Source organism: Mesitornis unicolor, unplaced genomic scaffold (assembly GCF_000695765.1).
Source record: "Mesitornis unicolor isolate BGI_N332 unplaced genomic scaffold, ASM69576v1 scaffold3023, whole genome shotgun sequence".
In the NCBI taxonomy this organism is placed as follows: domain Eukaryota; kingdom Metazoa; phylum Chordata; class Aves; order Mesitornithiformes; family Mesitornithidae; genus Mesitornis; species Mesitornis unicolor.
In genome coordinates, this window is record NW_010176531.1 from 1 (window position 1) to 51,873 (window position 51,873).

Genomic DNA, 51,873 nt, shown 5'->3' on the forward strand with positions numbered 1-51,873 from the left:
TGGGGGGCTGCTGGTGTTTAACGCTCCTTGAAAGCCTTGCTTAACATTTGCTTTTTCCAGCTGCAAGAAACTTTCCTTCTCCAGGATTTACAGTGCCTGTATGGGTTTATTGAAGCGAGGGGTGGTGTTGGGAGCGGGGGGGCGGGCGTGGAGCTCAACAGATCAAGAGAGTTCAGAATCATCCACTTTCCGTGCTTCATCCCGAGGAGCCTTTTGCAAGGCAGAAGTTGGCAGGACCGGGAGAAGACGATTTTTTGCAGCCCCAGATGTTGCCTCTGCCGTTCGGAGGGGGCTGATCGCAGGGCAAGTTGAGATGCAGCCTGGTCCCTGAAGATCTTTAGCCACGCTTTCCTGCCACAGCGAGCTCCTGCCTGCCCAGGCGGATTGGCTCAGCCCCGCTCAATGCTTCTCTGCCGATCATTTGCCTATAAACGCATTAATTAGGTCTCATTGCTTACATACCGCTTTGCAATGCTGTTTTATTGGTTTAAATTGTCCCTGAGAGCATGCAGTGAATTGGGGTGGCTTTATTTAAAGGTGCTACAACATTTCGATGTACCATGCTTCGTTTTCTCACTACTAGGAGAAAACACAGGCTTCGTATTTTGCTGCCCTTATTTAATGTAATGCATACTAAAAATCGACTGGATTCCAGCACACGGTATATAATATAGACACGTAAAGGGACCTGCAGCATCTCCTGGGCAATCAGTTGAATCTGGAACACCGATTCCACAAATACCATCTAACTTTGTATTTTCTGGTATATTGGAAAGCAAAAAGAAACCTCCTGAGTTGTGTTACTTTTTACTGAAAGGTAAACTGAAACTCGGTGAAGTCTGGAGAGAGGACAGGAGACATTTGGAAAGGAGGAGCAGGCTCCTAATATAAAAAAACATTTCCTAGCAGCAATCAGAGAGGTAGAGATTTAGGAGCTGGTGTGTAGGTTGTCAGCACATGGTTTGATTATGAATCGTGCCCTTTAGCCCAACAAAAATATTAGTGTGTATGCGTAGCAGCAGATCACAGAGGCAGAATCTGATCAGTTGACTCCTACTCAGGCTAATATTTCAGCGAAGAGGAGAGTAGTAATATCTGTAGAAGAAAGTTGCTTCCAACACATCACAGCACAGCACACCAGTGAGGGAAGCTCCTCTCTCGGTCACACCACCACACACTGGCACCTTGCAGGAGCTTTGGAAGGACTCGGGCTGCTTCAAGTCAAGCAAAACCCAGTCACACTTGGTTATCTGGAAATGTTACGGAGGTGCCTCGTCACATTTTCGGCACAGGAGGGAACTGAGCAGGAATTGCCACAGAGTTTGGGGGCAGCAGCTTTAACTCATAACTGTTATTGTTAATGTTCAAGAAAAATGCAAGTACAACCTTACTGTAAAATAAATCTCTGTGTCTAAGAGCAGCAGGTAAACAGAGAGCGGCCAAGGCCGTGCTCCCTCATTCCAAATAATGAGCTGTAGTATCGTGAGGGCACTGCCTGACACCACATTATTCTACAGAAGTTTCCCACATCAGACGTTTTTCTCCCCAGTACCTGTTTTAACGAAGGGGACGCTGATGAATGTTTTCCTTCCAGTTTCAGAGCCCACCATGAAGAGACTCCTGGTGCTTTGTGACTGCCTCTGGGCCTGGAGCCTCCTCCTGAACGCGCTGACTGAAAGAAGGTGGGGAGATACTTTTTAATGCACCAACGTATTTCAGGGATGAAATTCATTTAATGTAGCATCGTAAGGCAAATACTGCATGGGCTGCACTACTGCTCAGTGTACTGGTTTGAAGTTAATCCCTGTTCAAATCCCAGCTAAATCTAAGGGAAGACTGAAAGAAAACTACAAATTGTTTGCATAACTTCTTTTTTCTTTTTAATATTGTGGGGTAAAAAAGAAAGCAAAAGCTTTCTGAAACAGATTGAAACTCAACTACCTCTTAAACACCTGTGCAATCCTTTCTATTCTTGTATAATAACTGCTCAGAAATACGAGGTTATTTGGGGGGGGGGGAAGTGTAATTAAGGTTTTTTTTTAAATTTCATTTAAGTGCTATTTAGTAACTTCATTGTCCCTGCAAGTAGAGGCAAAACTTTTACTTCTTGGCCGGTCAGGATTGTGTCCTAACTTAGGAACTGGGTTTGCAAATCCGAAGTAGACCTTTTCCTGGTGAAGGGAGCCTGCTTGGATGAAGAAGAATTAGTGAGCTCAAAGCCCACAACAGTTTATGTTTTAATGACCATGCTGCAGCAAATGTGTATGGGATATGTGCTGAAATCATGATCTGAAAATAGCATTCGTATTGAAACCTATTTGTCATCATACAACACCTCATCTAACAAACAGCAGGTTAACTAAAGGCTATGGAGCAGTTTGGAGCATACTCGAAGTACTCGCAGCAGTTCAAAATCCGGTAAAGGTGTTTAAGAAGACTCATTGCTATATTTCTGTGCTTTAAAAACATTTCTATCCTGTCAGTAATGCTACATAATGACCAAAAAGCAGTAGAAATTTGGTACTGTCTATAGAGAGCCCTAAAAGCTGCGTTGATCTCCATAGTGACTCCTTATGCATCCGCAGCTCTAGATAAACTTAGCTCCTGGCTACCTTGAAGATTTTAAACAGGGTGGGCAAAGGGGCAAAGGTTCATCTGCACAAGTGTTTCCTCCAAAAAAAGCCAAAGAATACAAGTGAGTGATTCATTTACAGTTGCTGTATTGAATAAACACGGCATTTTAGAAGAAATACCTCTGTTTTGCTAATATATTGAGAAAGATGAGATTTGAGGTATTCATGAAGTACTTCCTGTGGCCTAGCTAGAGGATTTTGTGAGAGCATGTTTATTATTTAAATATGTATGCATGCGTATGTGTACACATATTTATTATATCTCTAATGTATGCATGTGCATTCTTAAAGTGAGCCTTGAAATGCGTTGGACCAGTGTTTAAACATCATGTGGTGTGTCACTATTATAATGACCTGTAGATGGAGTTAGTGCACAGTTTTTATTATACCGGGGTTTAATATGAAAACACAATCGCGCACGGTCACTCTTCCCACAAAATGTACACACCTGCCATGAAATTTATCTGCTTCTAAAGCCGTTTTGTCACGGTAACTTCCCTTGCCTTTTCTTCTGGGCTGCTGTTGTTCCTTTATGATAAAAAGCGGTTGAATTCGATGAAGTGTCTGCGACACAGAAAGAGGAGTCTTTCCATCTCCTTCTTCTTGTCATAAAAACCCAGCATTAGGATTATTTTAATGTGTGTGTTTGGATTGAAAAACCCCAGTCCCTCTGGAGTTACAGCGTACTTTAGACGTACACAAATCTTTGCGTTGTGACCGTTTGTCAGTGAAAACCAGCCCCGATGGTGTTTTTTTTTACCTCTGATGAGATGATGGGAAGAACAGGTAAGGGTGCTGACAAATGCGACACCCAGAATGGATGTGGGGTGCTGGATTGCACCCCTCCCCATGGCACTGCCCACCTTCCTGCCACCTCTTCTGCCAACACACCCGTTTATTTACCACTGAAATTGCTCAAGTGTTTTTCATATCCCTTTGCCACCTTAATCCTGGTGACCTTCTGCTATCCTTGCTGTGTACGTACAGCAGCTTGTTTACTGACAACGAGTGTTAATGTAAAATTGGATCCAGTGGGAAGCCCTGTGTAGCAGTTCTACGTAAGGCATGTGAGGGATGATGCTTTGAAAGGTAATGCTCGCTGGAGACAGCAGGAGAACTTATTTGGTAAAATATAGGAAGCATACAAGAAGAAAACTGATAGCGTCTGTGTCCTAAAATGCAACTGTAGGTATGAAAAAGAAATATAAATCAACCTGCTTTTTTATTAAATTAAATCATGTGATATAGCTAGAGGAAATTCGTGGTATTTTTTAAAACTATGAGAGTTTTTGTCTTTTTCGTTAGAAACTGCAATTTATATGCATTAAAAACCCCTGGAAATTGTTCTCTACAAAGTCACACCCTAGTGAAATAAAACAGAAGTTACTAAAACTCCTAGGAGTGTCAGTTTTGAAACTCATTTAAATTTGCAGTGTTACTTATTCAAACCTGTACTGCGGACTAACTCAGAAGCGTTTCCAGAGCACCAATACCCAGGGTATCTATCCTCCCTCCGTGTTTGATACAAGTGGAATATACACGTGGGGTACACAGAGGATGCTTGGCTGATGCAGCTTACAGAAAATAATCTTGTAGGTATTTTAACAGACTCATTTAATGTAGGAGTTCATTCCTCATAAGAAGGTCTTTGCTGGTCGGAGCAGGACCAGTAGCAGAGCACTGGGAGCCGTGCATCTCTGTGGCTGTGGGGACATTGAGCTGCCCAATGGACAAATCACTTTTGGGACCAGCCCTGGTCCTAACAAAAGTGTTTGGTCCTGTGCTGTTTATCCCGTTCAGTAGCAATGTGTGACAAAATGATGCTTTGGAAAGCAGTGGTTTTGATTTTAGTCGTGACGACTACACTTGTTTGTGACTTGTTTGTGTCTTCCCAGCAATGAATGAAAAACGATGCTGGGTTTGGCTTTAAGACGGCTGTAACCTGCGACTGAGGGGATTGGCTGTGACGGGGTGTTTGGTAAAGGTTTTGGATTTAAGAAAAAATCCTGATTCTGATGTCAGCTACAGCAGAAAGAAACCACCAAGGCCAAGGATTTCATTCTGATTTGTGTTGATGGAAGGAAGATTTTTGGTAGCTGAGTTCAAAGAACTTCATTTTATCCCTGTTCAAGCCAAATTTCAGGATCTTTGAGTCAGAGATACACGTTAGGGATCTGTAAGCAAAGCTTTACAGACATGAGAGTTTTCCATATCAAGAGATGATTTTGTTACACTTTGGTAAGGAAAAGTGGGAGGCATTGCTCCAAATCTCATTGCTAAAGGGAAAAGGGAAATAAAATAAAGCAAACTTATATATTGACCTGTAAAAATGCACACTCACTTGATTTACTTCTATATTCACAAGAGCATCTCTGTATTTTGTTTTAGTTTTGGTTTTGCATTTATTTTCGGTACTTAAGTGTCAGTGTTCTAAGTTATTGTATCTTCGTTTGCAAACCCTTTCTAACTACTATGAATTAAACAGATCTTTTTTGTGCACACGTGTTTGCAGACAAATGAGCCTTTTACTGAGGAACGCATAAAAATATTGTCACAATTAATGAATAATGAGATAAACATTAAGGAGCTGATGTTTGATTTGCTCAACGTTTAGAGGGAAACACTGCCTTTCAATGATTTTACAAAAACTAAACAATTTAAGAAGTTTAAGTGAAGGAACCCCATAAGGCACTACCATCTTGTTTTATGGAGGAGGTTTTGTGGCCGTAAACCAGCATGAGGAAGATTAACCAGGTTTTGGAATGCTTCTTTTGTGAGGTTGTTGGTGGATTACTGGTTTTCAGTGTTGACCGTTCTGTGTTTCAGCTATGGACAAACCTCATCACAAGATGAACTCAAAGACAACACCACAGTGTTTACCAGAATACTGGATCGTCTGCTGGACGGTTATGATAACCGCTTGAGACCAGGACTGGGAGGTGTGTTGTGTTACCATTTTTAAGGTTACATGGTAGATAAGAATCAGTTTAAACAGTGTTATTTTTCCATGACATACTCGTTTTAATTCTGTCTATATATGCTCATAAAAGAATGCTGATATATAATATCTATCTTTTCAAAACTACTGTGCCTTCTCTGTCTTTCACGTGCTTGATTTGCTCATGCTTATACCCCAAATAAGAAGAAAATGGCTCACAATTCAAAAAGACCTCTGAATACGTAATAAAACTTTAAATGCACAAAGAATAAAAGATAATAAAATACGACCTGTGACCTGACAAATGTCAGGCTTATGAATCAGGCCTAAACAGCTCATTTATCTATGACTATCTTCATAAGAGGATTTGGTTTTAAAAGTGAAAGCATCCATCAACCTTAGTCATCAACGTCTCCAAAAAGTTTGTATGATTTTTTTTTTTCTACTTAGGTATGTCAGGGTTTGCTTCTGTAACGTTTTGTCTTCACAGCTTGGTAAAAATGTCTTTCTTCCTTTGCTCTTGGTGCTGAATCCATAAAAAGGTATATAAAAACACATAGTAATGACATCTTTATAAAAACACTGTTACAAAGCCTGGTCTTTACGAGCATCCCTACATCCACTCCTTGATTTGTTCTGTTGTGGCAGATCCCAAAATTGGGTTTAAGGGCTCAGTGTTCACAAGTGTGGAAGTTCTAAACATACAAACAAGATTTGTTTCCAGTGCGTGGAGAGGTTGGTTGCTCTTCTTTCAGATGTTTTGGGTTGGGGTTTTTTTGGTATTTATTTTGGACTTCTCAGATAAAACAAATCAAAGCAACTCACCCCACAAAGCATAGGTCAACCTGTTTTCATTAATAGCTCTCAGAGGAGCTGCATTGTAGGAAGAACAGGGTATTACATTAAGAGCTTTTATACCATCTCCTGCAGATGAAATGGGAGGTAATTGAAGTGAGCTTATTCTGCGGTTTGAGGCTATGATCTTGCAACAGTTCTTGAATTGTGAGCCAGCTTCTTCAGTGGTTTGACTTCGCTAACTTCAAGGAGTGGATAAAGATAAAGTTCTGGTTAGAAAGTATTAATTAACACATTTAAAAATGGGTTGGTCAGTAAATATTTGTGTGCAATTCCAGATAATACACATCAGAATAAGAATTACTTTTTACTTGTATCTACCAGTAGTTTTGCCTGCTTACTCATAAACCCTGGGACTAGTATAGAAATAAATGCTCCTTAATCTTTGATTAATGCAGCTGTACAATTCAGCCAGCTACTATATCACAGTAAATAAACATAGCAGGGAAGGCAAGAAATAAATGGAAGTGTAAACTGTGCAGAGCCTGGTACATGTCTAGAAGAAAAATCTGAGCACATGATGCTTTCTTACATGAGTTTGTAGCTACTGTGATTAACAGTTACTGGAAAAGCAGACAAAGGCAGACACAGGGAAAGGATTTTCTCTCATTTTCTGGATCACAATTCAGAGAAATAAGCACATCAGTATAGAGTCTTTATCTATGTGTGTTTATATATATGTTCCTGAAGCCAGACTTCAAGGGGGTACTGGGAGAACTGGTCTGTGTGCTTCATGAAAGGATCACCCAGTCCAGTTAAAATGTACTCCGGACAGATAGATCTAATGTTTAATGTGACTGCTTCTGCAGGAGGAAGTGAGTCTCTCCACAGACTTTAACAGCCCTTTGCATCGCGATCAATTAAAAGTAAAAAATGAGTAAAGCACAGGAAATATGGGGTGGAGGGAAAGCAGGATTGGAGCAGTTTCTTCAAGCAAGGGTTAGAGAAGTTTAAATAATCTTTGTCTCCTCCTTTTTTGAATTGTGTTGCATGTTCTTGCCTGTAGCCAAGAACCTCATATATCACTGTTTCCCTGTTGCTCAGTACAATGTGGTTTCACAGAGTAAATGTAATTCATCTGTTATATTTGTCAGCTTTGAATACTAGAACTAAGAGTACCAGGACACTAAAAACATCTTCCATCTAATGAAATTGTGGGCAGTAAATTAATGTTTAAAATCAAGTGGAGTAAGAAGTAGCTTTGCTCTTTCAACTGTTGAATAACGCTTTATTCAAAAGGTATAAATTATAGATTTCAAAACCTAGGGACGAACATCCAGGCCAGTGTTTTCAATTCTGGTACCAAATTTATGTTAAAAGGTTTGCTCAGGAATTTTGAAGTTCACCTCTGCAAAACCTTCTTGCTGAGGTGTCGAAACATGAGCTAAGAACCTCAAGATGGCTCAGTTTTGACACATTTGTTTTAGACAGTTTGTATATTGGGGATATGAATTCTGAAACGTTCCTTACGTAAAAACAGCCAGTGAGAAATCTGAATCAATATATGTGGAATATAGCACAGTTTTAGGAGTTGGAAGTTCAATAGCCTTCTATTGTAACGTAATCTGTTGCTGGAAGTGTTAAAATGTGCATGGAAGAGCAGTGGTTTCCTTTTTCTCCCCAATATCAGTGATGGCTTCTTATTAAATATTTCAATCAGAACACAATTTGCACCTATTCTAAAGAGAAAGATAAGAAAGCTACCAATGTAACAGCATTTTTAGATAAACAGATTAAGGTCTAAATTTCCTTCATTCCATATTAACTGTGGTGTAGCTCTCAGAGATTTGAGAGACCAGAGGCCCTGCTACATACGCATTACATTGATAAATGTTAGACCATTAGGCACAATGTAAATCTGTGCACCACGGATGATGCTACAGCACCCTCCCAGTTATCCAAAATTGTCTGCCCTCTTCTTTCTACGCCTTCTGAGAAGCAGCAGATGAAGTAAAGCATTGCGTGGTACAGTTACTTTCTCCTACAGTATTGTAGAAAACCCTCTGCTTATCCCTGTACGACCTCTCCTTCTGGAGTGCAGCTTTTCAGATAGAGAAAAGAGGCTTCTGTGCATCAAGAGAACCATGAAAGAGAACCAATTCCTCTCTTTCTCACTTGTGGAAGAAAAAGTAGATGGTAGAGCTCCTTCAGTCAGTTAATTTGATTCTCCTTGTGTTTATGTGCATGCATGAAGAATTCAGTGACAAAAAGGTAGGTTTACTGAAAATCTGTAATGAATTGTGAAAGGAGTTTGATCTCAATCTGGCTCTACTCACTTATAGGAGTAACAGCTTCTTTTTTAAAATAAACACCATGGTGTTTCTCTATCCCAAGTCTGCAAACTTCCTATTAGGGTGGTGACCAGGTTCACTGTTTGGTTGAAATACCCTGGTGAGGCAGATGGGGCATCGGGAAGCCAGGACCAAGCCTCTGGAGAGACCTCACTACCAAGCTATGTTTTTGGAGCTATGCTATATATTCATTGGAAAGGCAGGTTCAAAGGTGGAGCATGAAGAGAATGAAAAATTTAGAGGTGCTGAATTTTGAATCGCTCTTTCAGCATGCATGGAATCAGTGCTAGATGAATAGTAAGTTCTCCCTTGCCTTTTTATGGGACCTTTTGAGGTACTGCTTTCAAAGGAAAACTGAAAAACGCATATGCTCAGTGAAGAGTAGGGGAATTAAAATTATTATTCACCATATAACCCAGTCAGGCCATATCTGAAATTAAGTGAGCAGCTCTGAGCGTTTTGCTGTTGAACAAAGGAGGAATTATTTCTCATTCACAAGAAAAATAACAATAATCGAGCAGATGACCCACAGGGAAAAATTATATTGGTTGAATATGCTCAGTATTTAAAACTGGTATTGTGGCTAAAATCAATCTGATTTTTTTTTTAAAAGGAGCACACAGCGCTGTGTTATGCACTGGTACATTTGCAGCTCTTATCAATAATTATTGATATAAATTACGTTATTTAGATGTTTGCCTCCTTCATATGTGGGCATAGTCACTTAGTCAGGCATTGCTAGGAAATAGCATCTGTTGTACCCATCCATAAACATGGACAAATGACTACATTTACAGTTATTTATGCCTGGAAAATAGAACTTTCAAAGTGAATGTAAAAACCTTCTGAATCACACTAGAGGACACCTATTAACTCTATGAGAGGGTAATAATTTACCAAAAGCAAGGAGGAGGAATTGCAGACAGTAACATATTGTAGCTGAAAAAGAGGAAATTATGTTAGACATTAAGGGAAAAAAATAAACAGGGAAGTCATTTAGGCAATGGCATAATTTTCTGTGGAAGCTGTCTGGATCCTACAACTACAGGTGATCAAAAATAGGCAAAAGAATAAAGATGCTGTTCCCTTTTCAACTACACAATCCTGAACAAAATAAAGGATCAGGTAGTGGTGGGAAGGAGTCAAATAAGTGGGAAAATTCAACCTCAGTGTTGGGTGACCTCTCCATAGTAAACCACTATGTCTGGAGCAGGAGTTTAAAAGAACTGAAAAGCAAAGAAAAATGATAGAAAAGATAAGTTCCTCGGAAAAATGGATATGCCATTGCCTTTTGCTCTGGGTTGTCTTCACGTGGGGAATATTGATGAGCCCTGGCATGCCCCCAGGGTAGGTTTGGGCAGGCGTGCACCGGGCAGGTTGCAAGTACCTGCTACTGAGATTCATGAACATGAAATAACACGAAATTGTAATTTCATAGCACGAAATTGTAATTTCATAACACAAAATCATAATTTCATAACACAAAATTGTAATTTCATAACACAAAATCAGGTGCAGGTTTTTTTAGGACTAACGCCTTTGCAGTGCACACACCCGCTCTCTCAAAGTAATGGATCTCATGTGGTCAGTGACCTTTTAACTTAGAATGATAAATGAGGTTTATCTCTTTGAGAGGGATCTTGTAGTACAAGGGTGGTTTAATACAGAACTAAGAACAACAAACTTGAGTTTGACCAGAAACTTCCTAAATGAGATTTGCTTTTAGAGTTGGGTCGAATGCCCATTAGATCATCCCAAGTAGATGATCAACATTACTTTGGTATTGAACAGAGTTATACTTGCTTTGTGCTATCAGTAAAAGCTATTTGTTGATCTCTCCTGTGTGATGCTTATCAAAATTGAGTGTGGCTGTCCTTAAGTGGAACTTTGGTCCATCTCAGGCAATTCATTAATTCCACAGAGCGCTTATATTTAAAGTGATGGAAAACAAACTTGACAGTATCGTGTTAATTAGGTTTTAAAATTCAGTTTTATGAGAACTTTATCTATAAATATATGATAAATTTACCTCTTGGTGATTGAGTTCCCCATGGAAATTGGATTTGAACTCATTTCTGAGCAAACTCAAAGTTTAGGGCAAATGTGGGTTTGGTCTGTATGTGTAATAAAAATCTAGTTAAACCTAAATGTTTCTACACTAAATGAAAGAAGTCTCCTATACTGGACCCCTGCACATAATTCTGTAAGTGAAGAAGGACTAGACTTAAATCTGTAAAAATTGAAAGGGCTGATTTTGGTCTTTTTTCTACTCTGTAGGCATCACATTGGTGTAAAGGCAACTGTAAAAAGCCATAGAAGACCCTAGGAAAATTGATTTAAGACAACAGTGGGGAGGTAGGGAAGATATGAGCTGCTTTGAGCTGTTAATTGGCATGGGGAGAGCTGCCATGACACTGCGCAGCTCCCAGCAAACCCTTCATAGCAGCATGGATTACAGCTGGAAATCACAGGGCAGCTCACTGTTCTCCCTTTTGGTCTCTACTTTTACACAAGCAGCAGCACAAAATTCTTATGAATGTGTTTGTTGTGGCTCTTCAATCAAAATTCTTCATAGGATGCAGCCGGGGTGATGAGTCTACATGACTTTTTTTTAGTAATAATAGCGTACGCTCAACAAGCATCTCAGTTCCTTTCAATCAAAGCCATAGGAAAAATCTTCTCTATTTTAATAATTATAGCACACACTTACACGAGATATGCAGGAGGAACAAGTGCATAACCAGAAAAGATGGAATTCATTTAAACCACCAAACCACGCAATTCAAATAAGCCTTGCGCTCGAATACCGGCAGGTCAGAAAGGGAAATAGTTAATGTATAGTTTCCCTTGATAAATAGGCTTATTTCCTGCTGTTTAAATAAATCTGGTTTTCTTATTTTGTTCTCAATTTGTAATCCAATCACAAGTCTAGCAATAATGAGCTCCCTGGGAGTTTAAAGCAAAATATTCATCGTTATTAATTTTGAGAGGTTACCTTATTCTGGCACCGTTAGCAAACCACAGTGGTTGTAAATGGTAAAATGACAGCATTTCACACTGACTGGTGCCCTCGTCGCTATACGTGGATCAACTGGCTGAGGTTCCAGGGTGTCTAAGTGAGGGGCTCAGTTGCTGTTTTGCTGATCAGCACTTGGACCCTGTGATTGCCTTATAGTAAAACTAATAATTCATCAATAATTTCCTTGGGTTTTATGTACCGGAATTGCTACGTGTACTACAGATATCACTATATATTTCTTAGTCCTGGTTCATGAGATAGCTGTTGTAGTCAAGAGACGTGGTTAACACATCTTTACAACTGATGGATTTGTCCAACCAGCTCCGGACCTGAGCTTGTTTTGTTCAATGACTTCGAATTTTCTCTGACTCTTAGGGTTATTGGGAAGGTTTTGAATATTACAGCTCAGGATTTGAGCTTCCTGAAAAATGCATTCTGAGCATTTGAAGCACAGTTTAAGCCTTCTCATGGAAATCAAGCTGCAAACTGAACGTGGTTAACCTTGATTCTAAATATGTGTCCCAACCGTATGAGTAAACACATGTCCTGTGCAGGAGTGACTCACAACTTCTGAAGCTCTTAACAAGGCACAGTTGAATCATCTAATTAGTAAAACAGTAAACAAAATTTTCTAACTTCCATATGGCTTTGGAGGGGCTAATCTTTTTCTGCATGTTCATACACTCTTTTTCATTGCTCCTGAAAAGGAGGAACATATCAAAGAAAAAAGAAATAATTTGGTGGTGTGTGCGCAGTGGTTTTATCTGGATTTGAAGAGTCCAGGGATTAGATGCTCTGCAAAAGTCTAATCAGTATGAAGATAACACAATCTCTTGTGAGTTCACAAGTGGCATTTTCTAATATTACTTACGATTTGCATGCCACGTGGATGATCCTCAATGTTACACAGAGATGAAAGGCATCACTCATTTTTGCAGTCCCTTGGAATTAATTTATCTTACTGCCAAAGCCTTGAGTTTCCATTTTGTGTCCTCAAAGTGATTTCCTTAAGCCTCAGCCTCTCTCCTGCGACCATATGTCTCCCAAAACTAGAAATCAGGATACCACTACATGGTATGCCACTGATTCAAAAAGCATATTCTGTGTCAGTGCAAGGTTGATCACTTAGCTGTATTGTACTAAATAGAAGCTCACCCTGAACTGGGTCTCTGAGTTTACACCATTAAGGGCTGAATGCATTGTATCTGAAGAGCTTCTAGCATCTTCTGTCTCCTAATGACACCAGTGGAAGTGCCTCAAGAGAAAGGAGATGGAAAGATAGGGAGTCAAGATGAAAGACCTTTAAGAGAGAGTTTCACTTTTCAATATGTAAAAGGCCAACACGTTTCAAGCTGATATTAGTTTCTCAGTCTTAAGAAAAGGTGATTCAATAGCTGGAACTTAAAGAATCCATTCAGCAATGTTTTACTGGGCCTCGTGAAATCTCTTCTCTTCTTCTGCCAGTTGTTTCATACAAGACCACAGCCTCTTCAACTTACAGGAAAGTGATGGGCTGAAGGACAGAATACTTTTTCCCCCATTACTAAGCACAAACCATTTCTGGACAACCACGTGCTTCTTCCAGTAATAGAAGGTTAAATTCTCACTGTGAACTTCTTTAAGTCCAGAGCCAATTAGATATCAAAAGAATACTTAAATTTCGTCAAGTCAGTTGAAAAGCTTGTAAACAATGATGGGGTGATGCATGGATTTCACTGTACAGCCAAGGAAATTCCGTCTATCCCATGCTTTTGTCAGTAGTCACCATAGTTTCTACACGTCTCAGTCACAGATGCAAAGAAGGAAAATAATATTATTAGGAAGTTCAGCTACATCATAGTATTTTACTTTCTGCGATGATGAATAATACATTGGAATGTTCATCTTTAGACTTCTTTTAATGAGTCCTGGAGATCACTTTTGCTACCACCTGACAGAATACAAGTGTCATTCAGTGCATCACTTGAATGGCAGTAGACTCAGATCTAATATTACATCTTGATCATTGCTGTCTCACCAAAGGAGATACTTTACTGTATATATATGAAACCTTTACATTAAACTGCTTACATTTATATATATTTAGAGGCTGTAGACTTTTTGGAATGAAAGTTGAAAACCCGTATATGCATTGTAAAACACCAGTTCTCGTTGGAGCTTTTGCATCAGCTACAGAAATGCACAGTGTTAATGGAAATGCACAGTGTTACTGGAAATGCACAGTGTTACTGGAAATGCACAGTGTTACTGGCTGCTTAGCCCTGATTCCTTATTTCGCTCCTCTTGTGTCAGAACTTCCTTGCAAGATTGGAAAAAACCCTATTTAAACAGGGTCTTTTGAAATCAGAGGGTTCTATTACATTAGTTTTTAAATGTAATTATTTTACAATATTTAAATAACATTATACAGATAGCTACACATATACATTTATTTATGAAAAAGTTTGCCTGATGCATGACTTTTGCTTTCTATACCTGTACTTTACTGCTAGCCTCTTTTCTATAGGATTACTTTTAATACTCCATATTTCTCAATTTATTTCTTGTCTTCAAAGCTACTTGAGAAACTTATCACTCCTCCTGCATTTGACAAGTCTAAGTGCCCCACACTGGCATGCATAACGCTGTAGTAAATGAATTCAGACTCACACCACTGCAAGTTCTGGAAGCTGATGGGGTCAGCTCCACTCAGCGCGGTTTGGATTTATGCCTCCAGGTGGTGTTACTCCTGGCAGCTATATTTAAATCAACAGTTATTCTGATATATGCCACCCTGGGTGAATAGTTTGTGATGTGTGGCCTAGAAAATACCAATATGCTCAGAAGGGAGTGATACCGTGTGCCGCGGAGCAAACGTACATCCTTGAAATCAGAGAAGTCTGGCTTTCTAACATTGCGTATAAGTATAATCTGTGTTCTGTACGTTTCTGAATTATTATTTACATGAAACTATCGTTGAGGCCTATAAAACAAATTTGGTAGTTTAAGAGAAATTTAATGATAGTGCCCTTATCTGTTTAAAAAGTAATCTAAAAGATTTACAAACCATAACATTTATACCTAAGTCAAAAATTGTAGTAGCAAGTTTAGCTGAGAGTTACTTGGAAAAAAAATAACTCCCTTTTGTTTATCGAAGCTTTGGGTAATACAGCCATTTCCAACTCATGTCAATAAAATAGCTTTATGTTTTCATACACCGTAATGTATGTTCTCTCTCGCTTTTTTTTCTGTGTTCCTGTGTCTCAATACGAAATACATAATTCATAAACTCAGGGTTAATTATTAGAGACCTTCATTCAGCTTGCCCAGAAACACTGAATACCCGATGAGACTTTCGAGCACTGTGTAAAATATTCAGCACTGTTTATATTGTCAGGCAAGAAGATTTATTACTCAAAGAGTGAAAAGATTTACACAGCAGTGGAGCTGTGGCTGCTGTACTGTGGGTGACACGGCACGTCTCAAAAAGTTCTGTGGAAACAGAACAAATTGTTGCTGACGATATTGACTGTGAAATTACATCTAGAAGCAATAAATTATCGGGACCATACTGTAGACCAATTTTAGAGTGGCTAATCAAAGCCAATAACTTTTCTATTTATTGCGCGGATTGGTAGTGGCTAGATCTAACGAAGGCTGTTGATAGACACTCACTGTCCTAATTTCCTGCTTCATCAGAGCGTGTAACTGAAGTGAAGACTGACATCTTCGTCACCAGTTTTGGGCCCGTTTCAGACCATGATATGGTAAGTGGTGGCCTATATTTCTACAGCATTCATTTTCTCTTGTCTTTTTAATTTGGAGGGTGAAAGATCTATGCAATAACTTATTTACTCCTTTTAAGGCTGGGCTTTTTCTGAAATCCTTGATTCTAAAATGCTGTCAGCTTTTATATGCAACCAATTCCTGCTAGCTGTGACTGCGTTTAAGTGCCCTGAAATTAGCAGCCTCGGTGACTTTTAACAGACCTTATATTTGCTACATAACATATTATGAAATGCATTAGGGTTTGGATCTGTATTCTTCTGAGGATGATTGCTCAGGTCCATGCTGGCACATCACTGATCCAATTTGCCGAGAAAGATCATCATCTTAAAACGCAGTTAACACTTGTGCCTGCAGTGTGACATCCATACAGTCCAACCTGTATTTTTATATTAAAAGCTACTGATCAATGGGAAGTGACTTTCCTAGATCTTGGCTGCTGAAAGAGAAGAGAAGATTAATGAGAGAATTAGTGTCGCTTCTTTAGGGAGCGAATATTAAAATCAAATTGCTAGATAACTGCAGGGGATGGAGAAGTTCAGAAAACTGCATGAAGATGTTGCGAGCCCTGGTCTTAAGAGATATTGAAAGTTGCGTAAAAATATGGATGGGGTACTTGAAATGTTGCATAGAAATGAGGTCTTCACAAGTCGGTTGGTATTGACAGGCAGAGCCTGGTCTGCAGCTACCAGTATCTGCTGGATCCTGTGTTGCGATGAATGCTGGAAACATCCTCATTGATTTACATGAAGAAAAGAACCCAGTTCAACCTTGCAGCTGTCTACGTTTAGCTAAAGACATTCACCAAAACAAAGGCAAAAATAAAAGAGAGAAAAAATACCACAGGAAAGGAAACAAGTTCCATTGCTTACCACAAAACTGTCAGTAGTTCACCTTCAACTAAAACTGTAGGCAGTTTTGATAATTTCCTGAAAATTAATGTGAATTAAACTACTGGGTTGGGCATAGATGCTTGTGGGAGGTGAACAACAACAACAAAGTGACAGATATTTGCAGGTGAATATATGCTCTGTATTGCTATTTATTACAGTTGTTTTCTATAAGTCAGCTGGCTAAGCTATTGTTTGCTCTGTGAAACTCCAGTGATAAATAGCAGTCTAACAAACAAGTGGTCATGGATGCTTTCCTACATGTAGACGTAAGTTTAGAGTAACTGCTAGGTCTGCTGAATTACTTGAGACGTTACTTAATGTTTGGACTTCAGCATCAGCTTATACTTTGTAGTTTCAGGTGATTTAATTGTTATGTAGAAGATAAAGCTGATTTGACTTTCCTAGGACAACCTGGTATTTTTATGGGATTTGGGTTTTAAGGAAGAATAAACTACTGGAGCCAGAAATAATCTGCTTTCGGAAATAGGAATGGGCATATTTGAGAAAGAAATCATTGACTTCAGTATAGCTGAATTACCATGGCATAAGTGATCGCCACCTACAAAAAAAATTCAAACCCCAGATCACATTGGCTCCTGATTTTCACTGAGTTAAACAGGAGAAAGAATTCATCAGTCTCTGAATAAAGTGTGTGGCCAAGACAGACACGGGCAGGTGTTCACATGTTTTAAAAAACTAAGGGATTACAGAAAAGTATTTAGTGTAAAACTCCCACACACCTCCCCTAAGAAGTAAAGCGTGTGCAGCCTACTCACACTAATGCTTTTGCTCAAGGAAGTGTGAAATCAGAGATAGAAAGAAAAAGAGAAAATGAAGAGCTTACCAGAATATAAAGTCTATATTAATTTCAAAGTACACTTAGTGCAAAGTCCTGTATGCACACTACAGGTTGGTTGTAGCCACCATCGTTTCAAGGCTACCCCAGATTTGCTCCAGCGAGCAGATTTACAGTAAGCATAGACTGGCTTGTGGGATGCGGTCCCAGGGAAGCCTCACGGCAGCCGTATGGGCGCGCAGGGAATGCCGCGCTGCTGTCGGAGCCCAGCAGTGACGGCTGGGAAGCGGCCGGGAGCTACTCCAGCTGATGCCATATGTTATGAAACTCCAGCCAGAGTGAGACACCAGCGTACCTACACCATCTGTTAGCAGGAATCCAACCAGGCGCTTACATACATAGTAGGTTGATATATCAGGGAGTACATGGTGTTCCTACCCACTCTCAATACACTCTCTTAAAAGCAGCATAGACATAACCTGCTATTCTATAAAGAGACTGTCTTGGGTTGCTCTTAAACTTGTGAATAAAGTTAAACAGGAGGAAAAGCACTTTTTAAAATAAAATAATCCTTTTTTGGAAGAACCTTGCAAGTTTTGAGGCGTGCGCTCTCAGACGGTGGACTGAGCTAATCAACAGATAAGTGGCTATTCTCACAGGACTCATTTTGGGGTAACTGTCTATTATCCAGAATATGAAGCAGTTTTAAATTACGTTTTTTCATAAAGATGGAGTTGCTTTTTTTTCTTGTAAACCTTTGTTCCCACTGCTTCTGTACTGGAAGCTTTTCAGGAACAAACTTCTGTTTTACTACCTTCCTGCACAGCACCTCTTCTGATGTGGACCACAGTATGGTCCACTCTGAATAAACAGTCTCCAAGGAGAGATATCAAATGAGTAAACTGGAAAACATTTGAGTCAAAATACTATAAATATTCAATGCCATGCAACTTATTGCCAAAGTACAGATAGGAATCTTCTTTCTTTACCTGTGCACTTAGGAACGAAGAGTCTCCACCATGGAGGATTTAATCTGAATTTAATCTCGCTTATATATTTGGACATAGAGTGCTGCTATAGTACATGGTTTGGAGAAAACCCTTCTGCTCCTTGTTCTGTATGGCACTCGCCTGTAGAAGGAAGCCCTAATCAGAGTGTCTGATGACTTGATCTAAAAGATCAGCTGTCTGTCAGGATTCATTTGAGGAGAATTACTGTACATGTTCAAGTGGGTAGTGAAAGCCAAGGAGCTGAGAAACCTCAGCCAAAATGAATTCATCCTATATGGTGCAGCAGCCTGGGCTGGAGAAAGACTTAGTCTGTGCCAGCCATGACCTGTCAGCTACTTTTTAATTGCGTTTTGCCTTACGCTGTCAGGTCGCTTATCAAATCTCTCAGCTCTTTGTTCTTTTCCAGCATAAGAACCTTGTGTTCATACAAAGTGAAGAACCAGACTCCTTTCTCTCAACCTGTGCCACCTCCCACTCACCTCCTTCTCTGCAGTTGAAAGAGATAAAAAGGGAATGGCTTACATGCACACTGAAATGATGTCACCTTCTGGGCATGTCTTTTACCTTCCTCATGTGCGTAGGAGGAAATTTTCTTTGGAGCTAGTAAAACATGGAGGAAATCCAATATTTTAATGCCATCTACTGCATTTTAAACCTCCTTCCCTCCTATTCTGCTGCACACCTGGGACGAGAGTTTGCACACAGTTCAACCTAAGGGTCGGAACCAACAAAAATCTGAAACCAGTAGTTGGCTGTAAGTGCGCAACTGCTGTCACTGGAGCTGAACATATCCAGGCTTCAGCAGCTCACTGAGCACGCCATTAAAAAGACGGAAATGCAATTAAGTGTGCACCAAAATGATCCACAGGTCTGGGATGCAAATTGGAAAAATAAAAACCAAACCAAACCCCAAACAAACCTGAAGTAAGAACTACGCTCATAGAACTACAACATTTCCAAGTCTACAATAGATTTATTTAGGCATTTCATGCCTTAAAACCAGGATAAACACCACCAGTAAGCTTCACCATTCTTACTTGCTGAGAGTTGCACAAGGAGTAAACAGCTCACTGGTGCTGTTGCCCAGAGCATTGCCATTTGTTAAAAGAAAAAGCACAAGTCTAAGGGAGTCTTAGGACCCTTAGTCCACAGGGGATCCCTTAGGCCGCAGGGATTTCTGTGTACTTGTTCCAGAATGTTCTCTTCGCTAACCTATCCCTTGTGGCAGCTCTTTTCCTTGTCCTGGTCTGCCTTCACACATAGGAATTTCCTTTAGTTAAGGATTTGCCATCTCCATTGGCAGGAGATCTCAGCAAAAGGTTCAGTTTCTCAGCCAAAAGATGATCATTCAGGGTAATTTTGAACAGTGTTTGGGTAGCTGCTTTTGATGTCTATTGCAATATCATAGCCATGAGTCGTCGAAGGAGCAGGACAATCCCATACTGAACTTTGATGTTGAGTGGAATTTCTCCCTGGAAAAATATTATACTATGCTGCACCCACAGGAGATTTTTCACATTTTCACTCCATATAAATCTGTATTTTATGTATAATACATCAACATGTTTGTCCTAATTTCACCCTTTCCCACCTAACTTTGTTCCTGTTGCTTTATAACAAATAATAGTTTCATTTCCTAGTGCGTCCTGGGTATTTTGATTCTCCTCATGTACACTGAGCCAGCCACTTCATCTTTTCCCCATTGACCCAGGCCTCAAATAACCAAACTAATTCTCAGTCCAAAGCTGTCCTCAGCTTGTGCTCTCTGTACCCAATGACTTGGCCCAATGAGCCATTCCACATCTCATAAATCAGACCCCATCATTTTAGTGAACTGTGGCCTTTTGGCAGGTTAATTACATGTTTGTGCTAATGAGACACTTAAAGCTAAAGGCTCTAGAAAAGTCTGCCTCACCAGGCTTGTTTTCTTCTAAGAGGCTTAATCTTCCTGTGATGAAGGCTACATATCCACAGCTTGAAATTACAGTTTTATGGAAGGTGAAGGAAAAGTTAGAAAAGGGAGAATTATTTTGTTTCCACTATATTATATTTAATTCTTGTCCAACTTTTGCTATACTGTTCTTCCTAACCCTTATTGTGTTGAACACAGTAATGATATTGTAACTGTTTAATAACCAACTTCAGCTACATTGTAAGTGATACAGAGTATAAACGTTCTGATAATTACTAATTTCATTAATAGTCTTTTTGCTTCTAGGGAATGGTAAAAATATACTTTTCAAGCTTTCATATTGCAGCCTATGGCATCATAAGCGTTTCCTTTTTATTTTGAATTGATGTAGGAATACACCATAGATGTATTTTTCCGCCAAAGCTGGAAAGATGAGAGATTAAAATTCAAAGGACCTATGACTGTTCTCCGGTTAAATAATTTAATGGCCAGCAAAATCTGGACACCTGATACCTTTTTCCACAATGGAAAGAAGTCAGTGGCTCATAACATGACGATGCCAAATAAACTATTACGAATTACAGAGGACGGGACATTGCTATACACAATGAGGTGAGTCCTAACATGTTGTATCCTTCAATTAGTTTGGCAATTGGACTTGTTAAAGCATCCTATTTTCTGAACATAATTTGATGACTGCTTGGTAATTATTTCCATTGGTAATAGGCAGTGGTTTCTGTTGGTAATAGGCCATGGAATGATGGACAAACTGAGGCATTTGCAGTGGTTTAGTTTGGTTAGTTGGAGGTTTAATATAATCTAGACTTCTAGATCATGTACAGAGGTCTTTAATCTTTGGATCCTATGGAAAGCAGATTCTAAGACCTAGCAAATGCACACAGAATTCGCTGCCCATTCTTCATGTTTCTTGTGCTTGGGAATACAGAGCATGACAGCCTAAACCCAAACATCTCTTATTTCATTCACAACAAAAAAACAATTCATTAAAGCATTTAGAAAGTTAGGAGAAATAATTGGTTTTGTGCTGGCACCACTTTTACTGGAAACATGTTATTGTCTTCATGGGTAACTGAACTTTAGCTATCCAGTTGTCAGCAGAGTTAAATCCTTTTGAAATAACAATGATATAGAAACGTTCTGCATTAAAAGACTGCAAATGAAACAATGAAAACCATGGTATGTTGTCTCTCTGAAGCTACATATCCCCCATTTATGTCTCCCGTGGAACTAAAGGTATGAAGTGATTCTGTTGACTCAAAGTCAAGATGAATGGTTTACTATGTAGGTGAACACTGAGTTTTCTTTTAAAAGTTTTAAAGTTGTTTTTTAAAGCTGTACAAGTATCTGGAGAAAACAAAGACTCCAGGCTTTTGAGAGCCTGTCAAATATGTTCAATTTATTCTGCACCATCTTTCAAGACTGCCTAGGCTAGGGTAGAATCTGCTTGGCTGGTAGTTATACAAGTCTAGGTCCATTTTTCTTGTCTTCCTGAATGCTTGGCTGTTTGGGATTTAATCCACAAGAACACGATCTTGGCAGCACATTGTTCACATATGTCTCTTCTTTTGACCATAACCATTTCTATTTGCTCACCTTTGCAAGTGCCGTAATGCAATCTTTTGCCTAGTACTCAAGTATTATTGTTCACTCCTTGCTGATGTGTGGTATGTGATGTTTCTAGTTTATTTAATCTCTTTTATTGAGAAACACGTTCGCACCCAAGCTGATAGCAATGCAATGATTTCAGTAAATGTCTGAGCATCCAGAGTGGGCCAATTTAACGCTGGCAGCAAGGAAGCAATTTCAGTTTCCAATAGATTTTAATCCTCACGCCAAGTCAGAAGTCTGAGCATGTCTCTGCTGTTGAGTGAAACACAGTAGAGGGGCAGAGCCAGGCAATTCAGGTCCCCTTCTAGTTGCTAATTAATCACAAACCAGATATTATGCTATACTTACTCTATGTGTCTTAATAGAAGTCTATTTGCTATTTCTATGAAACTAGAATAAATGTGTCCTTTTGCTCATTAATCCATTATAGATTGACTGTGAGAGCAGAATGCCCAATGCATTTAGAAGACTTTCCTATGGATGCACATGCTTGCCCCTTGAAATTTGGAAGCTGTAAGTTTGTTTTAAATTGAGGTTTCTCCCTTTTTAGACCACTTTACAGAAGTATTTTGCAACTGAGAATACCTCAAGGTTTTAATCTTGTGTGTTTTTCACAGGGTTGTATTTTTATTCTTACATACATATTTACATTTAACATAATGAACCTCTTCTATGTGTCTTATATATTCTCCAATGTCATGCCTGGACATTCATAAAAGCAGAAGATGACAGTGCTCTAAATGTCTAGAAAAGTGGTTTGTCATGTAGAAAATGTTGTTAATCTTATAGTTGCTTTATTTTGTTAAGACTCAAAATCAATGTTAGAGAAAAGTGATGCAGACCATGCATAACTGAATTAGTTTAGGTGAAAACAATTCGTCTACCATAGTCTTGGCATGTTTAGAACAAAATTTTGCCTAAGATTAGAAAATATTCCTATTATAATCACAGAACATTTCTGGAAGGGAAGAAGCTCACAGATCTCCATTTGCAGCATTTGTTACCCTGGATTAGAGAACGTACTGGACAAAATATGATGTGATTGAAATCAGTGTCATCACTGACAAAGCTTTCTCTGAGTTGAGGATTTCCCCAAAAACTCTGAGTAGCAGCCACCCTGACACAGGCACTTTCAAACCTAGCTAAACATAATATTTTTAAAAACTAAATATAGCCCCACTCCAACTCGAAGAGAGGGGAAAAAAAAATGAAAAGCTGCTTTGCTCTGGTTGGTTCAACGCAAACAAGGAAGACAAAATGTGCGGAAGATGTAACCGTGTACAAATTGTTTCCTCAGTGGCTATTTTTTTCTCGTAGAAATGGGTCGTTTCACTGATAATGGGTACTTAGTGGCTTGATCTATTTTAGAAGTCAACAAACAGAACACCCAATTCATTCTTCACAGGTTACCAGACAGGGTCATAATTCACTTTGGGCTGAATAGCTCTATGTTTACCATGAGAAAGGACCGATGCTTTTGTCTTTACAGAGCTACTAGCCTCCTAGATAAGATGTAGAGAACAAAAAGCTCCTACAAACTTGGGCTATAACTGACAAGAATAGTTTACTCCTTGAATGTTAAGTTTTCTTAGAGGACTTCCAATAAATCTTCCCAAATCTCTTGTTAAACAGAAGGAGGTAGAAGGGAACCTTTACTCCAGCTAATAACAGAGCAAAGAGCTGCAGTGGGGTCTTGATTATAGTCATAGAATGGGTTTGGTTGGAAAAGACATTTCAGATTGAGCCCAGCCATCAGATTAATACCAGGAGATCTGCGCACCTGAGATCCCAGTTAGATCAGGACTAGTCACTTGAGTTTCTTTTGAAATGCACATTAAAGTGTTTATGGGGACTGCATGCTAGATCTGGGGGTTGGGTAGAGGGTTAAATGCACATAAACCCTGCTAAAAAAACCATCAACAGTTTTGGAACAAACATGAATTACTAAATTGAATTTTTATAGACATAAGGTACTTGTCACCACATCTGTGCACCATGGAGGCACCAAACACTTCGTAGTCTGAGCAAGAGTTCCAGTTCACAGAATCACAGAATGTGAGGAGTTGGAAGGGACCTGGAAAGCTCCCCCAGTGCAACCCCTGCCACAGCAGGATCACCAGAGCAGTCACACAGGAACACGGCCAGGGCTTTGGGTGTCTCCACACAAGGAGACTCCACAACCTCTCTGGGCAGCCTGGGCCATGCTCCAGAACCCTCACACTCACAAACTTTGTCCTCATCTTCAGCTTGAACCTCCTGCGCTCCAGCTTGGGACCATTGCCCCTTGTCCTGGCATTGGCCATCCCAGAGCAGAGCCTGGCTCCTTCCTCCTGACACTCACCCTTTACAAATTTATAAACATTAATGAGGTCAATTTTTTTCCTACACTGAGTTCTTTCTGGCCGTTGTGTCCCAGAGTAGTGGGCATGTTTCATGACCACTCATGGTTCACAAAGTGCAAGGCTATCCAGATTACTGAGGATCTTGCCTTGACTGAACGATTAAGAGATGCAGAAATTATGAATATCAAATGCCATGCAATTAATTTACCAGTGCACTCCATCCAACACCACCTCTTCAATTACTAACTGTTCTCTCTTTTACATTGATAAAATTACTAACTCACAAATGAGGTCAAGTGAATCAGATTCCTCCTTTTCCTTTCCTGCTTTCCAATCCCTGAAAAAAGGGGAGGTCTCATCCTGTAGGTAGTAGTCTAGTGCCATTTTAGATGCCCCAAGATGTCCCATCTGGCTTCCAGCTGCCTTTGGTGGGTGCAAGCTTTATGTAGGTTCTGATCACACGTTCAGTCCCATACACGTCTTGGATACCCTTAGGTGTGAAGAATGACACTAAATGCTTCTGTGTAGACAACTGACTCCTACCCTAACTGCTCAGAGTGAGAGCTGTCAGACATGGCAAAATGACACAAGACTTTTACAACAAGACTAAGATTAATAGGATTTATATAAGTAATTTGATTCCTGAAATAACAAATACTAATAACAGCATAAACCACTTGGATGGCTTATGTAGTATGCTACTGAATTATCTATATAACATACTAGACTGCTCAGGTTTGGAGAGCCCACGGTGGTTTTCTTTTGGTTGTTTCAAGACTCACATAAATGGGAACTTGAGTGTGAGCATTTCCCAGAAATAACCAAAGCAAAAAAGTTAATTGTGAAGCTTCAGCAACGTCTGCTCTGCCTGTTATGCAGCAAGGACAGTGCGAGGAGGGGATATCCAGTGGAGAGCTCTAGCCAGGCAGATGATCAGTCAAGACCACCAAAGCCACTCTCTGAACGACTTATTTCCTTACAGTAGCCCAGACAACACCACACTATAACAGTTTGAAAAGACTGGGGCTCATCTTTCTTAATAGTAGTTAAAAGCTGGATAAAGAGTTGGACTTCTTGTATGCCCATGAAATTCCACGTCTCTTTCACTTCTGGTTACTCAAGTATCTTTTGCATAGGTAAGAATGATGTAAGAGAGAGAAAGATTTTCATGGCATTGAGCACCAACCTTAGTCCAGCCCTGCAGCAGGTATTTAGCTAACTACTGTATGGATCGATCTATAAAATCAGTTCTATTTCCCCTAGGTACAAAGTTCTAGTAAACTAGTTATGAGTTCCAACAGAGAATTTAATATTCAAACTACTGCTCAAAACGTTGTTCTGCTAAAGTCATATGGCAATAGAAAGTGCAAAGCTGAAATGCAATTTATTTCTTTTAAATTAGATGCTTATACGAGAGCAGAGGTTGTGTATGAATGGACACGGGAACCAGCAAGGTCAGTGGTTGTTGCTGAAGACGGCTCTCGATTGAACCAGTACGATCTGCTTGGACAAACGGTGGACTCTGGAATTGTTCAGTCCAGTACAGGTCTGTGAAAAAGGGGTTTTGGGAAGGGTCATGTTTAACTGCCAAAGCAATTTAACGAAATAAAAAAACACAAAGACTGAAGTGTGAGAGGTAAATTGCAATATATGAATATATGATTAGGAAAACATGACTGAATAGATAACATATTCTGGGATTATTTTCCTACTTCAACTGGTGGTTAAAATATTTGAACAATTGAAAAGCTTCCTATAGTGACAGATCTATCCAGAAAAAATTAGGAGTTTACATTATAAAAAAGCACTCATCATATCCTTATCATATTATCTGTTACTGTATAAGCTTAAAAAATAGTATAAGAATATGAATCCTCCAAGATCATATTCCTGGATGCAGTGAGGTAAGATGCTAAAAGCAAGCATAAAGTTTCATAAGGAGAAATACAGAGAGAGAAAAAAATGTGATCAAATTATAAACCATCCAGAACATTCAAACAGGATTTAGGTGTCTTCATGCTAGCACCAGCTTTAACTCCAAAACTATTAATGAGATACAGAATATAGCCAACAATTTATAGTGTTATATACCCTGTAACCTTGAAACTGGCTAAAAACCTTTGCTTTTTCACTTTGCAGCGTTTGTTTCAAGATGTATTTTTTTTTTAATAATTTGGAAAGGGCATGAAGACCTAAATACAGTAATAAACTGAGCATTGGGCTTGAAGAAGAGCTCCAAGTGTTGGCTAGATTGACTGTTCAATGGGCCAGAAGAAGCACTGCATTAGGAGAAGTAGTTGTATTGCTTCGAATGCACCCGACGTTGTGACTGAACTAAAGTAGCACATTTATACCTGCAAACTTTCTAATGTGTCATTCATAAAGTCAATGAACATCTAAGGAAAAGCGAGTCAAATTAAGGTGGACCCTAATTCATGACTGAATCTTTTCTTTAGCTTGCCAAAATATATTCATATGCTCTATTAAGCCACCAAAATTTCTCACAGACAAAAGTTTCTAGTGGACCAGTATTCAGGTTAATGCTTGGAAGCTTCTGTTCAGTTGATGTAATCGTAAAAGAAGTGGGATGGCAGTGATAAGGACTTTGCATAAAACCAGTATCAGCACAACTGCTCCCATAGATTCACTGCTTCCATTATCGAGCACAGGAGGATGCATTGGATGAGTAAAAAGAAAAGGGGAAAACAAACGGTCCAGCCCCATCTAGAAATGTTGCCACTGCCTTTGGGGTCAGTCATTGACCCCAGCTGCCCTTTGCTGAAAAGTCAATAGGATTTAGGAGGAACTGCAAGGATCTCAAGCTCTTTGCTCTTTCTGTTCTGAAGGGACTGATTTGGAGAGACCTCGGCAACCTGCGTGCTCACCCTTCTGCACTCATCGCCAGCGCATGGTTATCAAAACTAAAAAGAAGCCCATTAAAGAATCTTCTTTAATCTAGTACCAAACTTGCAGTCCTCTTTAGTTACCACCTGATAAGAATGTACAGTTGTGGAAGAAACACATTTATTTCTTGCAGATTGAATGTCTCAAGGCCAAATTCTTCTTCTTTTGCTTTGGAAAGAAAAATGCTTTGCCTTCTGCAAAATAACGACTTGGAGCCAGCCTCAACAGAGCCCTGCAGCTCATCTTTGTCCTCTGGTTTAAGATAGGACACATACAATGAAAATTATGAACTCCCTCCCTAATTCCAGACGTGTATATTCCAAGAATTTGAGTGTAATTGAGCTACTTCAGACATTCTCAAAACTGGGTTTATTACAAATAGTTTACAGAACACTGAGTAATAGGTTTGATGTAATTGCGTAATACATATAAAATAACTCTAGGATTCCCAAGGAAGCTAATAAAGAAAACCTTTCCTTTTAATTTCCTTGGATAAGAGAATGTCAGATGCATAAACTACAACTTGTGCAAGCCTCCTAATCAGGCACTATGAATATAGGAACTATTTTGCTCAAGAGCTATTTGGAGCTAGCTTGTAGGGATTTTAAGAGCTGAATGACAAACCTTTTAGAACAGAGTTGCAGAGGAATTGCTGGGAAGTTAGATAGTGGTCAGCAGCTGTCATGAACGTGGCTATGCTTTTCAATTAAGGAAAGCCATAAAATGCGGGAAGCTGAAGTTTCAGTAAATAACTGGAGTAATTTCATGTCCTGGAGTTATTTAAATAAATCTCACCAAAGATCTCCTATCTTCTAATAAATGACTGCAGTCCAGTGGTACTTTGGAGTCTTAAAACCATGGTTTTGCCTTATAACTGAACTGTCAGGGCTATTCTAGGCCTGTGCTTTGCCTGTTTCCCTCCTCAACACATTACCTTTAGCTCCCTTGCAGCTCAGACCTGCTGCAGGGTTTAACAGATGAGAGAAATCCCTCTCTTTTTAATTGCCTTTATGCTTTGAATCTTGTTCTCATTTTCCAGAGGTTAAAAATACTTTGATAATTTAAGCAGCTAAATAAAGCTTCAGAGTACAGTTCTGCGTTCACTCCGTATTCTTAGCTTGCCATCTACAATCACTGAATTAATGCTGACACACCCTTGTGAGCATTCCATATCTGACTGCATTAAAATAGCTTCCCACGTCATATTTTAGCAGATAAAATTAAATTATTGGCTCTTCTAGCCAAGGCCTGCACCCTCCATAAGATCATCATCTCTGGTACAGAAGAAGTGAAGGTTGTTTCAGAGAAAGTTAAAGAAAGGTGGTCAAAATTCGAGTAATAATGCCCTCAGTACTACTCCTGCCAGTCCTATTTTTGAAAGCAGCTTTTCCTTGTATATCCTTTGCTTTACCTCTCAATTCATAATTGATTTGCTTTTCCCTCTCTGCTACTGCCTTTTCTATTGAAACGTACCAGGAGTATTGTCACATCTTATTTATAAGCTTTCCTCGGGGTTATACATTGAGCGAGATTGTTCAAATGAACGTTCTGCTAGGCTCTGAATTAAAGAAAAGGGCATTTGACATGCTCGGCGCATAAGCAGTCAATGTCTAGACATGGTTCTTCGATTCAATTTAAGTTCTTCCTGTACAAGAGCAACTTTCTCTTTCCAACTGCCTACATTTTATAACAGAATAACAGTAAATTCACGTCAGCTCTAATCTAGACGGAGGCTTCCATTCAGTTGCATGCCCACCTGTTTCTCTCCTCATATGTTTACTGCAGAAGAAAAATCAATCTACTCAAAATAAAAATAGTCACAACAAGAGGTTTTCCAGTCTTTGGAGAATATCCTGGTTTTCAAAGTCCGTTTGCGATGATGCATAATAACGATCTGAAAACAAGGCATTGTTTGTTGTGCTCTGGCAGGAGAGCTTTATAAAGTCACATAAATATTTAAGATTCCTTTTAATTGCAATTCAAATACGCAGCTCTCGTGTTTTCCTAGCACCCAAAAATGTAATGCTAATGAGAATACTCTGTTTTACTCTTGCATTGTCCATTTACTTCAGGAGAGAAGAATAATTTAGTAAAGTACTGAATTAGCGGAATAGGGACACTTAATCTGCAGAGTACATAAAGCACAGACAGTGGTAACGCAGACACAGCCACATCAACAATTGCATCTTAAGCCTGGCCCGGCTGAAACATTTCCGAGTGCTTGCCTTGATTTATTTTTATATGATGTTTATACGTGTGTATTATGGTGCTTTTCCATCTTCTAATGGAATAAGACCCTTCACAACAGGCATAAACAGCCACCAGCTAATGCAGACTTTCATTCACTACTCAGCAGAGATGAAAAGATGTAAATTTAATTAGCATTTCCCAGAACTGCCTGGTTTTGTATTATTAGTGCAACTTCACAACCTGCTTTATTAAATGTTTTCTTCGGAGCTGACCCAGTTTGATCCGAGGACTTTTTGTTTCTTTTAACAATAAAAAGCCACTTCCTATAAAGCCCTCTGATTTGTGTAACTATAAATGCTTTAATGTCCCTGCTTTTCGTGTTTTTAGGGGAATATGTCGTTATGACTACACATTTTCATCTGAAGAGAAAGATCGGTTACTTTGTCATCCAGACTTACCTGCCGTGCATCATGACAGTGATACTGTCACAGGTGTCCTTCTGGCTTAACAGAGAATCTGTTCCAGCAAGAACTGTATTTGGTAAGCAAGACCTAGAAACTGCTTGGAAATCATACGCCCAATAACTGGTTTTACCGTAAAATTTCTTAAACCTATGTGTAACACAATACTGGAGAGCAGCGTGAGCTGGACACAGCGCAGCACACAACAGTGAACGCGTTTCATTGCGAAGATGTAGCAGGAGCTGATTTAAAGTCCAAAGCTTTACTGAATAAGTCCAAGCAAACTGAAAACATCTTAAGCAATCTATTACGGTTCGGCTTTTCCGAAACAATAAGTGTATAACTAAAACATTTCTGACAATGTCAATGACATTCGTGGGGATTGTCAAAAAGACTAATTAATGGCTTTGGTCATTTCACATCCTCAGGCCCTTTGAAAATTATCTTAAAAATGTTTTTCATCAGTCCCTTTGCAGCTGCGGCTGAAGGTGTCCTGTTGAAATCAGTGGCAATTTATTGCACTTAAAGTGGTGAGCAGATGCACTCAATGAATGCAGTAAGAAAGCAATCTAAAGGGCTCTTCGCTCCCTAGTGCTTTAACCACTGCTTGCAAATGCTTATATTAAAATTAGAAACAAACTGCTGGCATATTCTTTGGAGATATTAATCCAAGTCGAGTACATAATTAAAAAACAATATCATGATGGAAAACAAAATTTCCTAGTCTGACAATGAATTATGTATAATGCTGCGCAGTGTTCAAGCTGCTGTCTTCACAGGCTCGAGAACCCACACATTCCTGAAAGTTTTCCTTTTAGAAAACAGTTATTTAGTAATGATGGAGTAAACCCAAGGCTGTTTAGTAACGATGGAGTAAACCCAAGACTGTTCAGTAACGATGGAGTAAACCCAAGAGTGTTTAGTAATGATGAAGTAAACCCAAGGCTGTTTAGTTACAATGGAGTAAACCCAAGACTGTTTATATATCAAAACAGCTTTTTCATTTCTTAATGGCAGCGAAACAGTGTTTTAAAAAATTTTGCATGAGTGTATATACATACAGAAGCACAGCTTGTGTCTTCTAGTCCCCTTAGTACTACAGAAAAGGAAAAATAGAAATCCTGTTTTGCTACTGTGTGAGAGAAACAAGCTCACTAGTAATAAGTCAAAGACAAGATTATTCTTGCAGGGAAATTGCTTGCTCATTAGGCACTGATAATTCCAGCTCTTTACACCAGCACGTAAATGCACCGTTCATTATTTGCCCTATTTGAGACAACTGCACATTTTCACTAGCACTCGGTGCAGTGAAGATGAACTCGCAAGACACATTCAATCCATGACAATGCAGTTGTCAAGGTAACTCGTGGACATGTGATTTGATGTAAATGCCTAAGCCTGCACTTGTAGATTTTTTTCTTCTTTCAAGCAGCTGCGAGCTGGGTGAGTTCAATACGATCCTGCTTGCTTTCCATGGCTGGTGAAGGGGAAAGAGAGGCTCTGACATCAGAAATGCAAATTACGTTATCATCGTGCTTACATAAATTCTTTGCTATTTCCAGGGCATCAGTGAGTAAAGGGACAGAAATCTGTAAACCCATCAATTAGAATAGATGTAATATTACAAAAAGCTTAGTGCATTTGAGTACCTTTGAAGGAGCGTATACCTTTGAAGGGTCATATGCCAAATAAGCTGAATGGAAACAATAAATTTCCTAGTTTTCTATCTAAATATCTTTGAAGTGTTGCAAGAAAGAACTTAAAATGTTAAATTGCTACATCTTTAGGACAATTTGCAGGGCGTAAATAAGCAGCAGCAGCAATGACTCTCCAAATACCAGGAAGCATAAAGTAGAATATCCAGTCCATAACTCCAAACATTATTTCCGTTCCGAATTTTAAATTATTATTATTATATTACAACAATGTTGAAGAATAAAGGTATGAAAGGTGTTTTGAAGATCCTGCAACTTCCACAGAACCTGAAATCTGATCTCAGTTAGCAACTGAATTTAAGTGGGGACATTTATAAGAAATAGGGGTGAAGACAAGGCTTTCCCATCTGTTGTAACAGTTGAGTAACGAAGCACAGAATTGTGACCGCTGGTCTAAATACACTAAAACCTGACCGTGCTTGCTCTGCAGGGGTGACAACTGTCCTGACAATGACCACCCTGAGCATCAGCGCGAGGAACTCGCTCCCCAAGGTGGCCTACGCCACCGCCATGGATTGGTTCATAGCCGTGTGCTACGCCTTTGTGTTCTCTGCGCTCATCGAGTTTGCGACGGTGAATTACTTCACAAAGAGAGGTTATGCGTGGGATGGCAAAAGCGTCGTTCCTGAAAAGGTAACGCCACTGAATATCTATCCCAACAGGGCATTTCTATCCCAACAGGGTTTTTTTCAGCCCGTTAGAGATTCTTATTCTTTAGAATACTAAGCAGTTATTCCTAAAGTGTTCCCTCATGCGTTTGCACACAGCATTGCTGTACATAAACAATAATTACTTAGATACTGAGTACCTAAATACTAATTCTGCTGTTATATTTAATGCTATTGATTAAAAATTTTACTGAGATTTTGGCATGCGACTGAGCAGTAAGAGAAATGTGTCTTTTTTTTAAGGGAAAGCAATTACTTTTCTGATGTTCAAGTAAAAGAAAATGTGGATGCCTCAGTATAAACACAGAAACAAACCTTGTGGCTACTATGTTTGACAATTTCTAAAGTATATTGCTCCCCAACACAAACTTCAGGAGGGCTGCTCTGTGATCATGACCAAATAAATCACTCCAGGACTTTTTCTCTCTTTTTGTGTGCTACCATTTCTCTATTTTTAAAACAAATACTAGTTTTACTTCTTAGCCTATAAGAGAAATGGATTTGTTTTGGGGGAAGCACTAACAGTTGTGTTGGGAATGTGCAGTCCCGATCCGTACCTCCCTGAATGCCATACAAAGACATCACAGTGGCTCCCCTTGGTCTGACCCGGTCTGTAAATCACAGGGGCATCAAAAAACTGAGGACATTTAGGGGATGAAAGAGAAACGTCCCCATTTCCTATGAGTTATCCATGTCAGCTGCTTCTGTGAGGAAGCTCATTTGGTTGATTTTTTTTTATTTGAGAGAGAGAGATCTTGAAAGATGTAACTTGCCTAATTGGTTATTATGAACATTCACAGACCAGAAATTCAGCAGAATAAATATTTGGAGGAGCAGATGTTACTCACTGCTACGCGAATATGTGTGTTTAATTCAGGAGTGCGTGCCTATATAAAACTTTCTGTTTCTATTTTAGTTGCATAAGTCAGTGAGAAAACAGAGATCAAATTAGGACATTTACACAATGACTACTAACACAAAAATATTGTAGAACAAATAAGTGAAGTAATGAAACAAACTTACAGTAATGAGCTGCACGAGTGCTGTGAATATCGAGTTTTCAGTTACTGACGGTCCTTTCATTCAAGAAAATCAGATTCTTTGGTGTCCTCCTATCTTCATGATATCTATTGTAAAAAGATAGGCTGCATTAATAGAACAAAATCCTTTTATGTTAAAGAATACCTCGTTAACATAACCTACCTTGTTACACGGTTACTCTAACCAGCCATTTCATTTGTTTTAAATAAAATTACATACTAAGAAAAAAACAAACGCCACACCAATGCACACACAATATTCAATCACTGTTTAAACCATTGGAAGATTTATGGCTTTGCATTTCGCACCAGGTAAGGGTCTTTATGTGTCACTTGATGTAAGTCAGCTAAGACTGGTACCTGGCAGAGGGAATTATCTGCAGACATAAGGAAAGACAAGAAAGGCAAACTATTGGTGAACAGAGCATCACAGCTTAATGCAATTTAGAGCTCTAATTAGCTGTCATCTCACCTTTTCATGAAGTTGAATTTGACATGAAATATTAAGACCCTGACTGGTGTCGGGACATTCTGTGTATCAGATTCCTCATGACATTTAAATCTACAGAAAGGGTCTCCTCTGAGACGTCTGTGCAGTGGCTCTTTGCCTGCAGGATTTACTGCTGCTCGCTGGCATCTGCTGAGAGGGAAAGGGGACTGGCTTCGTACTCAGCAAGCACATTAGCAGCCTTCCTGCTTAGGAGAACGGCCACACAACTACAAAAATCTTCCTGACATCACCTTTTTTCTTTTCTGAGCATTTTATCAACCTGGGTTTTTTCCTCTTAGTCAGCAGAAATATTCTGTGACAATTTGAAGCTTTTTCTTAGCCTCGAGCTAAGCTGAATATTATTGTCATGAAATAAAGAGGATCTGTATCAGAGTCATGTGAATCCCTTTTCTTACTAAGTAGTAGAAATTTAACATTTCAGCCTTCATTTCCTTCCTGTGTGGGGCTTTGAGCCTCTCTCCGCTTCCCTGATGCTGTTGCAACTTCCCTTCACATTCCCCAGTGTCCCGCAGGACCCTGCAACATTCCCATCTTGAACAAGAATTTTTTCCTTCTAAGGGGATAAACCCAATAACATTTGCCTGTTCTTTTTGCAGCAAATGCTGCCTAAAGATTTCCTAAGCTCTCGGGAATTTTTTGTGATCTGTTTTGACCAGAGGAATTTGGAGCAAAGCGATGCTTTTCTTTATAGCTCCTTAACCACCCACTCCATCTCTCTTCCGTGTTTATCCTTGTGCAGTGGCTGGAGGAAGAGTTTGGAACAGGGACAGTTGAATTTCAGCTGGGAACCCCAGATGCCAAAATTTAATTTTTTGCCTATAAGTGGATCCCACAAATAGAACACTAAAAACCAACGACCCAATGGAAAAAACCTAATTAAAATTAATTTTAAAAAATCTAATAAAAATGTTCATTTCCACTAAAAGATTTTCAATATGTTCTTGCTTTAGCAATGTAGGTAGGTGGATGCAAGAACCATCCAGCTATTTATTTAAGTCCCTGGATGTGGAACCACATCTCAACCATTATGATCCAATGCAAACAAGACCATTAAGTTTCTGTTCTATTATGCACATGCTTTTGGGGTAAAACATTAGTAAATAGAATACTGGCGGCTTGGCATTTCATTAAATAATCCATTCTTTTAGCACATTGTTCCATGATATTTTATTGTACATTTTTATGTATGAACTGTGGTGGAACGCATCACATAACTTTATTTGTCTTAATATTGGAAAGCTACATGAAGAAATTCCATATCTTTTAAAGTTCTTGTCCTGGTCAAGCAGCACAGTTGATTAAGGAAGTATTGAATTATGAGTGGTTTGACACTGTTGATTACCACTGAAGGTAATTTTGTCAATCAGTGAGCCTAGCTGTCAATATTAAGTCCTCATTGTAGTTTATCCATCATTTAATTTGATTTAACTAATACAAGCAACATGGATGGATGCTTTTCTCTTTGTCTTCACCTAAATATTTTGCAGGAGTCACTTATCCAGACACTAACTTCTTACAGCCTATTGCAGTTTGTGGTATAAATTCAATTAATTGCAAAGTTTGTGGTGCTTTTTCATAAGCTTATCTGTTGAGAAGACCGTGAGAATAAAGCATTTTCTTCTCTCTTCAGCCAAAGAAAGTGAAGGATCCTCTCATTAAGAAAAACAACACGTACACAGCTGCAGCTACGAGCTACACCCCTAATATTGCAAGGGACCCTGGGCTGGCAACCATTGCTAAAAGCGCTACGATTGAGCCCAAAGAAGTGAAGCCAGAAACAAAACCTGCAGAACCCAAGAAAACTTTTAACAGCGTCAGTAAAATTGATCGACTATCAAGAATAGCCTTCCCGTTGCTTTTTGGCATCTTTAACTTAGTCTATTGGGCTACCTATTTAAACCGGGAGCCCCAGTTAAAAGCTCCAACTCCACATCAATAACCTCATTTATTCGTATAGTTCTATTTTGTCTTTTGCTCTGGGAATTGCTTCCCGTTTTCACATACAGTAATTCCCATTTGCTTCATTGCCTCTGTCTTAAAGAAAATAAAGGTTTCTTTATTTAACAAAAGGTAAAATATATCTGTATATTTAAAAAAAAAATGCTGTGCGTGAGAGAGAGAGAATAATGTAAGTTATATGCTTTGGAAAAGTGATGCTGAAAATGGGAAAGAAAGAGTGGTAGAGTAATGAGAGAAAACAAAAAAAAAAGGAAAGCATTTGTAGATAAACTTAGTACTGAATGTCCCCAGAAGGTATTGTATATGTATGTGAAAAAGATATTTTTATTCAAAGTATTGTGGGGAGTGGGAAAGTATTCTTTATGCCGTTCCTGATGCACATACTCTACCGTACCATTTGTTCACCCACTGTTTATAATCTTTTCAAGGATGTAAAGCTTTCCATTTGCCGGCTCCCAGAAGAGACGTTATTTTCCTAATCCCTTTTCTCTTCTATATTCCAAACCACCCGACTTATAACATTAAACGATCCTTAAAACAAAAAGGAAATCTGCTCACTGTAGGATCAGTTTGTCACTGTACAGCACATACGATCTCATGGTAACAAACGCTTTAAGCTGCTGTCTTACTGCAGTCTCCTTGTGAGCATTGAGTTGGCACTAGAGTAGATTTCAAAGCCGTTGCACAACCAAGTGCAGATCCCGAGTTCCCTCCGTCACCTGCGTAACCCAAACTATTCCTGGATGCTTTTACTCATCACTATGTTTTAGAGAGTTTAACATAATAAAAAAAAAAAACAAACCACAAAACCAAACAAACAATTTTTGCAAGCTCTAGATATGTTGAATGTATTCTTTTATAAAATGATACATTAAAAAGAAGCTTTAGACTGAGATTTATGGATAGCAGAAAGACAAAAATATAGTATTTAAATAATATATGTAAATATGCAGCATGAGATTGTACATTTTTTTACTTTTTTAAAGTTGTGTTCTCAAAACATTGTGTAGGATTCACCTCTTAGCTCTTAATATGTTGTTAAATGCTCAATAAAACATATTTAGAGCCTGAATTAAAAAAAATATATATAAATCAGTGGTACTGGAAAGCCTAAAAAAACAAACACGCAGAAAGTGCTTGGAATTAATTCCATTTGTAAAGTGGTTCAGTGTACAGTAGCTTGCAATTTGGCAATGTCATCCAATGTATACTATTAGATTAATGATCGGTCTGCTCAGGTCATGCATAAATACTAAAGTATGGGATTATATTTGGTAGGTAAAAATGGTGAAATATTTGTTAAGACAAAAGTTCATCTGTATATTACTGCTATATTTGCTGATACATAACTGTTACAATAAGTGATGTAATATATGTAGCATTAAATACAAAAAAAAAAAGTCATACATAAAAGAATGTACAGGAAAATAGATTTTATTGAGTAAACTTACTACATTTCATTTTTACTGTAGCAATATATTTGTAGGAACAATATGTAAGGGCTTTAAATACAAGATGTCCATTTTGCAGGTATTGTGCTCCCTTTAAAAAAAAATTCTAGTCGGTATCATTACTGCTGATTCTTAGAAATAAAATTACAGAGCGAGGTTTTTCAGAGAGATGGGAAGAACGGTGGATATGTGCAAGCATCAGTTAAAAGAAACATAATATATGGCATCGAGTGAATTTTAAACCAATGCTACATGAGCCTCCAGAGGAACAGCTACCGAGAGTCAAATTTCATAGGCGATGTTTTCTAAACTCTTTCTCAATAAATCAAAACGTTGACATTCTCTAGCTACAAAAGGAAATAGTTCATGTTTTATTTAGAGAAGTTTGTTTGTTTGTTTTTTTAAATAATGCTTCATTGTCGAACGTTTAGTCCTGTCTAAACTTGATAAGTTAACTGATTGGAGCTTATTAAAAGGGGATGTTTCATCTCTGGTATCATGTGTAGATATATGTATAGAAAAAAATAAACTATGGCTCTTTAACTTCTGTGTACTCGTTTATCTTGTTATTTTTGGCATTAAACTAGTGTGTTCATTTAGGGCATTTTCTCTTTCTAGCGATTCATAGCTACCTTTTGGTCTGCATTTTGCACACTAGATGTGACTATTACTTAACTAGTCTGCTTTTTGCTATGCAATGATTGCGTTATATCACCTCTTAGTTAGTCTATGCCAATAGTATTCTACTGTATAAACTTGATTGCACAGTTTATCAAAGACAAGGTATCCTCTATGTAGCTTTTTTACAATGCTTTGCTAAACCATGTAATAATAGTAAGTCTTCCTTGAAAATAATGATACACTCTTATAGAGGACAGTTTCTGTTTACTCCTGGGGTAATTTTAAAAAGATGACATTGAATGTTTATTGCACCTCAGTGCAGTGATGTGGCAATAAAACCTAAATCTAATAGAGGTTGTTTATGGCAGAAGCATGTATTGCTTTACAGAGTTTAGCAAAAGCTCTTTATTTTATGTCAGACTGTAATTCTATTATAATAATAAAGCTAAAAATGTTCAATAATGAAAGTGAATGTTTTACTTTGGTTTTCTTTAGTTACTGCCTTTTATGACACATTGCTTGAGAAACTGCTATTCATTCAAAAACTTAGTTTCTCTGGATTTGGTAATGAATGCAGTTTTAATAGATGTAATTTTCTGTCCAGGCTTTTCCAGGGACAAATATAACAGCAGCAGTGTTTCCAAAATCTGATTTGACATTCAAAAAAGATAGTTCAGTCTGCACAACATATATCCAGTAAAGCAATTAATTGAATCAGAGGAATGACTGTTAAGGTTTAGGACCACAGCAATGAGCCTATGATGTGATACAGGGTAGGAACAGAAGAAAAGGCATTGGCTCCCAGGGTAAAATGTGGGTAAAAATGTGGGTATTTGTGTTATAGATTTCACTGTTTAAATAAATGCAGGGCTTTAAGATAGACAGGAGAGAACCTCAGGCTGTATAAAATACTATTATTTCACTTACTTAATGAGTTATGGAGATACCATTTAAACAAGCACACATGTAGCTTAAGAATTTTAATTCTCAAGTCTTCATTCTTTCTTTCTCACATAGAAAAACACAGAGAGAGGAGAAGTCCTTCCAGTGCATCCAGCCCTCAGATTTTCTTGGAAAAATTCCTGGAAAGCAAGGCTCATGCTCTTATGTAGGGGGAGACAACCACGTGCAGAGAGAGTTTTAGAGGGTGCAAAGCAGGAAAGGCTAAGTGTATATACGTATATACAAACATTCACAGTGTTCTTGAGTACTACCGAAGGGTTCTTCAAAATAGAAGGAAAGATTGTGTTTACACAGACTCCGATTTAATACAGACTCGGATCCTATTACTTCCTTATGCTTTCCTCTATTTTGAATGAGGATAATGCAGCCTGAATGCCTGTTCCTTACCTCCTCCTCCCAGATTCAAGGAGATGGATCCCTATGGAAACCCACCCAGGATTTTCGGGAGGAGGATGGTATAGCAAGTGCTGTTTGAGTACCCCCTCCTGTGTTCACATGCCAGATGCAGAGCACACACGGGGATTCTCACATCTCCTCTGTTACTGCTCAGACATTTATAGGCAGAATTTTACTCGAGGAAAATGAGTGAAAAATGTCTAGATGCAGCAGGATTTGACTCAGGAAAATACACAGCAATGTTCAGCTTTACAGAGTGGGAGAACCACCTCGACGTGGCATTGCTCTGACTGTGTTTGCTCTGATACCACGTCAGCAGGGGAAACTCCTCCAGGTTTTCTTGGATCAGCTTTAGGAGCTACTGCAGGACTTGCTTAATGACCAAAACCCTTGTTTTTACCACACCACCCACTTTCTTAGTGATGTTCTGTCTCTTCAGCTGACTATGTGAGACCTGAAAAAACTTGTTTCCTTTTCTCTTTATCCTTTTTTATTTCTCACCAATATGGTAAATAATAAAAGCTTATGAAACACCCTAATGGCTAGAAAATGGGGCGCACATGGTTCAGGGAGCAAAGAAGAAGAGAACCTCTTTTAGTCTGCTTTGTATCTGAATGACTGTCCAAATAAATTAGTGTGACTGGGGAAAGTCAAACTTTTTCTTAGAGGCTGTAAAAATCTCAGCCATCCCTTAAAAGACAAAAACTGAAGACCTCCTCAGACTTTTTATAGCAGAGCCGCAGAAGAAACAACAACAACAAAAATCCTCCTGCTATGCATAAACATGACATAGCTTAAACCAAAATGTGTTTGCCGTCTTAGCACATGAATTTCTGCAAGTGAAGTGTATTATCAGCTTGTCAAGCTGTTGCTGTCATGTTCCATCTGATTACAAACTACGTCAAATACGAGGAGAGAGGTAAAAGCCTGGAAACGACAAGTTTCCATGGGCTCCCTCTCGCTGGCTGTAGGCCCATCCAAGCGGGCAGGATGACTTTGCAGCTGCTTATTTGATTAAACCGCTTTAGGGCGTCGGAAGATGCTCCGAGTAGGTTTTGCACTTGCAGCACAGCCGTGCCATGCATTTCACCCAAAGACGAGAGGCTTTTCCCCCCAAAAACCTGCAGATCGACCAAAGGGCACTGCTTTTCTCGTTGTGCTGGCAAGGGAGCAAAGATGTCTTTGCTGAGCAATTTCTCCAAGCAAGGACATTTGAATGCGAACAGATAGGATGGATTTCTTTACAAGTGTCCTCATATATGAAGTATTTAATTAACCTCAAGTTGAACACGCCTAAGGAGCTGAACCAGGACTGAGATGCTAAATTTGTTTAGAAGTGGTTTGCTAGTGGCTGCCCAGATTGCACTGTCTTTGCCACTGGATAGTTTTACACATATGCATCATCTGCTTAATACTAGGTGACTAAAATACCTTATAAGAAAAGAAATAAATTCATTAGCTGCTATGGGATTAATAGAAATTCCTTTTTAAACCTCCCCCAAATACTTAGAGCTCCTATTTCCTTTACTGCCCAAAGCAGCAGAACCACACGTCTAGGATTGCTCTCCATTGTAGTGATATTTATTAATGCAACAAATTGACCTCAAGGATATGAAAAATTCCAGGAAAAAATTAAATGAAGGAAATCTCTTATGGTCTTCTACAACCACAAATAAAACCTTGTGAAGCTACAATAGAAAGATCTTTCTCTTAAATTACTTTTTTGATGAAATACCTTATGAAAACAGAGAAGTGGATTTCAGCCAGGATTCTTTTAAATGAGTACTTCTTTTTAATAAAAGTCAATAGAGGCCACAGTAAAAATCCACCAGTTGTTTGGACCTGAATTTAAGAAAGAGAAATAACAATTTTCCATTAAACATAATGAACTAAACTAAGAAGCCATCTCCTTTTGGGATGAAATGTTCATTTCAGTAGCTTCAGGAGGCATTTTAGACACAGGTTTTGCTTTCATTTTATTTTTTTCCTACAAAATCCCATTAAATTCAACCTCAGTTTTCAACTTTTTCCTGTCTGAGGGGCTATGGGAGGCATGAAGAGGAAAGGGATGCAGTTCTCAAAGGTAATCCTGCTTATCTCAGAAAAAATAGCACAGGAGTCTCAGATCAAACATTGGCTTTAATATGGCAACGTGAAATATTTCTGTAACTACACGTAATGCTCAGCCAAGCCTCATGGACACGACAAAGTAATATGCTGATTAATGTAAACCTTTGTGGGCTCGATAGGATTTTGTTTCTTCATCTATGTGGGATGGCCAAACCAAACTGTAAAGAAAACTGCTGCACGCAGTTATTTGGAAAACAGTACTACTGTCGATCAGCCTGCTGATTTCTGCACATTTCTACCTTCCCTCCCTAGCTTGTAAGGAACTGGGCTAATTTAGATCAATCTTAGAGCAACCTGATTTAGAACAAGCCTTGTGAGGAGCGGCTGAGGGAGCTGGGGGGTTTAGTTTAGAAGAGAGGAGACCTTATCCCCTCTACAACTCCCTAAAAGGAGTGGGTAGAGAGGTGGGTGTTGGTCTCTTCTTCCATATAATCAGTGACAGGACGAGAGGAAATGGTCTCAAGTTGTGCCAGGGGAGGTTTAGGTTGGATATGAGGGAAAATTTCTGTACAGAAGGAGTGGTCAAGCACTGGCAGGGGCTGCCCAGGGCAGTGGTGGAGTCCCCATCCCTGGACGGGTTCAAGAAGTGATGGATGTGGCATTTGGGGACACAGTTTAGTGGCCATGGTGGGGTTGGGTTGATGATCTTGGAGGTCTCTTCCAACCTTAATGATTCTGTGAGTGAACCTAAATGGGTTCTTGGGTCAGGACATTTACCAGCTTGTTTGTGACTGCCCTCCTATGCTCCCTCACATCCTATTTCAATGGTTTAAAAGGACACAGTGTGTATTAAGAAAGCAATATATATACTAATATAACTTTCAGGTGGCTGCAAAGCCACAATTTTCACACCAGAGTGCTCTTCTCTTACATCCATATGTAATCTCCACCCACAAAAGACAGCCAGATTCCCAGAAAAGGGGAATATTTTCAGTTCCATGTGATATTTCCAGAGGATCCCAGCCACCATTTCACTCGCAGCTTTCTAAGAATGCACAGGAGTTGTGTCCTGGTCATTGAACTGGTCAGTAACTACTGAATTTCAATGGTTATTTTCATTTATAAGTGACTCCCAAAGAGTGTAAAAATAGAGAAAATTAATTTTAAGAACACTGAGACAGAGAAGAAGGATCATTATGGATAATGTAGGGAACTAGTAAAGCAGAAAGATCACTTTCAGATGTTTATCACAGCTCCAGTCCTGATGATTAACCATCCATCATCCACCTCCCCAGCTCAGACAGCATTGGCCTTCTCCTCGCAAATGACTTAATAAAACAAAAACCCTTTCAAGTGGGTACAAGCAGAATTAAATGAGTACTTGATGCTTTTGAAAACCTCACCCCATATTTCTAGCCACGCACAGAATGACTTTTAAAAGCATACTAGTGACACTACAAAGTAATTATAACAGCAAGAAGAAGATCGTCAGATTTTGCAGCAAGTTCTGCTAAAAAAAGTATTTCTGAGTCTGGATTTTGCCAAAGCATGAGCCTAAAATTCTTATTCTTGCTGACACATGAACAGTGCCATAAATATTTAAGTGGTAAACTACACATACATGGGTTTCAAGGCTTTGAAAAACAGTACCTGGTTATATTCACACTGTTGCAAAAGTTTTCCTAAATAACATAACAGAGCTTGGAATTTGTCTTGAGGGTTGTCATAGATCTGCATGGAGCCATTGACCAGGCAAATTAGAGACACAAGTTAATTATTATCTTCCTGTACCAGGCCTTAGTAACGGCAGTAGAAATAGCAGCTACAAGTGCAAGTAACTCAATTCTGCATAGTATTTCTATCACATTATTCTAGAACTGACATCATATATCTTCCAATAAAACTTTTTTCCCTAAATATCACCCTTGGTTAAGGGCAAAGTAAAAGATATAAAAAGCAAGAATATTAATTTTGTTACAGCCTTAGGTTCAAAGGGAATAAACAAGCTTCAAGAGTTATGATCAGATAACTAAAGGGAAGCAGCTTTATCTGGCTACTGCAAGAAGTAAATGGAAAGTAGTCTATAAATAAACATGATTCATTTATTTATAAATGTCTAGAGATAAGAAATAACAATAATTCTCTGGTGTAGCAGAAGCTGAAGTATTTATTACCAAACATAGTGTACTTAACAACAAGAGTTGTAAGACAACAGGCTGTTTTACTACTGCCTCTTAATGGGAATTACATGAATAATGAGTCTCAGGAGGCACTTACCAGTGATAAAGGTAAATATTGGCTCTAAAAAATGTCAGACAAGCTATTATACCTCTGTATTGCAAGCAAGCTATACAGATTATTAGCTATTAATTTGTTTTATTATATCTAGAATTTAATAGCTAGGAGTACGTGTTTATAGGATAAGAAGACTGATGGTATCGGGTCAGTGCAAATGGCAAATAATCATCCATTTCTGTTCCACTTCATAACTGTCACTGGCTGGTGTGTATCACTAAAGTAAAGAAAACTGGCTTCAAGATCAACGCAGTGAAGGATCTTGAACAGAAACTGAAGGTTGTCCTTGGCCCTTCTTAGCTCCAAAGGGGGACCAATGCCTCTCACAGAAATCATTATTCCCTATGACCAAAATATTCTTATTAAATGTGCACTGTATTAATTTGGTAATTCCCACAGCTAAACGATTGTGTTTCAGAGAGGCCAAGAAACCATTGACTTTGGGTGTGCACAGAGATCACTTCTCTGTCCAAGAAACTAAACAGGCTTCCACAGGTGGAAAAAGGGGCAGACCAGACCACAACCTGTTGGTGAGAGTCACTGCTAACCCATAATGTCTGCGATTTAGGAAACTGCTCATTTAAACATAACTTGCTACCCACTTCTGCACAATCACAACAGAAAATATACACCATAGTCACACCTCCCTAACTCAGGGGATACAATCCAATGGCTTAGCTATGGTTTAACTCTCCAAGGACCTAAATCAGAGTCTTTTTCTGGGTGAATAAGTCACTTTTTCCATAACTGCATTGCTTTGTTGGTGAAATGGTGATAAAGCAGCTTACAAATGCTCCCAATCCGTGTTTTCCCCTCTTTAAACAAATAAGGGGAAAGAGGAAGAATTATCCTGTGGTTCACTGGGTTTGAAGAAATCGGGCAAGGATCCACTCAATCTGCTCTCCCAGACTTCTTATATGACCTTTAGATTCTGCTGAGAAGAAAATGTCACGTATCAGCTGGGTATCGCAGCAACTGGAATCTGTGGTGAGTGACTGGGACTTCTCAGCAGTGGCTGTTGTGCAAAGAGCCAAGAGGCAGATAATTTAAAAAAAAAAGGAGGAAAAGGGGGAGATCTCACCACAATAATGGTTATGATTACGTATATTAGAAGTGTCAGCAGAGAAAAGTGCTATTGATAACCAAAAGTCTAGCCTCTACTAGACAATTGTGTACAAGAATATTGCGGCTAAGACAGGTCTAAAAGAGAATTCCAAATAAAACAAGAATACCTTTTGTGGAGACTGTTTTCATTTCAGCATGTTTCTACTAATAAAAAAAAATATAAAAGATTTTGGAGACCAATTGTTCTCATGCAGTTTATGAATTTCTTAGCAGAAGTCTAAAATATATCCAAAAAACCTCAGGTTGTATACATACAGGGTAGACGCATTTCCTGTCTTTCAAGGGATTTCTTCATGAAGTTGACAGTTACCTAATTTTGAATACCCTCTGTAGTGACTGATGCCCAGCTGTAATATATCTACATCATCTATATCTGTATCGTCTATATCTATTGATAACGGTATCTCACTCTCTCTACTCATGGAGCTGTCACTTCTGATGTCCCAGAAATCACCAGCCCGACTTCTTCCTCCACTGCTGGCCAGTGCAGTGCAATAGGTCAAGGGGCAGAGTTGTAAAGATACTCCAACATGAGGAAAATCCATTGTGGAGCCCAGAAGGCAAAACTACTGATGCAGAAGATTGCTAAATACTACCAGTTGCCTTACGGCACTTGAGTCTTCCAAGGAGGACACTGTAAGGCTGTTGTTCAGTAAATATCAAATAAGGTCTTATCAAGTCAGAAAGAATAGGATTTTTTTTGTTGCTGTTGCTCCTAATTACTATTTGCTTGGGGAAAAGTGATAGAGTGTGTATCTGTATAAAATACATTAAAAATATTTACATGGTTATCACTGCAGAAAGAGTGCAAAAACTGCTGACCCTTAGACAAGTTTGCATCAGCTCTGGGACTCTGCCAAGGGCAGAATGTCCTTGGGGGAAAATAACTGTGTCTTAAATATATATATTTAGAGCTTAAATTGTGGGATAATGAAGGGGAATCTCTCAACCCTAATGAAAGAAGCCTAAACCTCTAATCAAATTATCAGCATGCTGTTAATATATCTAGTTCTTAATGTATACATATTTATACACACATATATGTGAATTTTCTCCCTAACTTCAAGAGGTTCTTTCTGCTGTAGCTTCAGTGTTAATTTGCTCTTCAATTTGGTTGTGTCGCTACCTACTAAGACAACAGGATTCATGTAAAGGATGCCATACTACATAATATCCTGAGAAAAGTGTGTATAGTGCCACAACTCCTCCTAAAATTGTGGAAATCAATGGATTTGACACCCATTTCCAACTTCCCTGTTTTCTCCAAGCAGTGAAGTGTACTAGAAGCTCAGGTACCATATCGCACTACTCAGTAGCTGCATCACCTGCCAAGACGATGAGTTTTTATTCATTAAATTTAGTTTAAGTCTATTTATTAAATTATTTTTGATGGACTTCAGTAGTGAATCAGATCACATAGTTTGAAAGCTCCTCTTATTTGCCTCACTGTAATTATTAGCATTTTGATAAAGTATAGGATCCTCTAAAAGTTACTTTTCTAATAAGGTATTTGTTCTTGCCTGGTACATTTAAATATCTTCAGTACCTGCAAACAGCATGCTTGTCACCAATGTACTTTCCAACCCCATTTCATCTTCCCAGCTGGAGCACACGTCTGATTTGTTGTGAATGCATTTGGCTGAGATCAAGCCTTGAGCTTCAGCACAGCTGGGGTGAATCAATCGCTATTTGTGGCCAGAGTCGTAACTACAATTTCAATGAGCCAGAGCCATGCACATCTCAGCAACCCCCAAGACTTTGTTCTGATTTTCTCTGATAAATGGTGAGCCATTCAAATGGGTGAACGGCAATTACGTACCTAACCTGCAAGTCTGACTCTAAATGAAGATTTCAGCCTGTGATAGATGCAGTGCTTTCCATTCTGCTTTGCTACACCTACTTGCCATATTTTCTTCCTCCCTTCTCCACAAAGTAACGGTTTTATTATATGGGCATATTCTAACAACCTGGTTTTCAGGTTGTGTTTACCTAGACAGAGTCAGCACTTGAACTAGAAAAATTACGGTGACCAAATGTGCTGCCTGGGCACACAATGGCCAGATACCTCTTCCTTAAGTGGTTAACCACTGAAATGCAGGTGCCTAAATGAGTTTGGGTCTTGGACCATGTAGGCTGAAATGTACTTTTGACTACTTTCTTTTAATCCTCAACATCTCATTAAAACAACAAATAATGGAAAGACATTTCTGTGTGATATTAACGGAACATTAGATTCACTTTATTTAGCTAAGCCTTCAATAACTTGCCTTTTTTTCCCCTCCCTCTCGCTTTTGCCAAGGTTTGTTAGGGTTAGATAGAGGAAAGAGACTGAGGACAGAAGTGAGATGACAGATTGTTTCATGCCATAAGGGACCATGGGATTAAAAAACACAAAGAGTTCATGGGAAGATTTAGTGGCTGTGGGCAACTTCTGTCAGGATCGGAGAGCAATAGTCCTGGGACAGCAGTGCCCCAGAGCTGTGACTTGTTACAACTGCAAATCGCCTAAACGCAAAAAAAACCCAAACAAACCAAAAACAAATCCCCAAACCAAACAAAACCAACCTTTAGTCAGTTCGGATCTAGTCAAAGGACACAGTAAAACACAGAAATGAATAATCCAGTGGCTGCTTGCTGCCCTCCTGCCCATTCTAAGCACCTTAACCTGAACTAACACTACTTTTGGATTTGACAAAAATCTGGCTTTTAGAGCAAAAGTACTTTGTTTCTATCTGTAAGGTGCTGTGGCACATCACCAAACTGGATCTTTGGCATGAGTACCATGAGTACCACCTCCCCCCTCCTTTTTTTCTTGCTAATATAGTTTTCCTCCATACAGTAAATTTTACTTGGATTTAGGAAATGGAAGAGAAGGGAGGACCATGGCTTTTACTTTGACTATACAAGGAAATTACCCCAGGTGTAACACTTGACAGTCACCTCTGTAAGTCTCATTCTTTCTACAAGCACCCAGCAAGGGAAGCAATCATTTGCAAAGATTAGGAGTGGGGAGGGAGAGAAGGGTGAATGAAATATCTCAGAAGAACAATGTTTGTGTGTGTCTCATTTGAGATGTGGCAGCACTAACATCTCTCACTCTAAAGAAATCAGTAATTATATACCTCTCAATGATCATGATTAACAATTGCTGGTGCTGCTTAAGGTCCTGACATTAAAAGCTATTTAGTGTTACAACAAAGGCTAACAGCTATTTCTGAGATCTTTTAGACTGCTTTTTTCCTAGTGAATGAGTCTGTCCCCAGTAAGTGCTGAATACTGGAATTTACTTTTATTAGATCACACTCTATGAACAGATACTTTGTACATCAAGTTTCTTGGAGTCCAAGTTTTTATAAATCAATAATGTACAGTTTGAGAAGCCTGAATTAGGAATATCCATGTACCACTGCTCTCTTCTAAAGCACAATTGCACTGTATGATATGTAAGACTCTGAGCTAACAGTATAAAAAATAGCCTATAAAACACTGAAATATAACATTTCACTGGCTGTGCTCGTAAGGTTTTTTCCTGCAGATTTTAAAAGATACAGATGTACTTTCTTGTGAGCAATATATTCTTGCTCTCAAAGAATTGTGATGATAAGAATTTTATTTCCAAGTGAATGGGGGATATAAGATTCTATGAAAAGAAGTGTGGAAGCCTAAATATGATAACTAAAATGCGAGGTTGATAATGTAGTACTATGATTAACGTGGTATCAAGTGATTCACAGGAAATCAGCAGATGACTAAAAAAATATCCTGCTCCATTTTGCCAAGTTAATAAAACTTATTATAAATGTTAAGTATATTCTGATATGTAAAACAAATTCTCACATTTGCAGTCTGTCTTGTGTTTTATATTGAACAGTATAAAAAGTGTATTATGTACAAAAGATAAAGAGATGAGCCTGCCAGGGAAAAAAAAGCCCTGGTATAGTATTGTATTTCAGAGATTTGACTGGAAAGGAAAGTATTGAGAAGTAAAAAAAGCCCTGTGTGCAAGAGAAGGAAGATTCAAAGAGGCTGCAGCAGAAAGAAAGAGGGAACAAACTCCCATCCCCCAGCAAAGAGATTTGAGGTTGTTCATGTACGTTCCAGGACTTCACTATTTAGCCCTATTTTTATGTCTCAATTTTTGATTCATGTTGAGAAACCGAGACCCAAGTAGTGAATTCATCTGAGAAGTCAGGCTCCTCTCCAGCTACATCGTAAAACTTTTGTTATTGTACTAATTGAGCCAACATATCTATAATTCGATCTAGATTTAATTCCTGATTTACTCGGAAGACAGACATCTGGAAAAAAGAAAACCATTCCTGCACCTTAATCAAAGTAATTGCCGCTATCATCTCCTACGTAGCCAAGAGATCCGATGGGAAACTGCAGCCCTCATTAGGGAAATCTGTTCGATCCATCCAACTTCAGACCTGCACTGAGTTGGAAGTCACGTAGGTTATAGCTGAGGGCTTTTTGCACCCCAGAATTCAATAGAAATTGCAATATTTTGATACAGTTTTCTTCAGGTTGTGAGTTTGATGCTGAGTCATGTGTGGAAAAAAAGTGCAAGGTTTTGAGTGAAGTAACATTTTCAGCTGCAGAGAAATGAAGGATTTCAGGGAGATTCAGTGGCCATATTCATAACTTGGGTGGCAGTTTTTAGGGAAAAAAAAAAAATCTATCTTCATAATCTTATGAGAGGTGATTAAAGGCAAAGCCTCAATTAATGAGGATTGTTATAATATGCTTTGAAGTGGATTATAGTATCATTTTACTTCCTGAGCTCAGATGATGGTAAGAGCAGATGAGTGCAGATACAAGTAGGATTTTTTTTTTATTTTATTTGAAGCAATAAAGGAAAAACGTACAAGCCAAAATTGGGAAGACAAAACAGAAAAGCAAGCTATGAAATTACTGACATGAGGTTTAGGCTTATGCTGCTGCATACTGACCAGGGCAGAGGTTTGGGAACTACTGCTGAAAATCTACAAAATTCACTTCAATGCGCTGCTGTCATGAAGGAGGAAAATGAAAACCAGAACCAAAGCTCCAAAGACAGAGGTGGAATATAAATAAGAGAAAAAATTGGTGGTGGTTTCTATTTTCTTCTCACCTACAGCACTAGGATGTAAATACAGAAATCCTGTTCATCTCTGAATGAGCAAATTGAGACAAGGAATGAGATTACGTTACCCAGTAGTGACTGAGTAGCATAACTAAATACATCACATTGCTTAATACTATTCACAATTAATTTTTAAATTCTAGTAAGTTAAAAAAATAAAATAAAAGTGTCTCTGATAGAAAAGGTACGACTAAAATGTATGGCAAAAACAGGGAAATCTGAGCAGTAGTTCAGACGACTAAACAAAATTATACGTTACCTGTTTCATTGCGGAGAAGTAATCAAGCAAGTTAACTAGATTTATTAACATCATGCAGCAAATTCAAATTAATTGGCCTACTGGGACATATTTTATAAAGGTAGAATTATTGTTTATCAGAAAAGCCACATTCCTAATCCAAACTGAAGGAAATTAATCTGCTCCATCACCAAATCCTGCTGACGTGCAAAGCGTAAACCCCTAAGGGCTAATTCTTCATTGCGCAGCCTGATGAGAAGCATACGAACAACTGGGAGTCCTCATTGTACGTCATCTTGATCAAGGATCAGTTAATTCCACTCCAAAGAGAGATTTGTAAATGCTTATTTAGATATGAATGCTTATTTGGCCTGCCTTGTTTTGGTCGGCACAATAGATAGTCCAGAGCCCCGCGCAATCCTTCTAGGATTTTCCCTTTTCTCACTGTCCCAATCACTGCTTCTTTCCTCGTCCTTTCAGACACTGGAAGATGCCCACACAACGGGTCACAGGGTCACTTTCCAGCTTTGCTGGAACAATTATCCAAATATTGGAAAAGGATTGCATACATCCTCTCTATAAAATTAATCTCCCTCCTCCCCTCAACAGACCCTTGCCACGCTATACAAAATAAGTCTCTCCTGAATCCCCATAATAATGGAAGTGCTGTAGCACCTGCCATAAATAAATTTAAGCGATCTCAGCTCACTTGTTGCATCACTCTACCAGATAATCTTGCTGTCACAAAGGGATTATAAACGGCCTGGAAAATTATGTTAACCTACAATGGCTCCAGCATTGTTGTAGAGGAATGCACCTTAAAGGAGTTATTTCTATTCTTAAGCCTTATTCATCTGCACTTGGAGGAGTTACTTTTTCTTCAGATCTTCTTTCTCTTACAGAACTAAAAACCAACAGATATTGTCTAGATTTTTTTTTTCCGATTTCCTAATCTTCTTTCCTAATTTTGACTTTAAGCTATACCAGAAGTCAAGGTTAGTTCTAAGGCATTTTCTTCAACATAGAACAGAATTTAAGGTCTTTGCACAGTCACACTCCAGTTAGCTCGTGACTGACAGCTGTCAGACTGGCTCATAATCAGGATTCTGTATAACAGATATTTAAAGAGACTAAAGAAAAAAAGCCATAGAAAACTGAATTTTGATAAGTAACCAGGCTACTGTTCCTTCATTGAGACTTTTGTGTTGTGCATATGCTGCTTCATTGGTTTCTAAGACGCACAAAGTAGTCAGCTTTTCCATACCAGAGACATCTAGTGAAGTTTATAGATAAATGACATCATCCCAAAATGAAAAATTAAATGAGTTCACCCAACAGAATTACATACTTTGCAATGATTCTGTGAGATAGCTTAAGATATTGAAGACAGCATATGAAAAGAAAGCAAATAAATGCATATATGTAAAAAACACTTGTGTAGCATCATTTTACAAACAATAGAAAGGGACTTTAATACTGGAAATGAACATTTCTAAAATCGAGTGCCTTGCTCTGCCAGACTTCTGACAATATAATATTTTATTTATTTATTCAAAGTCATCTAGCCTTCATAATTCATCCCAGAGATTATTCGTTCATCCTCCATTTATTGTCATTGATATCATAACCAGAGTCCATAATCATTGTGCCAGGTCCTGTACAAACATCAGCTGAAGAAATGAGTGTGGTCTCACCGAGTTTCCAAGGCAAAGTTCAGCACCAGCTGTTTTGACACAAGAAAGCACTATGCATCTGATGATCAGAGGAGCCAGAGAGCGCCAAATGCCTCTTCACGTCTTCTCTAATTCCCTGACTGCAACAGCTGATTGACTAGGACACACGGTAGCGTTTAAATTGCTGGTTTAGAAATTCTGAAGTCTGAATTTTAGAAATTCTGAAATTCTGAATTCTGCTCTGAATTTGGCCACCACCAACTGGTCTATGAGAACCAGCTCAGTCCTCATAGGAAACAGAAAAGCTCTCATGGAGTAGCAATTGCAACTGCCCTAACTATCACTCTCTTTGCTTTAAAGTTGCCTCTGCGTTAGCCCCGCTCTT

General features: G+C 38.8%; 1 protein-coding gene across 1 annotated transcript; it reads left to right on the forward strand.

Annotated features, from left to right (window-relative positions):
* Nucleotides 1–1,575: 1,575 nt before the first annotated feature.
* Nucleotides 1,576–35,786, forward strand: GABRA1 (gamma-aminobutyric acid (GABA) A receptor, alpha 1). Its single transcript, XM_010181757.1, has 9 exons — nt 1,576–1,682; nt 5,460–5,572; nt 15,415–15,482; nt 20,504–20,724; nt 22,172–22,254; nt 25,486–25,629; nt 29,565–29,717; nt 31,784–31,986; nt 35,203–35,786. The coding sequence occupies exons 1-9, from the start codon at nt 1,576–1,578 to the stop codon at nt 35,509–35,511; spliced, it is 1,401 nt and encodes a 466-aa protein (XP_010180059.1). The 3' UTR covers nt 35,512–35,786.
* The last annotated feature ends 16,087 nt before the right edge of the window (nt 35,787–51,873 follow it).

Bases quoted from the DNA above. Each gene is read 5' to 3' on its own strand.
- GABRA1 (XM_010181757.1), top strand. From the start codon at position 1,576: ATGAATGTTTTCCTTCCAGTTTCAGAGCCCACCATGAAGAGACTCCTG. The intron at 22,255-25,485 runs GTAAGTTTGTTT...CTTTTAAATTAG, and splicing joins CCCCTTGAAATTTGGAAGCT to ATGCTTATACGAGAGCAGAG. The intron at 29,718-31,783 runs GTAAGCAAGACC...CTTGCTCTGCAG, and splicing joins TCCAGCAAGAACTGTATTTG to GGGTGACAACTGTCCTGACA.